At 43.7% G+C, this 72,089-nt stretch overlaps 1 protein-coding gene across 1 annotated transcript; it reads right to left on the minus strand.

Moving 5' to 3' along the window:
* Positions 1–10,783: 10,783 nt before the first annotated feature.
* Positions 10,784–57,313, minus strand: CLPX (caseinolytic mitochondrial matrix peptidase chaperone subunit X). The gene is made up of 14 exons (XM_056127366.1): positions 57,078–57,313; positions 46,415–46,575; positions 43,638–43,755; positions 34,924–35,078; positions 32,611–32,770; positions 30,018–30,059; positions 26,495–26,671; positions 25,768–25,932; positions 24,738–24,826; positions 23,301–23,465; positions 20,128–20,427; positions 15,482–15,574; positions 14,861–14,967; positions 10,784–12,542 (listed from the first exon to the last, which is right to left on the minus strand). Exons 1-14 carry the CDS (start codon positions 57,154–57,156, stop codon positions 12,452–12,454), a joined length of 1,902 nt encoding a protein of 633 aa, XP_055983341.1. The 5' UTR covers positions 57,157–57,313; the 3' UTR covers positions 10,784–12,451.
* Between the last annotated feature and the right edge of the window lie 14,776 nt (positions 57,314–72,089).

Here is a 72,089-nt window from a genome sequence, read left to right on the forward strand (position 1 = left end):
GACAGCAGAGCCAAGCAGAAAGATAGAGTGCAGAAGTCTCACCCAGGGGCACTGAAGAAGATTAGCACAGAAAGGAGACAGGGTTCCTCTCAGCCAGGCAGATTCCAGATCAGGAAAGCTGAAGGCAGATTAGGGTAGGGACAAAACCAAATTGTCATATATGGAAGGTGACCAGGATGTGATAATCCAGATTAGGGGCGGGGGCGAGGGGGGGGGATTGGGAGGAGGAATGACATAATACATGGGAACCCAGCCCTTCTATTTAAACTGTATAATGAACTTCCTAATCACCTGAATTTTGGTTTTGTTTTTATTTTGCTTTTTGGGTCACACCTGGTGATGCACAGGGGTTACTCCTCACTCTGCACTCAGGAATTATTCCGGGCGGTGCTCAGGGGACCATATGGGATGCTGGGAATCAAACCCAGGTTGGCCACATGTAAGGCAAACGCCCTACCTGCTGTGCTATCGCTCCAGCCCCAAACCACCTGAATTTCGTAATGTGACTCTTTTAATACAATTCTCAAGAACCCTTGAATACAGGCAATCTACATGGGCGCTCATACTGAAAGGTAAGGAAACTTGCAGTACAATGATCATCAAATCAGGGCTCCCCTGTACAAATTATGCACTCCAGCTGACTTCCTCCTCTGGCCCCGCCCCTTTCTTTTCCCTTCAATTTCCACGTTTTGTTTTTTTTATCTGTTGAAGGATATCTGTTTCCTCTTGGAAGCTATAATGAGTCAAGCCTCTAAAAACATTTTCAGGGGACCGGAATAATAGTACAGCGGGTAGGGTTTGCCTTGCACGCAGCAGACCTGGGTTCAATCCCTGGCATCCCATGTGGCCTGTGGTCCCCTGAGCATCGCTAGGAGTAAATCCTTAGTGCAGAGCCAGAATTAACGCTGAGCATCGCTGGTGTGACAACCCAGTGTGACAATCGAAATTATAGGCAGTGCTCAGGAGGCCATATGAGATGCCAGGGATTGAACCTGGGTCAGCCATGTGACAGGTAAATGCCTTATCTACTATATTATCACTCTGGCCAGGATATGGCAGTAGTGTTTTGTTTTGTTTTGTTTTTGTTTTTCAAGAAGCAGCAGGGGTTGGAGAGATCAGCAGCAGGAAAAGTACTTATTTGCCTTGCATGTGGCTAAACCAGTTTTATTCCTGGCACCACATATGGTCCCCAAGTATTGTCAGGAGTGACCTCTGGTCACTTGATCATTTGACTTCCTGTTAATCATTGATTTGCTCGAGCGGCACCAGTAACATCTCCATTTGTCCCTGTCGCGTGCTAGTGTAGCCCAACGGTGTCTGTTCATGCTAGGAACATGAAGACCCTCAAACCGATCCTTAAGGGTCTTGATGAAAGAGTCTGACCATCTCGTAGGTGGGCGGCCACGTGGTCTTTTGATGTCCCATGGAATCCAGTCGGTAACAGCTCTAGTCCAGCGGTTATCTTAAATCTCATTACGTGTCCAGCCCATCTGATTTTTGACACCTTGGCAAATGAGAGCATCCCTGATTCTTGATCGTTGATGGAGGTCGGAACTCTGAATTCTTTCTCTCATTTGAGTGAAACATGATACTCCAAGCATAGCTCTTTCAATTCCTCTTTGGGAGACCAGAATAGCGTTCTCATCCTGTTTGCATAGGGCCCAGGTCTCTGAAGCCTATGTTAATGAAGGAAGAATAGTGGAATCAAAGAGATGTGCCCAGAGTCGGAGGTTCTTTGTCCTCTTAGCTCTTTCTTCAATGCTCTTGAAGGCGTTCCAAGCCGCTCTTTTTGTTCTGCGCATCTCAGGTGCCAGGTCATTCATCATGTTGACTTCTCGACCTAGGTACACATAACTGTTGCATTCGGAGATGGTCATTCTGTTGACGGTGAATGGAGCGTCAGGAGCAAGACTGTTTCTCATGAACATTGTCTTCATGAGATTCAGCTGTAGTCCGACCTTTCCACACTCATGGTCGACGTCAGCCAGCATTTGTGCTGCTTGGCTAATTTTGGTGTTATTAGAACGATGTTGTACTTGGTCTTTTGCGCTTGTACCATCAGGTCCTCGATGGATGCATCCGATGCTAGTGTACGTGCATTGAAAGCACAGATGATCATTTTTGTCGTCCTTTGTTTTGGCAGCCTAGTTTGGCCTTGAGATTTTATCAGCCTCTCCTTTCTCATCCTTCTCAATGCTGCCATATTGGTGATGCCTTTAGGGTCAGGGGAATGAGACCTATTGTAATTACTGGTTTTGGCAAATCGAATGGCTAGCTTGCGAGGCTCTGCCGTGCGAGCGGAATACTCTCAGTAGCTTGCCAGGCTCTCCGAGAGGGATAGAGGCTTTTGGGGTGGCCTCTAATCGCCCTTGTAGGTGTTCCCATGGTTCAAACCATATTTGAACCCTATCAAATATGGTACGGCAATTCTGGAAGATGGATATTAAGTGTCTTATAATGTGCCGCGCAATCGCGGTCAGGAAAACATCCTGGAGTGTGGCAGCAGCTGGGTAGTGGAGGTAGTGGAAGTCTGCCACTGAGGTATTTATCTGGTACCGGTAGGGGTAGGGTGGGTCTTCTGTGCACAATCCAATCCCTGGGTCTCTGGCGGTTTGTGGAAGCAAACAGGGCAGGGTAGGGTGGGGCTCCTGATTTTAATCCCTTCGTCACCTGTGGTTGCTGGGCGCAAGCAGAGAATCTCTGTCCCTGGGTCCTTGAGCCTGGAGTCCAAGGTCTCAGAGTTCCGCTTATCTTGTTCTGTGGGGCTTCAGTCGTGTGTGAGCATCCGGAAATTATCCTGGAGCGTGGCGGCAGCTGAGCAGTGGAGGTAGTGGAGCTCTGACCAAGACAAGAAGGCACCAATCACATCACGCCATTTTCGACACTGGAGAAGAATTGTTCCTCGGAACATGTGATAAAAGAGGCCTTAGAGGCGTGGGTGTCCTTGTCAATATGAACTTAGCCATAAATATTGATTCATTCGAAATTCTAACAACCCGAATCGGATGTTTACATTTGAATAGAAGTGGCTCATGCTGGCAGTTTCTATCTTCGTTGTCTACACACCAACATCCAATTATGATGAAGGAGAAATCGAGAAGTTCTACATGGAGCTGGAGAAGTTCTATAAAGACCACACCTTCTGCAAGATCATTGTGGGTGATTTTAATGCCAAGATAGGACCGAGAAGATCAGCCGAAGAACTCCACATTGGGACCCATGGTCTAGAATGGAACGAACAGGGTGAGAGACTGTCTGAATTCATCATCTTGACCAAGACCATACATGGTAACTCACAGTTCCAGAAGGCCGAATCTAAACGTTGGACATGGGAGTCTCCCAGTGGACGGTTCCACAATGAAACAGACCACATCATATTCAATCGACGGTTTTGCCTGACCGATGTCGCTGTTGTCCCAAAATTCCAAATGGGATCGGACCACCGTCTCCTTCGTGCAAAATTCTACTTCAAAGAGCGGGGACAAAGGGCTGCAAAGTTTAAGAAGAGAACTCCCAGAACGACCACCAACTGGGAGCTCTTTGGCACTATTGCTGCAACATGGGAAGATGCCATTGTTGACAACATTGACAAAGAATACAATTGACTGGTTCAGCACCTCCATGATTGTGTGAGGAACGCCAAGAGAGAGATAGCCACAAAAAAATGCCTGTCTTCGAAAACTCTTGAGCTTATTCGCCATAGTGGTTTGGCACATGCCTCAGGTTACTGAAGCGAATGTCTGAGCTCACAAAGCAGTGCAGAGATGCGATTAAGGAAGACCTCAAAGAGAGAAGAGCAGAAGTGCTGGTAGATGTGGCAGAAGCCGGGAAAAGTATTCGTAACGCCCGCCTGTCCTTCGCCAACTACAAGACCAACATGACTGCCCTCCGATGTCCTGATGGATCTATCACATTTTCCAGAAGGGCAATGAGAAGATTATCCATGACTTCTACCCGGATCTCTTCAATAGCCATGTCCACTTGCCCACATACCAAATTCCACAGGATGGATATGTCGTTCCCAATGTTCTCCCTTCCAAAATCCGACACACCATTTCGTCGGTAAAGAAACGAACAGCACCCAGCCCAGACAAGGTCAGACCTGAACACCTGAAGAACCTGCCATCAGTACTCATCAATACACTGGCTCGGCTCTTCACACACTACCTGTCTGAATGCAAGGTTCTGTGCCAATGGAAAACCAGCAGGACTGTACTACTGTACAAGAAGGGAGACATCCACGACATTGGCAACTATCGCCCAATCTGCCCGTCATCTACAAGCTGTTCACTCAAGTCATCCTGAATAGGATTGGCAGAACACTAGATGAAGGACAACCATGCGAGCAAGCCGGGTTCTGCAAAGGATTCAGCACCATCAAAGGCCTTTGATTCTGTTGAGACAGAAGCGGTCATTGAAGCCCTAGCCAATCAGGGTATTCAAACTCAATACATCAGTATCCTCCGTGAGCTGTATTATGGATTCACTACCAGGATCTCACCATTCTACAAAGAAGTAATCATTGATGTCAAGAGAGGGGTTCGGCAGGGTGATACCATTTCACCGAAACTCTTCAGTGCCACCCTCGAGAACATCATGCGACGACTGGAATGGGAAGGAATGGGAGTGAAGATAGATGGTTCGCAACTACACCACCTCCGCTTTGCTGATGACATTGTTCTAATAACACCAAATATTAGCCACGCAGCACAAATGCTGGCTGACTTCGACCATGAGTGTGGAAACGTCGGACTACAACTGAATCTTACAAAGACAATGTTTATGAGAAACAGCCTCATTCCTGACGCTCCATTCGCTCTCAATGGAACGACCATCTCTGAATGCAACAGTTATGTGTACCTAGGTCGAGAAATCAACATGATGAATGACCTGGCACCTGAGATGCACAGGAGGTAAAGAGCGACTTGGAACGCCTTCAAGAGCATTGAAGAAATAGCTAAGAGGACGAAGAACCTCCGGCTCCGGGCACATCTCTTTGATTCCACTGTTCTTCCTACATTAACATACACCTCAGAGACCTGGGCCCTACGCAAACAGGATGAGAGAGAATGCTATTCTGGTCTCCCAAAGAGGAATTGAAAGAGCTATGCTTGGAGTATCATGTTTCACTCAAATGAGAGAAAGAAACCAGAGTTCTGACCTCGTCGACGATCAAGAATCAGGGACACTGTTTCGTTTGCCAAGGTGTCAAAAATCAGATGGGCTGGACACATAATGAGATTTAAGATGACCACTGGACTAGAGCTCTTACCGACTGGATTTCACGAGATGTCAAAAGACCACGTGGCCGCCCACCTACCAGATGGTCAGACTTCTTCATCAAGATCATAAACGATCGATTTGAGGCTCTTTGCACTCCTAGAATGAACAGACGCTACTGGGCTACACTAGCACGAGGCAGGGACAAATGGAGACGTTACTGGCGCCCGCTCAAGCAAATCGATGATTAACGGAAAGTAAGTGATCAAGAACGATGTCATCAGCAAAGCGGAGGTAGTGCAGTTGCCGACTGTCTATCTTCACTCTCATTCCTTCCCATTTCAGTCGTCGCATGATGTTCTCGAGGGTGGCACTGAAGAGTTTCGGTGAAATGGTATCACCTGCCGAACCCCTCTTGACATCGATGATCACTTCTTTGTAGAATGGTGAGATCCTGGTAGTGAATCCATAATACAGCTCACGAGGATCCTGATATACTGAGTTTGAATACCCTGATTGGCTAAGGCTTCAATGACCACTTCCGTCTCTGGGTCAAAGACCCCGAAGTTAACCCTGAGCACCATCAGGTGTGGCCCCGAAACAAATCAGCCTGTGAAAACATCTTCCCCAGTGATTATTGCCATTGTATTTTCCCACCAGCAATATTCTGGAGACTGCATCCTAATCACCCTTTGTTGCTATTTTTGTACCCCGATAGGTGTGTAGTGATATTTTACACTTTTATTACTTTTTTATAATGGGGGGGTTCTTGGGGGCACTGCCCAGCAGTTCTTGGCTGGTGAGACTTTGGGGCTGCATTGCTCAGGAGGTCCTGTGGTGCCCTGGGGTGACAACAAAATGGGCCGTATATGAACCTTAACCCCACTACTCCTTCTCTAGCCCATTATTGTGATTTTTAATTTATACTTTAAAATGAGCAATTGTTAAACATGTTTTTCCTTTTGGGGTGAGATGGAGATTGGGTCACAGTCAGCAGTGCTTAAGGCTTTCTTCTGGCTCTGAGCTCAGGGATCACTCCTGGCAGGGTTTGGAGACTGTAGGGGGTGCCAGGAATTGAACCTGGGTTGGTTGTGTGCAAGGCAAGTGCCTTATCCACTGCACAGTCATTCTGGCTCAGTTCTTAGCTTTAAATTTATGAGATAAGACTGGAGTGATAATACAGCAGGTTGAATTCCTGATCACCGCCAGAAGTGACCCCTGAGCACAGCCAGGTGTGACCCCAAAAACAGGTAAGAGGCAGCCTCTGTTTTTGCCACACCTGACTAGAGGTCACTCCTGGTATTGCTAGAACTATGTGGTGCCTGTACTCGGCCTGCTGAACCATCTCCCCAGTCTTCCCTCATCCTTCCCCTATAGCCAGATGACCGCTGGACTAGAGCTCTTACCGACTGGATTCCACGAGATGTCAAAAGACCACGTGGCCGCCCACCTACCAGATGGTCAGACTTCTTCATCAAGATCATAAACGATCGATTTATTATCCTGAAACAGTCCTGAAACAGTATAGTGGGTGTTAAATTCTATCTGTTAGTAACTGAGTGGCTTGGCCTTGAGAAAGCCACTTAGCTACTCTGGGCTTCAGTTTTCTCTGTATTAGAAACTAACAATAGTATCTAGCTCACAGATGTGACAGTTAAGTGACACAAACTGTATACTGTCAGTTAAGTGACACAAAGTGTATACTTTGTATACAAGCAAGTCCTATTGCTTGTTTACCATCTGTATAGTTTTCCATTATGAACTTTAGAATCTGCTTCCCTAGATTTTAATCTAAACTTATTGACACTTTATTAGAATATTACATGTCAAGATAACAGTTGTTATGATAGTGCTTCCACTGAAACACATGGGATGCCATTTGCCAAGATTTGCAATAAAACCTACACATCTAATTGTTCCACTTCTACTTTATCCATCTTAATCTAACCCATCATTTTCTGGCAGGCTTAGTAGAACAGAATAGCCTCCAGTATCCCTGATTCAGAGCACCACAGGTGAGACCGTCATGTGTACTACAACCAAAGAAACATTAAACTAAAACCAGCTTGTTAGTTCATACAGAATTAAAGCCTGGAAGGGATTGGCCAGGACAAGTCTGTCATCTTATTATTGTGCAGGGAGTTTGTTTCAACATGATGGGAATGGGTCTGAAAAATCAAAGGCGACCGGCCATGATCCAGAGACTCAGAAATAAATCTCAAAAGAGATGTATAAGTGGAAGAATTTCTTCCGGATCCCATACAAGGCTGAGTAGTTCAGGTGCAATCAGGAGGTGGGTGGGTTAAGACCCACACCTGCCCAAACAGAGCCCTAGAAGCTGAAAACCTTCACACTCCACAATCACTACAATGCACCCAGCCGGACGCCACTGCTCAGATGAGCCTTATCCAGATATTACTGTAGCTCTGTAGCACTGTCCTCCCATTGTTCATCGATTTGCTCCAGCGGGTACCAGTAACGTCTCCACTGTGAGACTTGTTACTGTTTTTGGCATATCGAATACATCACGGGTAGCTTGCCAGGCTTTGCCGTGTGGGCAGAATACTCTCGGTAGCTTGCTGAGCTCTCCGAGAGGGACGGAGGAATCAAACCCGGGTCGGCCATGTTGCAAGGCAAACGCCCTACCTGCTGTGCTATCACTCCAGCCCATCCAGATATTAATTTTCTGAAAAACTCAGGTATGTGGGTTTTGTGACTGAAATCTTCTTGCATGGAGTCTGGGATGGGCTACCATACTACATCTCCCTGTACCTCTGGAAGCCCAGCAGTAACATACATTCACCAAAGCCACCAGTCAGTTAAGGATTTATCTCCAGCTGAATCACCCCTTTAGAAATTTTGGACACAAAACTGGGCTGGAGCGATAGCACAGTGGGTAGGGCATTTGCCCTGCACACGGCTGAGCCAAGTTCGATTCCCAGCATCCCATATGGTTCCCCGAGCACCACAAGGAGTAATTCCTGAGTGCATGCACCAGGAGTAACTCCTGTGCATCGCTGGGTGCGACCCCCCCCCAAAAAAAAAACCCCAGAAAACTTGGACACCCTGGAGTGGGCAGCTGTGATTTCGGCCACATAATATCTCAAACTCTAACACTGATAAACCAGGAGTAGCACACCAGATTGGATGAGATATAATGTAGAAGGCAACCATCTCGATTAAAACAAAAGGCTTAACCTGCAACATTTTAGTAATTAAGGGCTTAAGGGTTCCATGGTCAGATACAACAATCTTTCCTAACTTTCTCCTAAGGAAGCATTTTTTGATGATCCCTTTAGCAAATTATTTATGACAAGCAATATAATTTTTTTTTTTTGCTTTTTGGGTCACTCCTGGCTCTGCACTTAAAAATCACTCCTGGTGGTGCTCAGGGAACCATATGGAATGCAGGGGATTAAACCCAGGTCGGCCACGGGTAAGGCAAACACCCTACCCACTGTGCTATTGCTCCAGCCCCTAAAATAAATTACTGAGGTCCTGCTATGGGGACAGGTTCAAGGAAGGGGGGCTGGGAAAATTGGAAATAATGGTGGCAAGAAGGTGCTGCAATGGTGGTAGGACTGGTGTTGGGATACTGAATGTCTAAAACTAATCACTTAATGAAGTTATTTTTTTAAAAAGGCAACCGATGTCCCGCTCGCCCACTCCTCTCTGGAAAGAAAGATGGCGGCTGCACGGGAGCCTTGTGGACAGCAGGTTTGAGCTGGGGGCGGGGGGCAGCGGGGGCCTCATGGGAAGGGGGGCGTTCTGGGCCGTCCTTCACGCCCGACCGAGGTCACCAGCTGCCCCCCACGAGCGGCTCTCTGGCACGGCCACGACTCCAGAGCACAGAAACCAATCTCTTAACTATCTACCTTTTAATAGAAATACTTCCAGGGTTAATAAGTGAAACAGCAGAAATCCAAAACCGCGCGGCTGCAATAGCGGCCGCGTGACATCATTTTATTCTTAAACCAAGCTGTAGAAAGCAAATCATTTCACAACACTGTTTCAGCATATCTGATGGGGGGGGTTTGTAAACTCTAAACAATAATTGTGTATCTTCTATCGAAACAATGTATCTAGTCAAAGTAGATAGAGTATTAACTAGAACTCATCTGCCTCACAGGAATTGGGAGGGGTGGGAGGTGGGGTTCTATTGGGGTTCACGGTTAAAAAGAAGTATTGGTAAAGGGAAATGTGTTTGATACTTACATGACTGAGACCTAAACCTGAAAGCTCTGTAACTTTTCCCACAGTGATTCAATAAAGAAATAAAATATTTAAAAATAAAAAAAAAAGGCAACCGATAAGAGGTACATGGGGAGCTAGTGCTAAAGTAGCGATATGACAGACCTTTCGTCCTGTTTCCCTCATCTTCCTCACTTTTCCTCCCCAATAATCTAAACCATGTATCCAATGTGGTTTAATATCCAGCTCTCCTGATTTTAATAATGCCTGGTATTTCCTGTACAAAATTATAGTTTAGGACAAATAGGACATTCTATTTAAATGTTTAAAATAAACCTGTTTAAAACAAATGCAGCTGACCCTGGTCAATCCCCGGCACCACAGATAGTCCCCAAGCATTGCTAGGGATGACCACTGAGTTTTAAGGTATATCCCCAGCCCCTCCCCCTAAAACAAAATGTATGGAATACCAAAAATATAGAAGCACTATGGTAGATGCTGATTAGTTCATGAAAACACGTCTCATTCTAGTGGATTTATGTTGGAAAGACGTGAAAAATAAGCTTGGGACTTGGGACAGAACAGGAAATACTGGGCAGTTTACAACTGCTGGGAATGTTTCAGGAGAGGAAGAAGGTCATTAAAAAAAGATTGTAAGATTCAAGTCTTCAGAGATAGGGAGGTGTGTGTCCTCATATAATGCGGAGTGACTGAGTTTTGATAAGAGGAATCCCTCGGTTTTAACTAGAAAGATCTGGGCACTACAGAGCAGGGCAGTAACTCAGTCATAGGGTACTCTCAACGTGTGAAGCTCTGGGTTCAAACCACAGCATGGCAAAGAAAAAATAAAGGATTGGGCAGTTGGGGGTAGAAATATCGATGAATTCCATCATCTTATAGTTTGGTTTTTCCATGAAACTGCCAAAGTCCTCAGTTGGTTGAGAAGGAAGGTAGTGTATCACAAAAGTCATCTTTCAGCCTATTTATCAACTCCTCAAGTGCCCTAGTTGTTTAATATTTCCGAAACTTATTCTCACTAACACTCTCTGGCAAACTCCTACTTGTTCTTTCAAACTCACCAGGATAACTAACTTCTGTGCCACCAGACCTGGAACCCATCTCATTTCCATTGCTATAATGTCTGAAGTTTGTGTCTGCGTCCCCTGTTAGCTAATGAACTTCCTGTATCCCTAGCGTGAGGATCATGCAGGACACAGATTTTGAGTCAAAGTTCAACATAATCTTGATTAGCTTTTTGTTGTGGAAACTACAACTAGTAGAACTTCTCAGAGTGACATGGAAGTGCCAAAGACTAAGCAATCAGAACAGAGAACAAAGTTTTTTAAAAAATGGCACATTATGGACAAACCACCACACTCTTATTTAGTCCTTTTGTTTTATTCAAATGCCAGAACATATGTTCCAAGATACAAATTGTAGATATACTCAGTTGTGTTTGATTTAAAAACATCGATTATGCCTTGTTAACAACTTCCAAACCAAGTGTGAGTTGTTGTGTAGTCACATGTGTCTTCCAGTTCATTTCTGGAAGAGTACCCTTAATATCTTTAGAAGCTACTCCAAATTTCACTCTACAAAAAGGAAAATGATGATACTGTAAGAGAAAGATAATGAACAGTTATATATGACAGATTTCCTGAGAAGACCTTTAAGGATTACTAGAGAGACAAAGAAGGATAGCCTGTTTGTTTCATACTAAAGCAACCAGTTTTCAACACCCTGCAAATAAAGTACATTTCTGGTCCTATTCCAGTCATTAATAGTATCTCTCACATCTCTTACTACATCACATCATAGAAAGCCCAACTCTTCATCAACAGGACTTAGAATTTTCTAACAGCTCAAGGTTCTTTTTTTAAGGAGTAACAGAAAAATCAAGTCTATAAACCAAAAAAATTAAAGACAGATATTTAAATGTACTCTGATTTTAACAATTTCCAATGAGGCTGAACTAAGTGACTAATACAGAAACGTGTAACAGAATTCTAGAAGAAAAAGGCTTAAAAGGTATCCAAATATTTTAGTAATTAATTTATGGAATCAAGTAAAACCAATTGATTTTTAAGTCTTCCAATTTTCTCCAACTGTTTAGTTTTATTCTATAATGGGAGTTAGTAACACATTTTAGTGTTAACACATTAATTGCTGCTGCAAGCAAAACATTTTTAAAAACTGTTCTATGAAGCCAAAGAAGTATCCAGCACCAAAAAGCTAAATGAGCAAAGTACTTTTAGGTAAGTGAACTATTATAAAATAGGACAATATGTTTGCCTGATGTTACATCCTACTTTTAGAATTAGATGTGTAGGTAATCTTTTTTCCAATGATTTAAGGCAGACTTCAATTCCATCTGCTCATTTCCGGTTCAAAGATGACAGTCAATTTAGTTCACAAGAATAATTCTCTCTCACAGTACCAGTTGGAAAGTTAGTGTCATGCATTAGCAGATTAAAACTAAGAATGCAGCTAAACAAATCAACAAAATATGGTGATGGTGGTGAGGTGTTTCCTTTGTCCATGAAATATGAGGGGGATGGGGTTCTTTTCCATAAAACGCTCGACTGCTTGGAAACTATCTATTCCTTTTTTCCCCAATGAATAAAATTCTCATTTTCAGGAAAAAAATCTGGTTAAACTCAAGAACTATACCCTAATCTTCAATTTGTTTTCCCATTTGTAGAGTAACATTATTGTAAAATTGAGTTACTGCAATACCTGCATTGCTTAAAAGAACGTTCGGCTGAGAATTTTGTTAAAGCATATTTTAAAAAAAATGGAACCAAAATAATATACTTTCTTTTTTTAAATCTCTGAACACTGTGTCATTAAAGTCCACACAATGTTCTCTGTATAAATCAATGTGATGTTACATAGTATACATGATCTGATTTTTATCTTAAAGGCTCTGACCATGTATGATATCCGAGAGATCCACTGGTTTTAATGGCAAATGGAAAAGACAGTCACGACCCTAGTGAAAAGGAAATGCTTTATATACAGGGCAGCAGCGCCTGACAGTTCAGCTGTTGGCAGCATCTGCCTGGCGAGGCCATCCTTCTTCTTCAACTCCTGAGTCGTACTCCTCTTCAGATGATTCTTTCGTTGCAGCCCTACAACAAAATGACTTTGTTTTAATAAAAAAAGTAAGAGTAAATATGATTTTTACCCTCATTAACTTACCTCACTTTGCTGTACACAAAAAGAAAATATTAAGAGCACCCGCAATATTAAGATTTACTTGGTAAAGCAGAGAAGACACTTAGATCACACATCAACAATTGCAAGTATTTTTCATGTATTTTTCTTCTTTGTACCAAACAATGCAAGTTTAGGAATAAAATCAATAAGAATTCGAGTTATTGAACATTTTATGGTTTTAGTCAGACTTTGGTTTGCAACTGTTCTATACAATATTTAGCAAACTTATAGCAGTCACATCTTCAAAAGCTGATGTCAGCCAACAGAATAACTCATAAATGCTGTTATCATCTTACTATTAAGTCCTTTATTTTTACCAGTAGAGATATAAAAGTGTTTAATATTCTGAATAGACGTAGACAACATTGGTCAATGAATGGTGATTTTATATATATAGAAATATGAGTACTGAATTTTGCAAAATTTGATTTTACTATTTTACCTAGATTGGAGTCTTAGGTACAAAGTGTTAGAGTGCATCACACAAACTTTACTGACAGTATCTGTAGAATTAGATGTGGTTTTTCAAGTATTTTCCTTAACATGTGCCACTGAAATAAAGAGGTAAGTCTTGAAGTGTGAAGGCTTAGTAAAGAGGTAAGGCACTTGCCCTACATTTGTCTAATCCCTGGCCCCCAGGAGTATACTTGGGGGCACCTTAAGCATCTCTGGCCCTGATGCCATAGACCATGCAATTCATGTGCCAAGTGGCCCCTATAAAAGAGAAAAACAATTTTTCCCCCTATTTCTCCCTTTGTTCATCGATTTGCTCTAGCGGGCACCAGTAACATCTTTATTGTGAGACTTGTTACTATTTTTGGCTACAGTGCTACCTATTTCTCCAGGGCTCAAAGGGGTGGCACATATGCCTGGCAAACATATGTCTGATCTCCCCTATTACACAGTCTCTGATTATCACTGGGGAAAGCCCTGGTGGCCTCTGCTTGAGAGGCCCCCCAAAACAAACCCACTTATCCAGTAAGAGAATCTAACAAACTAAAGAAGATGACCTCTTGCTTATTGAAACTTGCTATTTTTAGAAACAAGCATCTCAACCCAAGTGCTTGACATTAGCACAGGTAAAGAAGTTGATACTTTCTGAACAAACCTAACTCCATTCACCTTAATCAAAATGATTACAGGAATACCTTTTAAAGTCACACAGTAAAAAAGAAATGAAGTGTTACACTATACTAACAGCCTTAAATAGGACATGTCTATTTGAATAAACTGTTCAAATTAAATCAAAACTTCAAGTTATTTTGAGATAAGAAAACAGGAGACAGCTCAAAGGGCTGCGTGCACACTTTGCATTAGAGGCGCAGCTTTGATTCTCAGCACTGCATGGTCTCCTGAGCACTGCGGGAAGCAACTTTCTTGCAACAAAGTCAGAGACAGCAGGAGTAGCCCCTAAACACTGCCAGTTTATTTTGGTTAAAAATTTGGGAAAAAAGAAGAAAAATGAACATAAAACATACCCTAAGACTCAGTAAAACAAATCTGTACTTTAAGTACCACTGATATCAAGAACTATATAATAGTATTTATTAACTAAGTCAGGGGTCAATTAAGTAAAATAAAGTCCAGTGTGTTCATATGTGCAGCGTATGCCTCTGTGTGTGTGCTGCAGGGAATCAAACCCAGGGCCTCACAGAGGCGGCACACTATGCTCTCCCACTGAGTTCTGTCCCCACCCCTAATGGTATGCTGGATGAAGGTTTCTTGGAATGGAAATGCTGTTGGTTTATGGACCCCTTCTGGCTACTTTCATGCTACTTTCATGTAGGTGGCGTGACATAGGTGTGATATAGACAATATGGCCCTAAGATATTTAGCTCTTTATGAAAAAGTTTCTGAACCTTGGAACAGAAGAATCAAGTAGTGGAAGATGCATCAAATTTGTCAACTGATGAAAGAGGAAAGTTATGTCAACAAAGTAAATTCTGTGGAAGGTCTGAAATGAGTCATTCACAAATTAGAGAATTAGCAGAGAATTTACATCTCTTCATTTGAGTTACATCTCTAGAGGGGGGAAGTAGAGGCTAATTTTGAAGATCTATTTTCAAAGATTTGCAAAACATTATTCTGTAAACAAATTCTAGGATGTTTCTACATAAAATTTATATTATTCCCTTATAAGGATTTTATACAATTTTCATGACAGATTGATAAACCAAATCAGTAAAGAGCTATAAAGCTTTAGCTTTGTCCTTGCTTTACAATACATTACCGGATGTATCCTGGTTCCTTTTTCCCTTCTACTACTTCTTTGTCAACCTCCACACATACAATATCAGAATTAGGGACTTCAAACATTGGTTCTAGTAACAGCTTTTCCTAAAGAGATAAAAGAATGAATCACATGGAAAACTTTAAAAGTTTACACTAAAACTATATGTATTCTATGGGCTACTGAATTCATTAATTTCATATTATTAAGTCCCTGTTATGTACAAAGAATTGAATATTTTTTTTTAAAAAAAAAGGTAATGTAGGGCCAGAATGATAAAACAGTGGCCAGAGCGCCTTGCTCTGCATGTGGCTCACCCAGGTTTGATCACTGGCACCCAGCACCACATTGCTGGGTGTGGCCCCAAAGCCTCCCATTAAAAAAACCAAACAAAACAAAACAAAAAACTTTGTAACTCTGTAATTCACAGTAATTCAATAAAAAAAATTTTTAAAAGAAAGCAGAAAAAAATCTACTATGATATTTAAACAAAGAAAAAAAATCACAAAATGTCCGGTTAATTCTCTAGATATATTTCCAAAAGGAAAACAGGAAGGACTTGATATTCTCAACACTCAGACTAAGAAACAGTCGAGTTTCTATAGGATAATGTCAACTCACCATTATGGATCGAAGGCCACGTGCACCAGTCTTTCGTTCTAGTGCCAGTCTGGCTATCGCCTTCAAAGCATCCTCAGTAACATTCAGTTCACACTGCAAAGACATTACAGAGAGATGAGAGCTTAGGTGTAGCTTGATATTGTTCTACTGTAACATTTAATGTACTTCCACTATCTACCTCCATTATTGACCTTTTTTGAACAGAAAAGAACTAAAGTCCGGTTTCAAAAAGAAATGTTCCAAAGAGTTACGTTCACTAATTTAAACTTTATTTAATTCAAAACAAAGCGTCACACAGAATTGCCTGTCTTCACTGATTCTACCCCTTTCAGACAGCCTCATCAGCTTCTTTGAGGAGAAACGTGATCCTTAAGGTCATTAGGCCCCTAAAATAACTTTTTTTCCCCCTCTCTTTTTCTTTCTTGGCAGCGGCGGGGTGGGGGGGGGGGTAGCTGGGGAATCCTACCCATTGGTGCTCAGGGCTTACTTATGGCTCTGGGCTCAGGACTCAGGGTACCAGATGCATTGACAGGGATCAAACCCGGGTCAGCCATGTGCAAGGCAAGCACCCTACCCATTGTGCTTCTTTCCAGCTCCTTGATCTATCTTTTATTGATCACTATAGCCTGGCATATCTATCTTTTAAAGAGAATCACTAATAACCCCCTTGTCCTTAGATCAAGGTTAATCTTTAGACAAGTCTCTAAATTACTACATATTTCAAAGCAGAGTTCAAACTACTGAGAATATATTCCTCCAAATCACAATACTTTGGAATCATTTAATTCACAGGAGATTGATGTTAAACAATTTTGTGTTATTCATGTCTACCAGAAAATGTAGAAGTTAATGGAGATGGGCTGGAGAGATAGCACAGCGGGTAGGGCGTTTGCCGACCCGGGTTCGATTCCCAGCATCCCATATGGTCCCCTGAGCACCGCCAGGAGTAACTCCTGAGTGCAGAGCCAGGAGTAACCCCTGTGTATCGCCAGGTGTGACGCAAAAAAGCAAAAAAAAAAAAAAAAAAAAAGGTTAATGGAGATAACTATCTTCCTTGCCTTCAAGAAGCATTTGTTTTTCTCCATTAACCTACGAGGAAGAATTAGTATGGAGAATCCCAGGTTTTTCCTCATTCCTTGAGGTTTTCTAGTTAACACAGATGCTCTAGAATGTTATTCGATACTTGTGTTATAAAGCTATTATGAATCAGACACTTTCTTCCCCCTCTAGGAATCCTGTTCACCGTCTATTGGATGGCAGCTGATCAGCACTCAGCACGGTGTATTCACCTCATACCTGGTACTAAGGGAGCACTATAATGAGGGAAGCTGAGTAAGGCAAGGGAACACTGCAGGACTTTCAAGAGGGGAAAAGAATCAGCTTGTGCTTATGCACATGATGGACATTAAGTACTCAAGATCTACTTTTACACTGCAGCTCAATAATTTTAAAGTGATTCATCCTGGAACAAAAATGGGAAGTATCTCAGTGGTGATGGTCAAAGACAGATTTCATACAGGAAGACATAATTAGAAACAAAATGCATAGGGCAAGGTGAAGAATGAAAGGATCTTGACACGAAGTAGTGGTAATGAAGCAGGGACTGATATTTAGAGATGCCAAATTCATAAAACCCAACGTATCCACACCATGATGGGATGCAAGGGCATAAATGAGCACCAATGGTCTGGTTATAGAGAGAAAAGTAGACAGGGGAACTAATAAGATGGAAGATTAAACATTTAAAACAAAATTAAAGCACTTAAAATATCAAAATTCAGGCAGGCAGATAATCTCACCAACAGCCATGATCTAGAGACTCATTGTCCTTCTCTCAGAAGAGCATAAAACGACTCGTCATAGCCATGCCACTGGACCCCGCACAGGCTGTTTCATTCGGGGCACCCCAGAGGGTGGACAGGTGAGGTCACTTTCTGCCCCAAGGGACCCAGCCCCAGCAGCCAAAAGCCTCCAGAACTCAACCTCTGCCATACTCATGGCCATTCTCCACGATTGGGTCGAACTTCACCACGAGTAAACCTATCCCTGGACCGCATGACACCTCATACCTCACACTACTCATATTCTAAGAGTAGCACACCACATTTGATGGGGTTTAAAGCAAAAGGCAACCAATGGTAGAGGGAAATATATATTTATATTTAATAATAAAATATGTTAAATATAAAATATATTTATATATAAATATATGTGTGCATATATATCTGTAAATGTATGTGTGTATATGTATATATCTATATATAAGGGCTGGAGCGATAGCACAGCGGGTAGGGCGTTCGCCTTGCACGCAGCCAACATGGCCGACCAGAGTTCGATTCCTCCGCCCCTCTCGGAGAGCCTGGCAAGCTACCGAGAGTATTCGATATGCCAGACACAGTAACAACAAAGTCTCCAATGGAGACGTTACTGGGCCTGCTCGAGCAAATCGACGATCAACGGGAGGGCCTTTACCTTTACCTCGATATACATATATGTATCTATATATAGATATGTATATATATATAGATATGTATATATGCAGAGTCTCCTGCCCCCCACACCTGGCTATCCTCACCGGGGCCCCTTGGAGGGGGGACAGGGTGAGTTTCCCTCCCTGGCCCGCCCCGAGCAGAGCCCTGGCAGCTGAAGACCTCCAGAACCAGCCACAGCCATGCTTAAGACCATTCTCCACATGCTCAGACGAGCCTTACACATGAAGAAACTGGCAGAGGAACCCAGGTGTGTGGGCTGAGATCTCCAAGCCTGCTCAGATCGGGGCTGGGTTTCCTCAACCCAGATCCCCCATCTTCCAGTAGCTAGGCAGTTATACCCACCAACTGTCCCTGGCGCCGTGTAATCCCATCAATAGCCAAGATCCAGAAACTATAAAACCAAGCTCAGCTCCCGGAAGCGACTTCTTATTGTCTAGTTCTCGTCTCAGAGAACCCAGCAGGCTACCAAGAGTATCCTGCCCGCCCGGCAGAGTCTGGCAAGCTCCCTGTACCGCATTTGATATGCCAAAACCCAGTAACAATGATGGGTCTCATTTCCCTGACCCTGAAAGAGCCTCCAATGTGGCAATTCTAAAATCTCAGGGCTAGGACGAATGGAGACGTTACTGGTGCCCGCTTGAGGAAATCGACAGTCCTCCCGTTGTTCATTGATTTGCTCAAGCGGGCACCAGTAACATCTTCATTGTGAGACTTCTTGTTACTGTTTTGGCATATTGAATACGCCACAGGGAGCTTGCCAGGCAGGATATTCATAGACATATATGTATCACTGTCACTGTCCTCCCATTGTTCATTGATTTTCTCGAGCGGGCCCAGTAATGTCTCCATTGTGAGACTTGTTATTATTTTGTTTGGCATACTGAATACGTCACAGGTAGCTTGCCAGGCTTTGCCATGCGGGGCGGAGAAATCGAATCCGGCTCGGCCAGGCTGGCGGCTTGCAAGGCAAATGCCCTGCTGCTGTGCTATCACTCCAGCCCACATATATGTATATGTATATATATTCATATGTGTATATATGTATATAAATGTATATGTGTATACACATATGTGTGTATAATATACATATGTGTATGTGTGTATATATGTGTGTGTGTGTGACTATATATATGTACACACACACACACACACACACACACACACACACACAAGGCTCAACCTTTAACAACGTATTAGGAATCTCTTATACAAGGGCTTAATGGCCCCTGGGTGAAATACAACAATTTTCACACACTCTCCTCTAAGGAAAGCTTTTTGGAGCATTTTCAGCAGTTTATTCATAGCAAACAATACAAAATAAATTATTTCGGTTCTGCTTTCAGGCAGGGATTAGGGTTTGGAATGGAAACATCCAAAATATGATGGTGGGAAAGTGTAATGGTGGTGGGATTGGTATTCAAATATTAAATGTAATCAAATATTGTGAACTACTTTATAGAAATAAAATTTAAAAAATAAATATAAACAACATTTAGAGAAAAAAATTCAGGCAGGAGTGAAAGTACATGAGTAGAGTGCTTGTCTTGCACACAGCAGACCCAGGTTTGATTCCCAGCATCCATATGGTACCCTGAGCACCACCAGGACTGATTCCTGAGTGTAAAGCCAGGAGTAAGCCTGGACAACCACAGGGCATATCCCCAAACCCAAAATAATAATAATAATCATAAGAATAAATAATAAAAGAGTAATATATCAAAGCTCAATGACTTTATGATCTGTTGTCTGTCTTGGGGCACTGGTACAGTTTATTATATATATTTGGACTTTATGCTAGTGATGCTTTTAATTAAGAAAAAATTAATTCAATTTTTTTAGTGAAGCAAAATAGTTTTTATGAAAAGAAACTTATTTAGAAAGATGTGAGAGCAGAAAAAAAGTGAGAAGAATAGAGAGAAATACATGTTCAAGAGAGAACATGGGCTTCTCTGGAGTCGAGAGGCCTTAATCCAATTCTGAAATGTCTCATGTTACACAATATTCTTTCCTGGCTCTAGATTCCTATTTAACATGGAATAGGCCAGAATTATTTTTGATTGATTGGTCAATTTATGCAGTTTCAAGAGCAAGAACAGGAATCAAAGAATAGACTTACTAGAGAAAGTACCTAAGGATGGAAAACTGAAATCTCACCTTGTCCATGCTGAACAGCGCCTGGTACTGAGGAATAACGGCATTACGTGGCTCGGTTAGTATCTGGACAAGTGTCTTTTCATCAAGACTGTGCAAAGGGACCACCACAGGCAACCGGCCCACAAACTCAGGAATCATGCCGAACTCAATGAGGTCTCTGGCTTCCACATGACGTAACAGACGGTCCTTTTCTTCAATGTCCTGGTGAGTGTTCGACTCTCCACTCCGGTTGGCGAGATCAGCAGCGGCTGCAGCCCTCCTGCCCTTTCCCAGGTTTGAGGGTGTTCCAAAGCCCAGGTACTGCCAAAGAGAAGGAAGATGAGTGTAAGGAAACTGCAGGGAGGGGTTTCCCGGGGGGAACTCACATGATTTTTCTAAGAGAAGAAAGGGATCATTATTCACATGTCACAAAGAAACTGGTTTAGGGCAGGTAAGGGTGTTTAAGAAAACAGTGGAACATGAGACATTTCAGAACTGGATTAAGGCCTCTCGACTCCAGAAAGCCCATGTTCTCTCTTGAACATGTATTTCTCTCTACTCTTTTCATCTTTCACATCTTTCTAAATAAGTTTATTTGAATAAAAACTATTTTGCGTCACTAAAAAAGTTGGATTTTTTCTTAACTAAAGCATCACTACAGCATAAAGTCCAAGTATATGTAGTAAACTGTACCAGTCCCCAAGGCAGACAACAGACCATCAAATAGCTGAGATTACATGGCGCTGGAGACGGTTCATGGGCATGACTGCCAGGACTTCCGGATGCACAGGGAGATGGGGGAGGTAGCCCATCCCAACTCTGTGAAAGCCTGGACTCACAAAACTTGCATACCAGTTCTTCAGCATATTAATTTCTGGATGAGGCTCATTCCAAGCAGTGGGATTTGGCTTCAAAATTATATTTGTTGGTTACAGCACACAGCAACAAAGAACACCGCTGGAAGGCACCACAGATCCTGGAGAATGCTCCAGGTCCCAAACAGAGCCGATCTCACCAGGAGGTCCCAGATGGGGTAGGTGCCGCTTCCCACCTTCTCCAGATGGAACCCTGGTGACCATGAGTCTCTACAAGCATAGCTCAGGCATGTGGGAACCAGGACATTTTTTCCAAACCGCGCGGCCGCTTATGTGGCCACACAACATCTCCTTATATATACAAAGTGATCAATGAAAGTAAATCATCCAACATTTCTCCCTGAAAATCAGGCTTAACTCTTTTGCAAACCACAACACTCAAAAGGAGAGAGAGAACAGAGGGGAATGCCCTGCCACAGAGGCAGGGGGGGAAAGAGAGTTGGGGGAAGGGGGGGATATTGGGATCCGTGGTGGTGGGAAATGGGCACTGGTGGAGGGATGGGTATTCGAAATAAAAAAAAAATGAAACTTTAAAAAAATTATATTTGTTAACTTCCAGAGTCATACACTGAAATATTTCTAAATATCATCTATATATAAGCATTGATTTTATTATTTGGGGTGGAAGAGTTGGGACTAAACCTAGCAGTGCTAGGGGCTTACTCCTGGCTCTGTGCATAGGGATCACTCCTAGTGGTGCTCAGGAACCATATCAGATGCCAGGGGTCAGACCCAAAACAGTCCAAATGCAAGGCAAGTGCTCTCCCCGCGAAACTATCGCTCTAGTCCCACAGTGCCATAGTTTCCTGTATGTTTGTCCTTCAATGCAACTGTCATGCTTAGACAATGGATTTATCATTAGATCACCATATTATATAGAATTTTAGAAGTATAGGTTAATGCATCTGTATATATAAATAGAACTTACCACAAGCAACATCAAAATTCCAGTGCCAGCCCACTACCAAAAAAGACCTCTGCCCGCATTCCTTTCCCTCTGGCATCACCATTTTTGACCAGGTCTAGGAGTTAATTTTGATGCTTTTTGCCAGTCCGCTTGCTTTAGTTAATTACATTCCAAATGAGTGAATCCACCCAGTATAATTGTCTTTTTTTTTTCTTTCTGGGTCACACCCAGCGATGCACAGGGGTTACTCATGGCTCTGCATTCAGGAATTACCCCTGGCAGTGCTCAGGAGACCATATGGGACGCTGGGAATCGAACCCAGGTTGGCCGCGTGCAAGGCAAACACCCTACCCGCAATGCTATTGCCCCAGCCCCATAATCGTCTTACTTCTTACTTAACTGAACACAATCAATATCTAGTTCCATCTATTTGTCCCCCATTGCACAGATTCTTTTTTTTTAGTGGGGGGGGGGGACACACCACAGCTTGCTTGCTGTGGTCATTCCTGGCAGGACTCAGGGGACCATATGAAGTTCTGGGGATCAAACATAGGTCAGCCATGTGAAAGGAAAGTGCCCGACAGGCTGTATTATCTCCAGCCCACAACTTTTTTACTTTTTTCTCTTATTTATTTTGGCAGGGTTAGGGGGCTACACTCAATAGAGCTCAGGGCTTACTCCTGGCTCTGTGCTCAGGAATCACTCCTGGTAGTTCTTGGGGAGTCATATGAGGTGCCAGGGATCAAAACCGAGTCCACCACTTGCAAGGCATGTACTTTACCCACTGTACGATCGCTTCAGCCCCATGAAGCTTCCACTGTTAGTCCCCAGAACTATTTGGCCCCCGAAGCCCTACTGGAAGTCCTGGGTGACCCACAGGTCTGCTGGGTCCAGGAGTCCCTCACACTCAGCTGTGTTCCACTCACAGCCAGGTGAGTGTTGCTGGGCTCTCCATGACTACTTAAGAGGTCCCCTAATGGGAAAAAAGTCACAGTGTTTAATAAGTACTTGTAGACACAGATCCAGAGTGTCTGTGTCTCATAAATAAACCTCAAAAGAGATCAACAAGTTCCAGAAGACTCTTCCAGATGTCCGTGCGAGGATGAGTCATTGGGGGGGGAGGGAATATATATATATATATATATATATATAAAATTTTGGCATGCTTTAAGAAAATCAACGCTTGGAAATATACAACTGAGGCAGAGGAGAAAGCTTAAGAGGTACAGCCTTGCATGTGTAAAGCCTTGCTTGACCCCTGACACCAATGACATGGTTTCTTTCCCTGAGCACTGCTGAGAGAGGCCCCCATAAACAGTAACAATTAAAAGATAAAAATGATCCATCAGATAAGAGAACAGAAGCTGAATGTCCATTCTCTATAATTTCAAACGTCCCAGAAAAAAATTTACCTTTTCATTTTTCCTTCTGCTGATGATTCTGTCTAAACCATTGAAAGCACCAGATGCAACAAACAGCACATTTGTGGTATCAACTTGCACTGTTTCTCCACGTAGTTTGCGTGAATTTTTTTCTGGAACGTTGACTATTGTGCCTTCTAATAGTTTTAACAAACCCTAAATGAAAAACAAATGATTTATAGCATCATTATGTAAGTGCATTACTTACTATACTTTAGATAATGGATTCAATGAGGAAAATATATGTGGTTATCATCAAGAAGCAGAACTAAAATAAGATCCCACATTCCCATAGCTAACATGACAATGTCCTGTGCAACAATCACTCATAATCTAATTGGAAATGGCGATAAGATCCCTACGACATTCAGGAACATTCAACCTAAGAGACTGTTTTTGGTAGTACAGATGTAATTCAGATTTCAAGTAAAAATGGAATTGTGATTTTAGGTAGTACCCAACCATGGTGGTAACATTCAAAATTTGAAGATAGTTAAGATTTGTACTTCATCTGAATTAAAATGCTACTCTACGCCCACTATTAAACTTTGAGAATAAAAATATTTTGAGATGACTTTATGAAAACTTTTTAGTTAGCATATAAGTATGAATGTATCTATATTGTGGTTACCAACACTAAAGCAACTTTCCTTATCCTGTAGGTTATTATCATAATTAGTTTTCATTAAAAGATCAGTTTACCCATATGACTTTATGATTCTATAAGTAATGAACTATTTATCTGTTTTAGCCTATTTCCTTCTCTTTTGTGTGTGTGTTTTGGGGTCATACTTGGCATTGCTCAGTGACCATATGCAGTGCAGGGATTCAAACCAGGGTCAGATGCATATAAGGTATGTAAGTACTTCCTGTACACTGCCTCTTTAATTCTATTTTCTAAACAAAAAGAGTAAGTTCATCTATGTCTAGTTAGAGCAGGAATTTTCCTTTTAAAATGTGGGTTTTTTTTTTTCCCCTTTTTGGGTCACACCCAGCGATACCTAGGAGTTATTCCTGGCTTTGCACTCAGGAATTACTCCTGGTGGTGCTCGGGGATCATATGGGATGCTGGGAATAGAACTAGAGACGGCTGCATGCAAGGCAAACGCCCAACCTGCTGTACTATGGGCTCCAGCCCCTGCTTTTGAAATGTTTTATCTGGTGGGTCTCTGAGATACAAACCAAAAAAAATGAATTTCTCCCCCTGTTCTTTACAATATTTGAAATTTCCTGAGAAAAGTAATTCTGTTTAAAATCACCAACAGCTTTCTCTTAAGTCCTAAACTATCTTCAAGTGACATGTGGAATCTAGGATGAGCGAAATAAACAAAACAGAATCTAATTGAATGTGAAACCAAACGTACAATATTTGGGAGGCTGATGTATTCCCTTCCTTTTAGTGGACGAACAAAATATTCAACTGCTTACTTGCTGAACGCCTTCTCCACCTACATCCCGTAATTGATGAATGCCTGGCACACTGCCAATCTTATCTACTTCATCCAGAAAGACAATTCCTACAATTTAAGGAGGATTCTATTTATAATATGAAAAAGATAAACACAAGATAACCTCAATTTTAAATGTCTACATAACTAGAGAACAAAATTATTCACTTAAACATTTGCAATGTCTATTACTAAAATATATTGCTCTCTCTCCCAATTACCATTTTAGGTGAATGTTTTATGTATTATAGAATATCACTTGCTTATGAGAATTCTCTGAAGATAGTTATCTACTCCATTGTTTCAGGTGCTTTATTTGAGGAGGCTGAGATGAAAGTATAGAGAGAAAAAAGGAGTTACAGGTATAGTTATTCCTTCTCACTTATTTTGTTAATCTGGGGGCCACCTTCAGCAGTTCTCAAGGGCTACTCCTGGCTTATTGCTCAGGTATCAAGCCTGGAGGTACTCAGGGAACCATATGTGGCACTGGAGATTGAAACCAAGCCTCCCACACAAATTATGTGGGAGTCTGTAGATCAAGTTCCTGTCAAGTTATGTGTGTTTTTGGCCCCATTTCTTGTCATGAAACCATACAGACAAGAAACTATCAAGTTTTCCATGGAAATGAGGATAGGAGAAAGATGAGAATGGAGAAATGCAGCATCTTTGATATCCAATAGATCAATAGGCTAATCTGCTGAAGCTTAAACCTGAGATACTCTTCTGTCCAGCCAGTGCCCCGAGCCCAGGGTCCCTCCCAATAGATTCTCTGCACAGGAAAAGCACAGACCAAATAGTAACCTGGCCTCTTTTCACTTTAATTGCAATCTTACAATAATAAAACAAAGTGTGTGGTCTTTAATCAATATCCTAGAAAATATTTAACATAGAAATTTTATGTGATCAGAGAGAATTTTTCTCCTTTACACAAAATAATATCATCACTTAATATTAGACTGCCTTTCCAAAAGCCTATACCTGGGGCAAGACAAGCAGTGCCTAAATCATACCTTGTTGAGCTTTTTCTACATTGTAATTGGCATCCTGGAGCAGTTTGGCGATCACAGATTCAATATCTTCACCCACGTAACCAGCCTGAGTCAAAGTGGTACAGTCGCAGATGGCAAAAGGGACATCAAGGCATTTAGCTAGCGTTTGTGCCAGTAGAGTTTTACCTACAAACAGAAATAGGAATGAAAAGTTTATCAAAGTACACTTGCTGTGCACACAATTTCTCTACAAAATTGTGAAATCTCCTACCCGCAGCAAACATCAGCACCCCTGTCGTCCCAGCACGACTGAGCAATCTGGACTGACTGGTCAACCACCAGGAGGGAGGCCCCGACAATATAAGGTGACCGTGAACAGCGTAATTCAACAACTGCTTTTCCCACAACTTTTCACTAGTATTATTGTTTTTTCTTTTTGGGTCACACCCAGCGATGCTCAGGGGTTACGCCTGCTCTGCACTCAGGAATCACTCCTGCTGGTGCTGGGGGAACCATATGGGATGCGGGAGATTGAACCTGGGTCGGCCGTCTGCAAGGCAAACGCCCTACCTGCTCTGGCCCCACATCCTTTCATTATTAGCCAGATCTAACACTATGCTAGCTTTAGCATGCCTCTTACTATATTTTTCTCTCGGGAGCAAGAACCCCTCGTCACAAGACACACACGGCAGAATTACTTACATTCTATTTTTAACAATGAGGAGTACATTTCCCCACAGCTATTTACCTGACCCAGTCGGTCCAAGAAGCAGAATATTACTCTTTTCAAGTTTTATGTCATCGTGGGAAGAATCTAATACTTCTCCTCCTCGTTTTTCTTGAGGTATTTGTTGATTCACTTGTTGCTGCATTGACGCTCCTAAAGCATTACCATGTGGACTGATGCCAGCGATCTGAAGTAATTCTGAAAAATGCCGAGCAAAGACCAAAAACAAGTCTCACCTCTTTTAACTTGAACTGTACTTACTTGAAATACATGTAAAAATATTTATTTAGAAAATATTAAACAACAATTTGAATATTCTGTCATACTTGAAAAAAAGGAAGAGTGATAAATGTACAACACATTAAAATTATTCAGGGAACCTCAAGCAACGGAAATAGATTTTTTCCCTACTTATTTGTATAAATCTTATAGAACGCACTTTTTCTTAAGGGAAGGCAGAGTAGTAGAACAGTGCAAAATGTCACAAAGTTTTAGCTTTTGTCCTTACTCTCTAGATCGCTTATATGATCTTGGGCATATCATATAAACTTTATTTTTGTGTTCTAAACAATAAAATATCAATAAAACCTATGATGTCAAACTTTAAATATATAGTTGAAAGGTGACATGCAACTGATTTAGAGGCACTCTGAAAGAAAAACAGATGTGTAGATATCTACCTATATATATGTATATGTTCCAACACAAATAAAAACCGGCTATAAAGAAAAAGGTATAGAGAATGGGGAAACTGGTAACTCAGATTTACTGTTCTGTCACTATGTATTTAGAACTATGGCAAGTTCATTTAACTTTCCTGTTTCTACTTTCTTACCTATGAAGATATGGAGAAACATAATTCACAATACTATGTTCCATTTACAACCCACATCAGGTAAGAAGATTGTATTCCATTTAATCCAGCTACTTTCCTTAACAAAATTGTGGCTTATTTTAAATTTCAGCAAAATCTAGTTAGGTACTGTTGCTGCACTGATGTTCCTTATTACATATATTATATTATATCATATTATATTATATATATATTACATATGACAATATAATAAGAAGGTTTGCCTCAAGTTTCCCCAGTGGGAGGAAATGATTTAGGTGACTTAGAGTGACTTAGACAAATTCTAAGAAGCACATCACTACAATAAAGCCACAAGTACATGTATTTAACATAATGACTGAAGTGAAAAGGGAAGAAAAAGAGAGAAACTGTTTGTTTTGGGGCCACATCTGTGAATGCTCAGGGGTTACTCCTGGCTCTGCACTCAGGAATTACTCCTGGTGGCGCTTGGGGGAGCATACTGGATGCTGAGGATTTAATCCAGGTCGACCACATGCAAGGCAAGCACCCTACCTGTTGTTATTAATCACTCTGGCCTTGAGAGAAATTATTTTCAAACAGCACAGAACAGATGACATCTGTCAATCCTGAAATGAAGCCCCAAGTAATCTAAGATGACTTAGTTTCAGTTAACCTGCTCCTCCAGATCTCTGCCAAGAAAGACTCTGAAGCAGCTAGCAGGCTTCATGGCGGGGAGCGCACCAGCCAAGAGGTGCTGCATGAACTGTTAAAATTTCTGTGTTTCACTTTCCTTCTCTGCATAATGGGGGTGAAAAGAATAGTTTTTGTCTTAGAGGTCTGGGAAAGATGAACTAAATATATGGAAAATGCATAGCACACTACCTAAAAGATTGCTCTGAAAGTCATAAAATGAACTGTTATTGATATTTCTGTTGTCCTAGTATTTATATAATACAGTTCTTACATGTAAGCCACCTACTGTATGTGGTACTCAACTTAAGAAAAATATCATGTTCTAGGCTGGGGATATGGTGCAGGAGTAAAGCATTTGCCTTGCATGTTTGAGGCCCTGAGTTTAATTCACAACACTGAGGGAAAAACAAACCCAAGAAAGAAAGAAAGAAATGCAACCAATTCAATTAATGGGCCAGTAGACAGCTCAACAGACTGGAATGCAGAGTTTACATGCAGGAGGCCTGAGTTAGATGTGATTTCACTGGTCCCATAGCACTAGCAGGGAGTAACGCAAGCTCTAAGCAATAGCCCCAAGCTTTACCAGGTGTGGCCAAAAACCCTGCCCTGATAGCATCATGTTCCAATAGAAGGGGGAAAATATGTCCTTTTGTGTTCAGCTGGTTTTGGGCCTCATCCAGCAGTGCTCGAGGGCTACTCCTAGCTCTGTGCTCAAGGGTCATTCCCAGCAGTGCTTGAGCAACCAGGTGGTACTAAAGATTGACCCTGAGCCTGCTACATGGAGATGTGGTCTGCATGTGCTTAACCTGTTAAGCTATCTCCATCCACAAACCGTCAGTCTTTCTAAAAGCAGTATGTTAGTCTCTAATTTCTGACTTCCACTCCCGGCTCTGTGCTCAGGGATCACTCTTGGCAGGCTCAGGGGACCATATGGGGTGCCAGGAATCGAGCCTGGGTCAGCTGCGTTCAAGGCAAATGCCCTCCTGGCTGTATCTCGCTGCATCTCCTGCTTTCCAAAAGAACTCTTAAGGGCTGTTCTGGCCAGGGGTGTGGGGATAGCTCAGAACCCAGAGCTGCCTTATGAGCATGAGGCCCCAAGTCCGACCCCTGGGGAGGGCCACAGATGCACTGGGCATGATCTCAGCAGCAATCCAGTTTGGAACCCAAAGCACTGAAACAGACAAACGCATGCTCTCCAGCACACAGAACACCGAGTGCTAGCACTGCAGCCAGTGCACAGGCCTGGAGAGTGTGCTCCCCAGGGTACACCGTGACCACAGTCACCCACCACAGAGATGGAAGGAATACAAATAAAACTAGACTAGCAAGAGGAGGAAAAGCATCTTCAAAAACAAAGAATATGGAACTGGAACATAAACAAAGACTATAGTACAGTGAGTAAAGTTTTTGCCTTGCATAGAGCCTACAGAGATTCAATCCCAGCACCCCCTACGATCCCCCAAGACTCACTGGGAGTGATCCCTGAGTGCGGGCCCTGAGCACCACCAATGTGGCAAAAAGAAAAGTTCAGTTCTATTTAGAATATATATATATGCATACACATACATAATATCTATACCTATCTGCATATATACTTTATATAGAGATATATAATACTTTCACTATATTGTTCTTTAAGAAGCAAGGTCTGGAGTGATAGTATTGCCCTACATACAGCGATTCAGCTTCAATCCCCGGCACCACATATAGTCCCCCAAGACCTGCCAGGAGTGATCCCTGAACACTAGGTGTACACTCCATGTCCCCATCTAAACTAAACAAGTTTTTCAAAAACAGAAAAGATAAAAATTAAAAGATCTAAAACCAGAAAAGATAAAGAGTAAATACCTGGAATAGCCCGACATATACAAATGACATAAATAAGTTATGAAAAACATCCATGATTAAATAGACCATGATAAACATGTTTGTGTAATATACAACATCTTTTGTTGCAATATACAAACACCACTGACATTTCAGCAGGCAGAGATGCAGAGGAAGCAGGACTACGGGAGGCCAAGGAGGGGCACTTACTTGTGAATCTGTATTCATCCTCCCGTCTTCTGATCTCCAACTCTGAGGAAGGGGGTGAAGATAGCAACATGAAACGCTTAAATATTTGCTCAGAGGAACAAACAAGGATCCCATTTCCTGCCTTTACCCAAATATAAAAAGAACTGTTTCTCAATATTTTTAGACTTCCACGTTATAAAAGAAACTATACACTACAGCCTTTTTATACTAAAACAGAAACAGTTAATGGAGACTGTCCATTTGCTGACATTCACAACTGTCAAACACAAAGTTGTTATCTAGGAACTGGAGAGATAGTACAACAGGCAAGGCATCTGCCTTGCACCCATATCTGACCCAGGTTCAATTCCTGGCACCCTAATTGGTCCCCTAGAAGTGATCCCTCAGCACAGAGCCAGGATTAAGACTTGATCACAGCCATATATGGCTCAAAAAATAATAATAATAATAAAAGTTGGTATGTAGTGATCAAAGAGAGAAAGCTCTGTGGGCAGAGTGCATACTTTGCATGTGGAAGGCAGCCAGGTTAAACATGGTCCCCCAAGCACAGAGCCAAGAGTTGCCCCTGAGCATCTCCCAGTGTGGGGCTCCCCACAGACAAAAAAAAAAATCTATATATATATATACATACACATATCAAACAACACAAAAATACTATAAAACCAAAAACAAAGTTGGCATCTCTCCTAAGGGTAGAAATAATTTGTGTTCAGTAAGAGCTTAAACCTCACACCCATATATAAATGCCACATAACTATTTGCTTTTCCAGAGTCTAAAATAGGTTACAGACTTGCTGACTGAAGGACCCATAAAAAAAAAAAATCGTTTTTTCCCAGACTATTTGAACTTCATTAAAAATGCAGGGTCCAATCTTCCATCAGTGATAGTAATTTATGCTTTCTAAAAATAAAGTAACTGATTCTACCACAAAATGTGTTGAATTTTGCAGTAAGTTTAACAAATCAAAACATGATTTACTTTTTTCTTTGGCTACACCCAACAGTGCTCAGGACTCACTCCTGGTTCTGAGCTTAGGAAGGCTCCAGGGACTGTATGGGTCAGTCGCACACAAGTTAAGTGTCCACTGTATTATTTCTCTGGCTCCTAAAAGAGGTGTTTTCACTGAATTTACATACTTAGTAACTACTAAAAATAATCAAATGATATTAGAGCTAGTAAATATAAATATTTAGCAGAATCCCCTCAAATTGTAAACTGATGACTAAAGAATGTAAAATGTGGGGCTGGGGTCATAGTACAGCAGGTAGGGCATTTGCCTTGCATGTGGCTAACCTGGGTTTGATCCTTGGCTTCCCATATAGTCCCCAGAGTACTGTCAGGCGTAATTCCTGAGTGCAGAGCCAGGAGTAACCCCTGAGTGCCACTGAGTGTGACCCAAAAAGCCAAAAAAAAAAAAAAAAAGTAAAATGATAGAAGATAGGCTAAAATCAGAATCAGGGCACAATAGCCAACAAAATAAAAAAATTAAGCATTCACTTTTTATTCTACTTATAGTTGTTAAAAACAAAACCATTCCATCAATATAACACTCATTAATATCCACAGTAAGGTGAAATGACTGTCATTTTTTCTTATTATGGACATTAATGAGTAATAGATTGACAGAATATTAGAATCTAGCAATAGTAAAACTACTTTGTATTACTTATAAATTTGCCCTTAATCTTGCACTCTATTGGGGCTGGAGTGATAGCACAGCAGGTAGGGTGTTTGCCTTGCATGTGGCCAACCCAGGTTCGAGACCTCCATCCCTCTTGGAGAGCCCGGCAAGCTACCGAGAGTATCCCGCCCGCATGACAGAGCCTGACAAGTTCCCTGTGGCGTATCTGATATGCCAAAAACAGTAACAAGTCTCACAATGGAGACATTACTGGTGCCCGCTCGAGCAAATCGATGAACAACGGGAGGGAAGAGCTACAGTGCTATTGTAGCAGGACCTCAAAAAGGAAAGTGTGGGCTACATTTTCTAAAAATTATCAACTCTACTTCTCCCGGTGAAGGTGAAGAAAATTCTGTATCCCAAGCCCAAATGGAAAGAACTCAAGAGGGGACCCAGCACTGAAATGGTTTGGGCCCTGGGCAACAGTCAGAGTGAAGCTTGTACATCAATGATGACACCTCAATCTCAATTTCAACCCCAAAGGCCCCGAAGATTTTTCACTGAGACCTTTGCCAAGACTTTCTCCTTCATATTTTCTTTTGTGCAGTGGCAAAGATGAAACTGAGTCACATCTTTAAGGACTGAGGATACAGCTCAACAGAAGAACACTGGTTTTGCAAAGTCTGGGGCCCTGGGTTTGATCTCTGGCATCAAACAACAATAATTTTACTCTGGGACCCAAAAGTCATAGACAAGTAACTGGAAACCAAAGTTTTAAGAAACAGCACTCAACATAGATACTTTCTATCTGCTTCTATTAATTATTTAAATGCTGACTGCTCCTTAGTAGAATGATTTATGGGAAAACGGTATACCATACTTAAGTGTTTTAAGATAAAAGCAATGAGTTGCAAATCAAGACTGTACATAGCAACAGTGACATCTAATTGGTCAATTATAAAAACACTAACCTCTTGGTGTTAAAGATGTCTGCTTCTCAACCTCTGCTTGTTGTCTCAAATTAGCTGGGATGTTATTATAAATTCTCTTGTAATGATTGTACACAGCAACTGAAAGCACCTTCTTAGCGAATGACTGGCCAACAACATACTTGTCGAGGTAGTTATAAATCTAAAAGATATTTAGGTATTGGATAATTTACTGTGGGTACCATAAGAACACACATTAAGCAGTCATTGAGAATATTTTCTTAGAATTTTAAATTTGAACAAAGACTTACCAAAAATAAAATGGCAAGGACTCAATATATTATCTAGCAACAAGTTAGAGGTCCAAAACCCTAATTGAACAAAATCACAATTTACTTGTTCTCTAGCTTAATAAAGCATCCCTGTACTCTAAGTGCTTTGTCAACTGCCATTCTGTGAACAAAGCCATGATCCTCAATTTAAGGTAAATATTAAAGTCACTTAGAACGTCTATACACATCATCATGGTCTAAACAATCATAAATTTCAATAATCAAAGAACAAATGCCTTCTGTTCCTCTGCAAGTCACATGAAAATATTCTTCACAGAGGTAACATACTGCAAAGTAAAACTATTTACTTTTAAACACAAGGGTTTATTATAATGTCCAAAATTCTTAGTGGCATCTACTAAACAAAGTGTGATGGGTCTTTGGTTTCCCTTGTAGCAACTTTCAACTGGAATATTGGCTAGGATTTATTGCTTTGTTTTGGCCACATCGGGAAGTGCTCTGGATCACTCCTGGTGGTGCAGGGGATAGAATCTGGATCAGCAGCCTCCAGGGTTAAGTGCCTCACCCCTGTCCTGGTCTCTCCTGCCCCAAGGGTACCTATTTAAAATATAGCATTATATAATCAAACACTATTATACTCCAATACCTATGTGTTTTAATATTACTCATTTTGCTTTTTCTCAGATACTGTGCTATTTTTAAGACCTCCCTTTCCCAAGGTGGGTAATAGCACCCTTAGGGGTGGGGGATGCTGGAGCAACTAGGGGGTCAGTAGTAGCCTAAAAGGTTTTCTTCTTGTCTACCTAAAGACGGCTGACTTCTAGTGGAGAGCTGGTTTTTTTTTTCTGAAATTAGTATTCCAGTAGGCCATGTTCACTTTCATTTCAATTCACAAGGGCGTGTGTGTGTGTGTGTGTGTGTGTGTGTGTGTGTGTGTGTGTGTCTGTATACGGGGGTGTATGTGGGGAGGTGGTTGAAGGTAGGGGTGTAGAGCCACACCTGGCAGTGTTCAGGGGCTATTCAAGGCTTGGTGCTCAGGGAATGCTCCTTCTTGGGGAACCACGTGGTGCTCGGGATAGACTCAACTCAGGCCTCATGCATACAAAGTAAGTCCAATGAGCAATTTCTCTGGCCCCTACAGTATTTTATCCCATGCATTAGATATACATTTAAAGCTACTCATATAGCAAAATCTCTATCTAAAGTTTTATTCTTAGAAGAGAACTAAACCTCTCGTCAATACTTACATGCTGCTTGGAATGTGGGGTAAATTCCTTCAAAGTAATAAAATTCAACTGTTAAATTTTACTAACGCCTGCAAAGAGTTCAATTTTCTGTTTATTTTCTAGAAGGCTGACTCGGATGACTAAAATCAACGCAAGGGAGCAGAGAGTAGAAAAACTTACCAGCTATATTTTCCACTACATCCTTTTTTTCACATGACAAATTCTTGAGTGGTAACCATATACCTTTTGTTCCATCTATTTTTAGTATCTTTGTGCCTCATAAATCACACACAGGAAGGAAGAAATCTCCCCCAGGTGACTGGCAGGTGGAGCAGGGCAGTGGGACGCTGAGGCTCTGGGGGGGAAGAATCTGCACGTGTGAGCAGGCCTGAAAGCACACTGCCGGGCCGCTACAGGGCCGCAGTCAAACCGCAGCGAGACTCCAGGCCAGGGCCTGGCACACGGAACAGAGAAAAATGATTTGTGTGCACCATTAGGCTGAGTCTGTTTAACCTCAAAGTAGGGTAAAATGGGGTGTGAGGGTGTAGGCTGGTGCTACGTTGTGGTCCAAACTAATAAAAGTAAACTTATAGCTGCTCTATTTTGAAGATAAAATTTTCTATTAGCAGTAACAGTAACTTGGTCATCAGCCCATGTATTTCATTGCTGGTGAACGCCATTATCCTGGCATGGCAATAACAATTTAGTCAGACACAATACCTAATGAACTACAATGCCAGTTTAGAGAGTATTAGGATTCCATAGAAACAGGGGAGAAAAAGACAATGAAATGTTTTCAGGGTGAAATGCTTGTAAGACTGAGCCATGATTCCTACCTTCTTGGGGGGAGGTGGTGGTTTTTGTTGAAATGCCAATTTCACAGCCTCCGCTGCTGACTCTGGCTCTTTAATTATGCTTTTCTTTGAGTCAGCCTCAGACAGCACAACAAAAAAATGATGACATTTTTCACACTTCACAAAACGGGTTGATGCTGAAAAAGGAGAGAAAGGTCAGCAAAGAAAACAAAATAACTGGAGTAGTGTTTAACCTTAAAGACGCACTGAAAATAAAAACTATGTACTTAACAAAAAGTAGGCTTGTACTTCACTCCACTAGCCACAAGAGTCTAGTTTTCACCTATGATAAAGATAAAGACACATGAATTCAGTAAACTACAATTGTGCATTTCTACTAGGTTCTTTCACTTTGTGATAAACTTTACTTAGAGAAGGGATTAGTTGACATTCCTTCAACTTCTTACTAAAGTTAATTTTAAAACCAACACTAAACATTAAGCAATCATTTTAGTGAAATATTGGAAAAGCAGTAAAAAAAAGTAAATTCATGTATATTTTCAAGACTTTATGAAAAATTTCATAATACAAAAAAGTTAAAGGAGATAAATTTTTTAATGCCTAAAGATGGTTTTGTTTTTTGGGTCACACCAAGTGATACTCCAGGGTTATCACTGGCTCTGCACTCAGGAATTACTCCTGGTAGTATTTGGGGGACCATATGAGATGCCAGGAATCTAATCTGGGTCAGCCACATTCAAGGCAAACACCCTACCTCACTGTACTATCACTCCAATCCCAAGGTATGTATTAGGTTATTTTCAACTTAGATTATTTTTAAAACCTTCATTTGTTAAATATATAACAACATTATTTCATACCTTGTTCAACACTAATTTCTCCTTATAACCCTTAAAAGTCACTAAGGATTTAACAACATAACTTTCTTAGTCATACTGACTTAATTTAATAATTAAACTTTTGAAAATAATGTAATTGCAGTTAAAAGAGAGAATAAAAGGGGCTGGAGAAATAGTATGTTGAGTAAGGCACTTGCCTTGCATGCAGTCAACCGTGGGTTTGATCCCAGGCACATCCAGATGGTCCCCCATGCCCTGACAGGAATGATCCCTGAGTACAGAGGCAGGAGGAAGCTCTGAGCGCCAACAGGTGCAGCCCAAAAACAATAAAAAAGTGAGTTCCAGGGGGTGATAGCAACAGTACAGCAGGTAGGGTATTTGCCTTGTACTGTAGTCAACCTGAATTTGATTCCCAGCATCCCATATGGTCCCCTGAGCACTGCCAGGAGTAATTCCTGAGTGCAGAACCAGGAGTAACCTCTGAGCATTGCTGGGTGTGACCAAACAAAAAAAAACTCCAAACCAAAAAAACAACCAAACCAAAAAAAAGTGTTCCTCTTGGGGCCAGAGAGTACAGTGGGTAGTGGGGAGGGGGTTTTCCATGCATGTCGCTAACTCTAGTTCAATACCCAGCACTCAGCACAATAAAAGGTCCCCTGATCCCTGCCAGGAGTGATCCTTGAGCACTACCAGCATGGCCCAAAATTTTTGAAAAACGAGTTTCTCCATTTCAATATATAGCCTATAGAACAACCTGTGCTGTTCTTTGTAAAATATGGCTGAAGACAGATGGACCAACATTCTCAACCTTTTCTAGCCTACCCCTCTAATGGTGACTAGGGATCTCAGAAAGCAGCAAGGAAAAAACTCCCACAGACTCTTGATAGATACAGAGAAAAGACACAAAGGAATTAGTTATATATTAGTAGGTCTAAGCAATACCTTTGTGTTACCTTTGTATAATCTAATTAAACAGGTAAAACTGCAAAGGCAACACATGATTTTAATCTAGGAGTCTTTTTGGGACTCCAGCTACCCATTCATGAAGTACCCGAACAGAATGGTCCTGGCAAACACACCCAAACCTTCCCAGAACAATCTAAATTTAAAGTGCTGGAGACATAGCTCTGGGAGCTCAGGACATGCCTGGATCCAATCCCCCACACCACATGGCCTCTTCCCAACTTCACTGAGTTGTCCTATTTTTTAAAAAAAAAGGGAGGGCGGGTAGAGCACTGCATGGTCCCCCAAGCATGGCCATGAGCAATCCCCGCAAGCACAGAGCCAGGAACAGCAAATAAGAGACAATTTTGTAATTTAAGGGAAAAAAAAAAACCCCAATCAGTAATTCAATTTAATTTTGTGTCTACTCAAACAGAAGGCCAATCAAAAACACATGCTAACTAAATTCTAGCAGCAAATCTTAATGTAGAAGGGGCTGGAGCAATAGCACAGCGGGTAGGGCATTTGCCTTGCACGCGGCCGACCTGGGTTCGATTCCCAGCATCCCATATGATTCCCCAAGCACCACCAGGAGTAATTCCTGAAGTGCAGAGCCAGGAGCAACCCCTGTGCATGGTCTGGTGTGACCCAAAAAAAAAAAAAATCTTAATCTAGAAGAGTCATTACTGCTTTTTTTTTTTTTTGAGGGGGGGTCACACCCAGTTATGTTCAGGATTTACTCCTGGCTCTGCATTCAGGAATAACTCCTTATAGTGCTCAGGGACCATATGAGATTCAGGGATCAAACCTGGGTCAGACACGTGTAAGGCAAATGCCCTACCCACTGTGCTATCGCTCTGGCCAGGATCTATTTCTTGATCACTTACAAATGCTAACCAAAAGCAGAAAGAGATCAAGCTACTCCCAGTTTAACACAAATACAGTACTAACCACTATGTCTCCCCAAAAAGACAGTCAGCGATTTATGCTACATTGCCAGTCCCTTCCCAAGTGTTGCGGATTCTAAACAGAGAGCAGGGATTAAAGGGCAGAGAGGACGCTGATCTAGTTTAGGCAGTGTGACAGGAAAGTCTGGCTTGGGAACACAAGAACAAAATATTTCCATAAAGAAATTAGGTCAAAGGGAAAGAGATTAAACACAAACAAAACACATCCCTCTCTCTTTACTGCTGAAAGGGCTGTTCAAATTCTGCTGGAATATTTGCAGTACAGTTTAAAACATGCTCAAGTACAACACATGTTCAACCAAGGATTCATTTTTTATCAAAATGTAATTTCAGAAACAAAATACAATAGTACTGTATATATCTTTATAATATATAAATACATACATATGGAGCGATAGCACAGTGGGTAAGGCGTTTGCCTTGCAAGCGGACAATATGGCCGACCCGAGTTCGATTCCTCTGCCCCTCTCGGAGAGCCCGGCAAGCTACCGAGAGTATTCGATATGCCAGACACAGTAACAACAAAGTCTCCAATGGAGACGTTACTGGGCCCGCTCACGCAAATCGACGATCAACAGGAGGGCCTTTACCTTACCTTACCTTACATATATAGTATATATATTTATACACATATAAAACATAATGTGTATGTATATTGTAGCACTGTAGCACTGTCCTCCTGTTGTTCATCGATTTGCTCAAGCGGGCACCAGTAACATCTCACAACAAATTGTGAGACTTGTTGTTACTGTTTTTGCCATATCGAATATGTCACGGGGAGCTTGCCAGGTTTTTGCCGTGCGGGCAAGATACTCTCGGTAGCTTGCTGGGCTCTCTGAGAGGGGCGAAGGAATCGAACCTGGCTCGGCCAGGCCAGTTGCACGCAAGGTAAATGCCCTACCGCTGTGCTATAGCTCCAGATGGCCGAGTGGTCTAAGGCGCCAGACTCAAGTAAGTAATCTATATTCCTTTATTTGTACATAGGATACTGTCTCCAAGAAACATTCTCACATACATAGCATGCCAATAGAAAGATTAATCTTAAAAAAAATTTTCTTCTCAAGGTTGTTTGCTTTTCATGGATTTTGAGGAAGTTTCAGAGTACATATAATCTCCATCGGTAGGGTGTTTGCCTTGCACGCAGCCAACATGGCCCACCCGAGTTCGATTCCTCCGCCCCTCTCGGAAAGCCCAGCAATCTACTGAGAGTATCTCGCCCGCACGGCAGAGCCTGGCAAGTTCCCCGTGACGTATTCGATATGCCAGACACAGTAACAATAAAGTCTCCAATGGAGACGTTACTGGGCCCGCTCGAGCACATCGATGATCAACGGGAGGCCTTTACCTTTACCTTCACCTTACTGCAGAAATATTTAATTTTTAAATTTTAATTTTTCACTTCAAGTGAAAGGTATTGTATATGGGCTAGAGCAATAGCACAGTGGGTAAGGCGTTTGACTTGCACGCGACCGACCCAGCCGACCTGGGTTCAATTCTATTCCTCCGCCCCTCTCAGAGAGCCCAGCAAGCTACCGAGAGTATTTCACCCACACAGCAAAGCCTGGCAAGCTATCCATGACGTATTCGATATGCCAAACAGAGTAACAAGTGTCACAATGGAGATGTTACTGGGCCAGCTTGAGAAAATCGATGAACAAGGGGAGGACAGTGACAGTGACAGTATACATAATAACAAAAGCAACTCTGGTTTAAAAGTGGGGCTAGAGAAACAGTACAACTAGGGTTTGATAGTACGCAGTACATATGGTACTGAGCCCCGCCAGCAGTGATCCCTGAATATAGAACAAGGAGAAGCCCTGAGCACAAAAACGAACCAAAAAATAGTCAGTCATGTTTGGCAAACTAATTTTCGATGCTTTTGTTTGTTTGCCTGTATTTGGATCACAACCAGCAGTGCTTAGGGCTTATTCCTGGATCTGCATTCAGAGACAACTCCTGGTGGTGCTTGGGGACCATAAGGGATGCTGGGGATCAAACTGGGATCAAACATGTGCAAGGGAAGTGCTCTACTCGTTGTACTATTGTCCCAACCACTGGAGACAATATTTACATTATTAAATAATTAAATAACTTAGAAAGTCATAAATACTTTAAATTCCAACCTCAGAATTAAATCATTTGCCTTGTGCGTTGATAAGAAATGGAGCAAATCTGCTATTGAGGCTAGGGAGATAGCAGAGGGGGCAGTTCTCATCAGCTAACTCCTCTCCATAACACGCCTCCCTAGCATTGCTGGGTATGGCTCTGGATGCCTCACTGGTGGGTGTGGTCCTGGGGACCCCAACCACACCTATGGTGGTCCTAGTGGTTCCTGACACTGCAGGATCCAATCAGCACCACATTCAATCAGCACCACATTCTTGGGCCTCTGCACTGAACCATCAACCTAGTTGGCCAAGAACCCCAGGAATGGCCCCTAGCTGCTCTGAGCATTATCGGGGCCCCCAAGAGATCTATCACCTGACATGGCTAAGAGAACTTTGCTCAGGGAAAAAATTATATGGAATTCGAACTGCAGTGATTAAATACAAAGTTTGTGTTCATGTTCATCCATTTATATTCAGTTACTAAAGACATCACAGCTGGCGCATATGCTGCCTGAGCCCATGTGCTGCTGCGCCCACGTGGCCGAGCACAGGTGGTGCCTGAGCACATGTGTCACCCGCATCTCCCCTCTTGGGATGTGTACTTTCATGCTTTCATGTCTAATGCTAGGATGTGTGTAGGGGCTCCCTCCGCCCTTGGAGAAGCCCGTGTTCTCGCTTGAGTACGTTACTCTCTCACTCTCTCTCTCCCTCCACACCTAAAAATCCTCCAAATAAAATCTATTTACTTCAAAAAAAAAAGACATCACAGCTGCTTTTGCTCTGTATCCACCAAAGTGACGACTAGTGTCCTCTTATCACAAAGGTTACCTTCCCAGGTTCCCAGGCTCTGGATACTACCAAGCTCTAGATATATGTACATTTAAGTCTAATTTCTAAATGGGCACAGCAAGGGATTAACCAGAACTAATAATACAGTGATTATAATAGTAAACAGTACTGGAGTTACATGACTGGATCTTTACCTCTCTTTCAAATAGCTTATTGTATAGAATATTTTCAGAAAGCAGGTACTGCATTTTACCACATAATCATGCCCACAGTGTAACTGTCACACCTATTTCACTGAACAAAGGTTGGTTTATAGGCTTTTATCGTAACAACTGCGTGCTATAATTCTGTTTGTCACAACACTTAAAAGGTAAACAGAGGGACCGGGGTGATGGTATACTGGGTAGGGTGTTTACCTTGCACACAGTGAACCTGGGTTTGATTCCCAGCATCCCATATGGTTCCCCAAGCACTGCCAGGAGTAATTCCCGAGTGCAGAGCCAGGAGTAACCCCTGAGCATTGCCGGGTGTGACCCAAAAAGCCAAAAAGGTAGGCAGAGCAGCACTGCACTTACGGGTGGCACATGGACACGTCTTTGTCTCCTCATGCTCTGCATGGGGAGTGGGGAGCAAGAATTCTAAGAGCCCAACTGCAGTTTGTTCAGAGCTGCTGCACTGTCACTCCACCAGTCACTAGTCACTAGTGCCCAGGGAGCAGGCGGCAGCAAAGCTGTCGCGCCTGATTCGCGCGGCATGTGAGACGCCCCTCTTTCCACACCGGTTAAACTGTACTGCCCATTTGCACGGAGGCACTCAGACAGCCACTCACTCATATTAGTTTCGGAGGTCACACAATGAATGAAGTGAGTTCTCCATGAAAATCCAGATGCAACAGGTAGTCACTCTTGGTGGCGTCACCTCTACCTTGCAGCCATTTAGAATTATGTGTGAAGGGACCCTTTAAAGTCCACTTGTGCCTTTCCCGAAACAAGAAGCGTGATCACCAATAAACATACACCCACAGTGATCCGGGGCCTCCACGACCACACACCCACAATGACCAGGGGTCCCCAGGACCACAAACCCACAGTGACTGGAGGTCTCCAGGACCATACACCCACAGTGACCCTGGGCCTCCAAGACCACATACCCACAGTGACTGGGGGCCACCAGACCCAGCACACCCACAAACTGGTGAATTATTATTAATATAAACCCTTGCAATTAGGTTCAAAGAGAATCCTCTTCAGCTAATGAGAAACTGAGAATTCATACAAACCAGCAATTGATCTTTTCAGAACTGAAGGATAGAAGGCTTCTGTGGTGCACACTGTCATTCATTCATTGACTCATTCATTTATGCAAATGGTCTACCAATGAACTACATGCCCAGTCACCTGTAACATTAATGTTTTTTTTCTTTTTTTTGGGGGGGTCACACCTGGCGATGCTCAGGACTTATTCCTGGCTCTACACTCAGGAATTACCCCTGGCAGTGCTCAGGGGACCATATGGAATGCTGGGAAACAAACCCAGATCAGCCACACACAAGGCAAACGCCTTACCCGTTGTACTACCAACCCAGCCCCAGTAACATTAATGCTTCAAGGGCATTAATGTGAATTCTAATCATGTAGGAAATGGCTTATTTGATACACTAAACAAAATATGCAGGGTGGCAACTTTTCATTTTATTTTTGGTTTTGGGGGTTGGGCACAGCTGTATTCAGGGCTTACATCTGGCTCTGTGCTCAGAGATCACTCCTGTAGAGTTGGGGGACTATGTAGGGTTCCAGGGATTGAACGCAGGTCAGTCACATGCAAGGCTAGCACCCTACCCACTGTACTACTGCCCCAGCCCTGACATCTTTGCACTTTTGAGTTACTGACACTAAACAGCCAAAGAAAGTAGTGCTGCTGCTTTCTTCCTTCTCATAGGTCCCCAGGTTGATTCCACTGGATTGAGAGAAACCTTTACTACGTGAATGGCTGATCTCTTAACTGCAAGGAGATGCCAAGTGGCATGTGAAGAGTGGAAAAACATAAAATGAGCCTATTCTAAGGCAGCTCAGATAGGGAAGGGAACACCAAGTAAAAGATTTTTGGAGGACTCGCTTGGGATGTGAGAAGTGTGCTGAAAGTAGACTATAGACCGAACACGATGGCCACTCAATACCTCTATTGCACACTACAACACCCTAAAGAGTGAGAAAGGGGCTGGAGCAATAGCACAGCGGGTAGGGCGTTTGCCTTGCACGCAGCCAACCTGGGTTCGATTCCCAGCATCCCATATGGTCCCCTGAGTACCGCCAGGGGTAATTCCTGAGCACAGAGCCAGGAGGAACCCCTGTGCATTGCTGGGTGTGACCCAAAAAGCAAAAAAAAAAAAGAGTGAGAAAAAAGGAATGCCCCGCCACAGAAGCGGGGGGGGGGGGATGGGGTAAGGTGTGGGAGGGCTACTGGGATCATTGGTGGTGGAGAATGGGCACTGGTAGAGGGATGGGTACTCGATCATTGTATAACTGAAACCCAAGCATGAAAGTTTGTAAGTCTACAACTGTACCTCATGGTGTTTCACTAATTTAAAAAAAAAAAAAGTCTATTCTACTGCTTAATAATCAACATGATTTTATGAAAGATCATAAAATCCAAATTTGAAACACACACACGAGAGTAAAAGAAGCAAAGTTTTTCTCTTTTCCTTTTCTTTTTTTGGGGGGGCAGGGTGGGAGGGAAAATTGAGCCACACCTGGAAGTGCTCAGGGGTTACTCCTGTCTCTGCACTCAGAAATATACTCCTGGCAGTGCTCAGGGGACCATATGGGATGCTGGAGATTGAACCCGGATCAGCCAAGTGCAAGGAAAGTGCTATACTGTTTGTACTATGGTTCCAGCTCCACAAATAATTTTCTTAAATTGTCTCAGATCCTGGAGCAAAGTATTATCAGTCCTGGAATTTTTTTAGTATTTGTAAAGCATAGGAGAAAAAATCATATGCTCTCCTGAAGAAAATACCATTAGGTAATTTATATACATTTTGACACGGTTGACAATGTACAGATAAAGCAGGGGAGAAAGAAAATACTTACACACAAAAGTCTCGACATGGGTGCACAAATCACCACATTTAGGACAGCGCAGTTGGTTTCCACCTTTCCCAGAGTTCCCAGAGCCTGACTTCTTACTGCTTCCCTCGCTCACAGATTTCTGATGTTTGTGGAGAAGGAAAGAAAGCATACATTATTTTATAGGCAACTTATAAGTGATGGTTTATAATTAATACCATAATTCTTACAATTCTCACAAACAGAAATTTCTGTGGCCCTACTGGGGGCGTTCAGGACTTAATCCTGGCTCTGCACTCAGGAATCACTCCTGGAGGGGTTATGAAAACCACATGGGGCGCTGGGATTGAAACAGGGTCAACTGTGTGCAAGACAAGTGTCCTAGTTGCGATACTATCTCTCCAGTTCCTACAAATGGAATTAGTACAATTCTATCTTTATATCACTGGTGTCAAAAGATAAAAATTAAAATCCATTTTAGTGAACAGATTAGTGAACAGTTTAGTGAAATTTATCTATGTTTCTTCTTCACATGCCATGATGCCAGCAAGTATAACTTTCTTTCAATAAGCACTAGGGGAAAATGCATGTGGAAAGATGACATAAGTTAAGCCACTTCAATATGGGCTCAGTGTACCCAACGAGGACGAATTGGTTTATCGCCCTCTTTCATCTCTATGATTCGGTCAAGCTACCAACAGTCCAAGAAGAAAACACACTCAATTCCCCACCACTGAATTAAAGCAAACACTGTAATTAAACAGACCAGATTCATTTTTTGGTTTCCCAGTGCACAGAAAAGTTATGCTTACATTACAGTAGACTACTAAGTGTACAATAATTTTATGTTTGAAAAATCAATTTGTATATCTTAACTTGAGGGAGAAGAATGTTGGATCCCACCCAAAGTTACTCAAGGGCTATTCTTGGCTTTGCTCAGGAGTGACCCCTAGCAGAGCTCAGAGGACTTTATGTGGTCACAGGATTTGAAATAGGGGCTAGTAGGAGATGAGGCAAGTGTTTTTATTTTATTTTATTTTTTTGGTTTGGCGGTCATACCTGGCAATGCTCAGGGGTTAGTTACTCCTGGCTCTGCACTCAGGAATCACTCCTGGCAATGCTCCAGGGACCATAAAATGCCGGAGATCAAACCCAGATAGGCCAAGTACAAGGCAAGCATCCTACTTGCTATACTAGCACTCTGGCCCTAAAAAATGTTTCTTTAAGGGGTGGGTTTGGAGTTATACCCAACTGTGTTCAGGGATTACTCCTGGCAGTACTCAGGAGACTATATGCAGTGCCAGGGATTGAACCAGTTTGGCCATACGCAAGGCAAGTGCCTAAACCCGTCCTATCTTTCGGCCTATTACTGCTAAAAGTGATTAAGCAATATCTGAGCATTTGGTGAGTTGGAATCTTCTTGCAGGTGGAAGATTTTGTAAAAAATGCATTATCTGTAAGGCACAATAAAAAAGGTACCTCTGTGCACACATTTTGGCTTGTCTACTAATCTATAGCTCTTTTATTGAAAATTAATAAAGACCCTAGGATTTTTAATTATTATTATCATTATTGTTTTGGTTTGGGGGTGATACCCAAAACTCAGGGTTCACTCCTATGCTCAGGGGTCACTCCTGGTGATGCTCAGGGGAATAAATGTTGTGTTAAGGATATAACCCAGGTCAGCTACATGCCTTAACCATGGACTGTCTCTTCAGTCCCTAGTTTTATTTTATTGTTGTTTGGGGGTTACATCCAGCGTTAACTTCATACACTTCCAGGACTGAATCGCAGCCTCCTACATGCAAAGGACACACTCCAGTCCGCTGAGTTATCTCTAGCCTCCACTACCACAGCTTTTTAGAAACTGTATTTCAACAATACTGAATCAGAAATTCCTATCAGGGTAAGCAATATCTCTTAACTTTCAAGAATGTAAATTTTCTCATTTCTAAAACAGGGGAAAATTTTACCTACTTCAGAGTATCAATGTCAGAAGTGTAGAATCTACAACTCTGTCTTGCATGTAAAATTATCTCTTTAGCCAAGTTAACATAATATAAATATTGATAATTCAGGTCCAATACAGTCATCAACAATTTACTTGCTAGAGTAGCCCAATATTAGGTCTATGATAGTCAAGATTTTTGGATTATAAAGTAGGATTTATCATGAAGTGTTAAGAATTGCAAAAGCAAGAAATAATGGCTATTTCTAATTCAACTCTACAGCTTGCCTACATAATCTAACGAACCTTATTTTTTGTTTGTGTTCAGGCTACTTCTGGTAGTGCTCAGGGATCACTCCTTATGCTGCTCAGGGAACTGTATATGGTGATGGGAACTGAACCAGATTTAGTGGTATGCAAGACTATCCACCATACTATCCAACCCTTTTAATGAATCTTTTTTACTGTTTTGGGGGTGTTAAAAATTTTAACTTGAACTTTTATGATTCAAACAGGAAGTACAAAAGTGCCCACTGTTCTTCAGACTTTATATAATTTGTATTTCCTACAAAAAACATTTAGAGGCCAAAGATATAGGGCCAGAGATATACATATCAAAAGGCTGAGTGGCGGATAGCCTGAATATAGCTGGGAGTGATCCCTGACTGAGCACAGAGCCAGAAGCATCACCTCAGGTATGAACCCAAACCTCCTCAGTCCCCCCATCAAAACCACACACACACACATATAAAGTAATGAAACATAAAGTACAATTATAATAATTTATTGTTTTAAAGAAGGGAACTTAATAGAACTTAAACTGGTACAGAGATGCCAAAGACAAAATAATCACCTTATTTCCATCTCCAGAGCCATCTTTACTTGTCCCATCTTTTGAGGCAAAGTATGCTGGTGTTTCTGTAAAAGTTCTAAAAGGAGCTCTTCGTAGAATTTGAGTCTCAAAGGTCCCAAATCTTCCTAAAACAGGTATGTGAATGCGACTGCAAGAAATACCTGAAAATACAATGAAGCTTATTAATCTATGGATCTAACAATTAATAAGCCTCAATAAACCCCCTTTTGCCCCTGCGCCTGGGTGTCCCTCGCCGGGACCCCTTGGAGGGCAGCGGGTTGAGCTTTCCTCCCCGCCCCGACCGGGGCTCCGGCAGCCGAAGACCTCCAGGACCAGCCACCACCATGCTGAGACCACTCTCCGCACACATGAAGGTACTGGCAGAGGGACAAAGCCACGCGGGTTCCGGGGCCGAGACCTCCAAGCCTACTCGGATTGGAGTCGAGCATCTTCCATCCAGATCCTCCAAATTCCAGCAGGCGGGGGTCACACCCACCACCTGGCCCCCTGGCGCCGTGTAATTCCATCAGCGGCCAAGACTCAGAGACTATAAAAACCACATCCCGGAACCGTGCGGCCGCGAATGACATCTTATCAGAATTTTTTATTATGACATCTTATTATCTCATTCCTACTTTGGACAAACTTGCAGGCTATTGAATGTAGCCTGCCCACAGGTTGAGTCTGGCAAACTTCCCGTGGCGTACCAAATATGCCAAATACCAGTAACAATGATGGGTCTCATTCTCCTAAAGAGCCGTGAATATAATCTCAGGGCTAGGATGAAAGAGACGTTACTGGGGCCTGCTCGAGGCAATCGACGATTAACAGGATGATGAAATGAAAAATGAAAAAAAACCCCTAGGAAGAAAAATCCTTTTAAGCAAAGGAAGCTAAAAAGTTACAGTTTGGGCAATATATATATTCCTCAAAAACCTAGAAATCGAGATTTCACATGACCCAGCAATATGGCTCCTGGGAATATACTCTGGGGCCCAAAAAACACATTGCAGAAAAGTTATCTGCGCTTCTATGTTCACTGCAACACTATTCACAATAGCCAGAATCTAGAAACAACCCAAGTGCCCAAGAACAGATGACTGGATTTAAAAAAAAAAAAACTATAGTACATCAACACAATGGAATACTACACAGACATTAGGGAAAACAAATTCACAAAATTTGGTTCTACGTGGATGGACATGGAGAGTTTCATGCTGAGTGAAATGAATCAGAGGGAGAGCGACAGACATAAGATGATCTCACTCATTTGTGATATATATAAAAATACACTATGCAAATAATACCCAAAGATAGAAACAAGGGCAAGGAGTATTGGTCCATGGTAGGAAGCCAGCCACAAGTTGTGGGGGATTGCAATTAGGACAAAGAAGGGACCACTGTGACAATGATGGTTGGAAATGATCACTCTGGACAAGAAAAGAGTGCTGGAAGGAGGTAAGGTATATGTGCGCTACCCTTTCGATAACAGTATTACAAACCACAGTGCCTAAAAAAGGAGAGAGACAGAAGACAAGTGTCTGCCACAGAGGCAGGTTGAGGGACAGGGACAAGGAAGAAAACTGGGGACATTAGAGTCAGGAAATGTACACTGTTGAAGGGTTGGGTGTTGGAACTTTGTATGACTAAAACCCAAACCATGAACTTTGACTAAAACCCAAACCATGAACAGTGTAACTGTGTATCTCATGGAGCCTCAATTTTAAAAAAATCATTACAAAAAAAAAAGTTACTGTTTTTGGGGGGAGATATAGATTTGCCTTGCAAGTGTCAAACCTGAGTTTAATCCCCAGCATCCCATGTTTCCTGGAGTCCCACTATGAGTGATCCTTGAGCTCAGGTGTTTGGGTGTGGCCCCAAAATCAAACCAAAAAAAAAAAGTTACTGTTTAGATGGGAGTTGGAATGACAGTGTAACAAGTAGGGCATCTGCCTTGCTTGTGGCCAACCTGAGACCAGGATTCAATTCTTGGCACCCTGTAGCATATTTGGAGTCCTGTTACGGGTGATTCCTGAGCACAGAGTCAGGAGTGAGCCCTGAGCTATGCTGGGTATAGCCCCCCAAACCCCCAAAACAAAGTTACTATTTAGAATTAGGAAAGAAAACAGAATAGTGACACCATTAGGTCACGGTCACAGTCCTTCTGTTGTTCATCGATCCGCTCAAGCGGGCCCAGTAACATCTCCATCGTGAGACTTGTTACTCTGTTTGGCATATGGAATACGTCACGGGTAGCTTCCCAGGCTTTGCCATGCAGGCGAAGATACTCTCGGTAGCTTGCCGGGCTCTCCAAGAGGGGCGGAGAAATCGAACCCGGCTCGGCAAGGCCAGCTGCACACAAGGCAAACGCCCTACGGCTGTGCTATTGCTCCAGCCCCCGTAATACCATTAAGGTACTAAAATCAAAGCCCTCTCAAAACTAAGCCAGAGCTGGGCCTCCAGCAGTTTCCTGGTTGAGGAGAAACCTCCTTCCTGGAGAGAGTGAGCAGCTCCTCTCAAAGCTTGAGAATGATATAACATCTGAACTGTTCAGGGATCTCGCACAGGGAGGGGCTACATTCTACACTTTAGGTTATTTTGGGTTTGGGACTACACCCAGTGGTGCTCAGGGCTTACTCTTGGATCTGCACTCAGGGATCACTTCTTGGGGCTCGGGGAACCAAATGGGGTGCCCGGGATGGGTTGGCCGCATGCAAGGCAAGTGCCTTGCCCACTGCACAATCTCTCTGGCTGCAAACTTTTATTCTTTACATATTAGTTCCACAAATGAAAATAGCAACTGACCGAAACTGATTAGTCTGTTGTCTGTGAGGTAATATCTGTAACAGTGGAAATTAACCGAATGTTCTTCTTTTGTTAGTGGGGAAGGAGGCCCTTTTGGACTCTTCCGGGCTCTGTGCTCAAGGGTCACTCCTAGCCACAGCACCTCAACCCCCGTAGGAAATAAAAAAAGGGGGGGGCAGAGAGGGGTTTAAGGTCACACCTGACGGTGTTCAGAGGCTATTCCTTGCTTGTCAGGAGTGATCCTGGGCAGTGCTGAAAGACCAAAATGGTGCTGGCAAACCAGGGTCAGTTCCATGCAAAGCAGGCGCCTTACCACAGGCCCTTGAACCAAACGCTTTTAAAAGTATAAAAACTTTACATACTGCCTACTAAAATATATTTTGAGTAAAATAGTTTTATCCCATATGTAAATATAATTTAGTAAATATTTTGTAACCATCACACCTACTTTCAATGATTTTAACCATCTGCTCTTTTGACATTAACATTAAAAAAATTAACATGGAAGCGTTTTGGGGCAGTAGACGGCTCAGTGACCCTGAAACATGAGGCTGAGTCAGCTCCCCAGTGCCCATGTGTGATCCTGGCAGCTCTGCACCCAGGTCTGTGAGTACCACCAACGACTTGCAAGAGCCCAGACTGAGAAGGCAGAGGGGTACCGCACGCGCCAGCACCACAGACTTTTCAGAGCAAGAGAAGTACACGCGAGCCCAGTCAGAACAGCAAAACACCAACAGCTGGAAGGGTGATAATAACAAAAATTAATCTTAGGGTCCAGAGAGGTAGTAAAGTGGGTAGGCACTTGCCTTGCGCATGGCCAACCAGGGCTCGATCCCCGGCATCCCATATGGTTCCCCAGCACCACCAGGAGTAATTCCTGAGTGCAGAGTCAGCAGTAACCTCTGAGCACCTCCAGGTGTTCCCTCCCCCCAGCCCCCGCAAAATTTTTTTTTAATAAGTGAGAGATTCATCACTGACTTACTTGGCAAACACTTTTCTGAAAAACCAGGATAGAAAACAGCTTCAGCCTCATAGGCCCTCCCAATCTCCGGGACTCTGCCTAACTGCCAAACAGTCTTGAAACAAAGGAAAGTGGCTGGATTTGGTTCATGGGGTCAGTTCACATTGATCCCTTATTTTTCTCACATAAATACAAAAACCTATCAACAAAACCTAAATAAATGATTAGTGATGGCAAAAGAACCACCCCACACGCTTAGCATTTCCCAAGCTGATGGTTTAAAGTGCTCTGTGCAAGAAAGCACAATAATCCTACACAAAAAAGAAATTTCGTTGACAGTCAAGTACAGCTACTGGGAACCCTGCATGAGCAAACACTGTGGCTTTCAACTGCCAGTTCAAGGCCAGGGCCAGTTCAAAGGCGAAAAAGGTAGAAAACCACTGGTCCAATAAGCAAATGCAGGACCCAATCACCAGTAAAAACCACCAAAAAAAAAAAAAAAAAGGTTAAAAACCACTAAGCGATTATCTATTAATGGGTCACTAAGAAAGAAGATTCCCAGTTTACCAGAGTGCTATAGCACTGTAGCACTGTCCTCCTGTTGTTCATCGATTTGCTCAAGCGGGCACCAGTAACATCTCACAACAAATTGTGAGACTTGTTGTTACTGTGTTTGGCATATCGAATACATCACGGGTAGCTTGCCAGGCTTTTGCTGTGCAGGAGAGATACTCTTGGTAGCTTGCCGGGCTCTCTGAGAGAGGTGGAGGAATTGAACCCGGGTCGGCCGCATGCAAGGCAAACGCCCTACTCGCTGTGCTATTGCACCAGAGTGCTATTAGGATGAAATTTTAAAAAAAAAAAAGCAGGGGGGTGGCTGGGGGTAGAAGGGTGGGGCTAATAAATTAAAGAAACTGATGCTGTCTCCTTATTTTACTCTGCAAAACTCTAACTCTGACTTTAAATTTCTTTTTCTACATATGTGACCAGGTACCGATGTCCATGTTGTATCCAGATATAGGCACCTGTTACAGCGAGCTTGTTGTTGCCAGCTGCACATATGTTCCACTGTGGATCACATTTTAAGTTGTGTTGCCGCATTCTGGAGGTGATGCCCAGGGTGAGTGAGGCGGTGATGGTGGGAGGGGGTAGATATACACTCCTGGTTTTCTCTTTCTCTCTCTGGCTCCCTCCTTCCCACCAACCCGCAGAGGGAATGAGGGCAGAGTTGAACCTTTGGTTTTCCGTGGTTATTCCTGTTCTGTGCTCAAGACTGACTCTTGGTGGTGCTCAGGGAACCACATTCAGTGTTCGAGATTTGAACCAGGATCACGGCCAAGGTAGTCCCACGTAAGGCAATGCTCCCCCTCATGTACTCTCTCTCCGACCCCACACACTTCTTTAGACAATTAAAATAACCAGTTACTCAAAAGTAGTATAAAATCTTCATAGACATCTTTGCAGTAATTAATCAGATGTTAGTTTTTAAACTTTGTATCATGAATCTTTCTGGAAATCTGGGCTAGGCTACAGACTGAACCCATCTCAGAATGTTCTCAAATACATCAAAATATATAACAAAATAAACCACTTATACCAGTTATTAAGATATTTTAAAAATATGCTTAAGAAGGTTTGGTAACTCTTGGGACTGAAGAGATCACACATGCTTCACTAAACTTCCAACCAAGATTTGTCCCTGGCATCCCTGGAACACAGAGTGAGGAGAAGTCCTGAGCATCAGTGGATGTGACCCAAAAACATAAAGAGAAAGGGTTTAGTAACACTTAATAAGTTTTGTGATTTCAAAATATATTTATTTTTAGTATAGCGAGTAGGGTGTTTGCCTTGCATGCAGCCAACCGGAGTTCAATCCCCAACATCCCATAAGGTCCCCAAGCACTGCCAGGAGTAACCCCTGAGCATCGCTGGGTGTGACCCAAAAAGCAAACAAACAAAAGTACATATTTTGAGATATTTGCAATCATACTACAATAAGAAATATCTGATTTTAAATGGTAACAAATTTAGGTATCTCTAATACTACTGTAGTTTGTCATACACATTTTATAGTTGAAAGAAATCTTTCAGCTAGAGATTGGTGAAAATAAAGTTCACAGAATCTTCTCAATTCTATCTATCCATGGACCCTCAGGGTTTTGGGGTGGGAGCGGGGAGGGGTCTAATAGCTCCAGGCGAAGAATTCATAAAGGCCAAAATGAGTATTTCTGTAAAATAATTTCAAGACTAGTTGGCAGCAACTATAGAAGAAAGTTAAAAATTAAACCATTTACAAAACTTCCGTCAAAATTTTCTGAGTTTCAGAGTAGCTTATTTATTATTAAGTTTTTGGTTTTTTGGGAGGTAGGGGGTCATATCCAATAGTGCTCAAGGATACTCCTGGCTCTGAGCTCAGGGATCACTCTTGGTAGGGCTCAGGAAACCATATGGGGTGCTAAAGATTGAATCCAGGTCAACCGCATGCAAAGCAAATGCTCTAACTGGTGGGCTATCACTTTGGCCCCAAGAGCAGCTTGTTTTTAACAAAAATTTTTAGAATAAGGTACAGTAGGTCATCAAGTAACATGTCTTGCTTAAAATAATCTTTGTTTTTTCCCCATCAGCATTATAGTGAAATACAATAAAACAAAATGTCATTATTTTAGGACCTGTTTCCAAGAATCCATAGATGACATTAAGTGAAGACAAATAGTACAGTGATTTTAGAGCTATTAAAAACTAGGAGAATAATTTACCCAATTTTCCAATATAATGTCCTACATTCAGTCTTGAAGTAAGCATTCTCTAAAAATAGGCAAATGATTTGGATTCCAGACCAAGGCTGTAGCTTGGTGGTACAGAAGTCAGGCTTCACACACATGAGACTCTGGATTCTACATCTGGCACCACAAAACATTTTTAAAAGGTTCAGATTAAAATACAATATTTCGGGGCTGGAGCTATAGCACAGTGAGTAGGGCGTTTGTCTTGCATGCGGCCAAACTGGGTTCGGTTCCCAGCATCCCACATGGTCCCCCAAACACCGACACCGCCAGGGGTAATTCCTGAATGCAGAGCCAGGAGTAACTCCTGGGCATTGCCAAGTGTGACCCAAAAATAAAAAATAAAAATAAAAAATAAAAATAAAATACAGTGTTTCATACCAAATGAAAAATGTAAACATGTCTATTTACAGTGACAATATTTAAGTGTTTAACAAGTGATTAGGTGTGGAATTAAATTAATGCTTGCCTAAACACTCAGCCTCTAACACAAGCTGGAAAAAATTTCAAAGCTTGGAGCCAAAGCAACAGACCAGCAAGTAGAGTAGACCCAAGTTCGATCCCTGGCACCCATATGATCCCTTAAGTCCGTCAGGGATAATTCCTGAGTGCATAGCCAAGAGTAACTCCTGAGCATCATCGAGTGTGACCTCAAAACAACAACAACAACAAAGCTTACAGCTTCACAAGATGCTTAATGATTTTATTAATAATCCCAAGATCTCATTTTATGCCAAGCTATTATTTCATAAATTCTGAATACTTTTTTTCTCAGTGGTGTGGGGCAGATGGGTCATACCTAGCTTACTCAGCGGATACTTCCAGATCTGTGCTTGTGGGTCACTCCTGCTAGTGATCAGGGGATCGTGCAGTGCCAGAACAGACAGAACTAAACCCAGGTATCCTTCCAGGCAAAGAATGCACTCAGTTCCTTGAATACTTAAGAAAAAAAATTAATTCATCCCAGGATAGCCTTCCTTGAGGATGAGAAAATTCTTACCACTAAAGCTGCTTTGTAGATGCCAATTTAAGAAATAGTTTGCAATCCCAGAAAACGATAAAATAAGTTTTATCGTTTATTCACACTACCAGATTTAACTGGTACTACATTAACTCCAGAATTAAAATTTAGCTAAAAACTCTGAAGACAGGTACATTATGTAACAATCATGAAGCTTCAAGAAACCAACATGTTTGAACATCTTCACATCTTCATTTACAACCTCATGAGTCAACACCCTTCCAATGAACAAGAGTTGATTCCACAATCTCGTAGGCAGATCAAACCAAGTAGTATTCATAATTTTAGTAGTTCTGAATACATGCATTTAGGATTCAAGTGTCTTGCAAAGTACAACTTTGAAAAATTCTGTATTTTTGCAAACTTCTTAAAAGTTTCTTTTAAATACACAGATTTGAAAAACACTAGCAATTTGGGTAGAAAAATATAAATGTTTTGCGTTTATACTTAGCTGCAAGTTTTAACATCAAAGGAAACAGGGAGGGGGAAAAATAGACACTATAATAGGTACACATAACTACCAGGAAGTCTAATATAATGTAGATTAGTTATATAAAATATAACTTAGCAAATAATTTTTCAAATTGTCATTTACAATGTTTATTTTTTTTTTTTTACTTTGGCTTTTGGGGTCACACCCAGCAATGCTCAGGGATTACTCCTGGCTCTGCAATCAAGAATTACTCCTAGTGGTGCTCGGGGACCATATGGGATGCCAGGGATCAAACCCAGGTCAGCCATGTGCAAGGCAAACCCACTGTTCTATGGCTCCAGCCCCCATTTATATGTTTAAAATCTGACAAGGTTTTAATAATAACAAGACTAGCACCATACTTTGGAGGTGCTCTAAAAACTATACTCACTGTATAATTTCTTGTTTGAAAACTATTTTGATGACACCCTCAGCTCTACTGGGCCAAGGACTGAGCGCTTGCTTTGTATGCAGGAGGCCTGGGTTCAATCCCCAGCATCAATGGAAAAGCCCTGGAGTGCTGCTGCCAGAAAAATAAAAAGAAAAGAAAAAAAAAATGGGGGTGGGAGTACTCCCAGTGATGCTCCAGGTTTTGCACTCAGGAATTACTCCTGGTGGTGCTTGAAGGACCATCTGGGATGCCAGGGATCAAACCCAGACCACCAAGTGCAAGGCAAGGCCCTACAAATCCAGTCCCCAAAAGAAAATAAATATTTGACTGTAAGACGATCTGTTTATACAAAAATAAGACTTCCATCTTAAAATTCTCTTTTTCTCATCCTCTTTTCAGCAATCCTACATAAAAATAATCCCATTGGAGTTTAAATCGTTAAAAATCTCTATATTCTTTTTTTAAAAAATTCTGTATTTTTGCAAACTGACATATATACTCTAAATTTCTATTATGGAAAATAAATATTTCACGCAATTAAGTCTTCAGAAAATCTTCATGTGAAAGTCATTTGCAGTTTCCTTGTTCTGTAAAAAGCCGTTAAATTTGCTCTGGGACGGAGTATAACTGGCTGAACACAAGTTTTGCAGGCAGAGCTCCAACTGTGAGATCCCAAACACACCAGGTGTAGTCCAAACCAAGCCCTCGAAAAAATTAAATTGTGGGGAGGGGTAGCTAGTACAGTGGGTAAGGTGCTGGCCTTGCATGCCGCAAACCCGGGTTCCTCCCTGACACCACATAAAGTACCCCCAGCCCCTCTAGGAGTGATCTCTGTACTCAGAGCCAGAAGTAAGCCCTGAGCACCACTGAGTGTGGCATCAAAACAAAACAAATTCTAGGTCAGGTTTGATCCTGAGCACCACGAAAAAAATAGGAATTAAACCCTATAATGCTCTTGGGAGCTATCTCCTATTTGAACCTTCTTTCCAACGAAAAACAAGAGTTAGCATTTGCGAGAATCTGTCAAACTGATATAACTGGCAAGCAAAGCATTCTGCACGAAGCCATAATTTGTGTGTATTTACCTTACAATAACAGGTATATTAATTTTTTCTAAACTTTTAAAAAGTTTTTAAAAGTTTTAAAAACAAAAAGCAACCTGATATGATCTTTGACTCCCAGTTTTCCGTGCCAATGGCTTGAAACTGACCAAAAAAAAATCTACTCTGCTTTTCTTGCTCAAGAACAAGCTTATACTTGACCTCCTAGAAACGATACTGCTGGTCAACGCACTAACAGAAGCGGACCGGCCGGAACTGTCCGCCAGCCCCGGAGCCCAGAGCCAGGCGCGCGACCACACACACAGACAGGCCTGAGCGATCAATTCGCTGTCCATTTCCAAGAAGTTCGCAACGCAGATAGAATGATGCCCGGGACCCGGGCCGGGGACTTCAAACCGCCGAGGCTTCGCTTCCTACTGTCCCGGGAACTCAAAACTCAAGCCCTCTCCGTGCAGTCAAGGGGACAGGGAAAAGACAGGGAAAGGGCAAACGTTTTATAATCAGCCGGAAAAGTGGGGGAAAGGGACTTGACAAGTCCGCCCATCACTGACCCGGGGACAAAGTGCCAGTAGGGTCCCCCCCGCAGGGCTGCTGCTGCCGCTGCTCCTTCCCGGCGCGGTCGGGGCCACTAGCCCGGGCTGTCGGCGGGGCTGGGCGGGGCGGGCGCCCGCAGACCCCGGGCGCCGCCGGCGCCGCCGCCGCGGACAACCTCACCCCGTCCCGGGCGCCGCCGTCCCGCTGACGTCCGCGGGCGGCAGCCGCACAATGACAGCGACCCGCCGGGGGGCCCCCGGGGGCCCCGTTGCGAACGGCGGCAGCGCAGCCGCCCCGGCCCGAGCCCGCCCCGGGTGGGGTGGGGGGGGGGCCGACAGGCCCGGGGGTGGAGGAGGGGTCACGCCGCGAGCTCGGGAACAGTGCTCGGGGACACTGGGTAATAAGAGAGCATGTGTGGGGGGGGGGGCTCTTTCGGGGCTCCTTGCGGAGTGACCACAAGCCGACACCCCAAGCGAGGAGGCCGAGAGGCTCCCGGGACCCTCCGGCTGCGGGAACAGCTGCTCCCGCGGCGGCAGCACCCACCGCCGCCGAGCGCACGGGAGCCCTGCAGGCCCCGCCGGCCACTCCCGGCACTCCCCCCACCCCCGGCTCGGCTCAGGGACTACTTCGTTTACCTCTCTGCGCGGAGGCGAACGAGGAGGTGAAGAGCCGCGCGGCCGCCGCGCCGCAAGTACAAGCGCCGCAGCCGGACATGTCCGCGCGGGACCAGGCTGGGCTCCGCGTCCCTGCTGCCCGCCGCGCCGACTGCCGGCCTCGCGGGGCGCGCTGACCGCTCCGGACTTCCCCCCTCCTCCCGCCGGCCCCGGGTCGCGAGAGTCCCACCACACACTCCTACGGCCAGGCCTCGGCGGTGGCGCTCCCGGGGGCCCGCGGCCGTCTAAGTAGACACTAACCCTCTCCTCCCTCCCCCTCCCGCCGCTCCTCCCCCCATTCCCCCCGCCCACCGGGCCCGCGGAGCGTGCGCGCGCGCCTGCGTCCTAGGCCCGGGAGGGGGCGCGTGAGCGCACGGAGCGCGTGCGTGCGCGTGCGCCGACGTGCGGGAGGAGGGGCGGTCCCCTGGAGCACCAATGAGCGCGCGAAGGCGGGCGCCGCGCCCAATCAGGGCAGGCTACCAGCCCAGGGTTTCCCCCCTCCCCCCCTCACGCGCTGCTCCGGAAGTGCCCGGCTCCGGACGCGGAAGCCTCCCGCCTGCGGGGCGAGATGCATGCCGGGAGTCGTAGTCCGCTGAGCGCCTGTCAAGGCTCGCGGCTTCCGCTCAGCCAGCCGCAAGGAAGGTCAAAGTGAGGCGGCTCCTCGTAGACTGGCCAGCCCAGGAGAAGTTTGTGTTTGTTTATTTATGTAGGTTTGTTTGGGGGCCAACCCCCAGCGATACTTCGGGGTTTCCTCCTAGTTCTGCACTCCGGGATCACTCTTGGCGGTGCTTGGGGACCTTATGGGGTGCCGGGGATCTCCCCCGCTGTAATTGTCTCCCCGGCCCCCAGGGTCAGTTTTTTAAAAGGCGTTTAGACCACAGCACCCAAAAGGAGAGACAGAACAAAAGGGAATGCCCTGCCACAGAAGGTGGGATGGGGGGATGGGGAGGTGGGAGGAATACTGGGATCAGTGGTAGTTGACGATGGGCACTGGTGGAGGGATGGGTACTTGATCATTGTACAACTGAAACCCAAGCACAAAAATTTGTAAGTCTACAACTGTACCTCATGGTGTTTCACTAATAAAAATTAGAAAATAAATAAATAAATAAAAGGCGGTTAGATTAAGTCCCTTCCTCTGGGAACCCCGGTGTCCTGTTCCATATAGCTTCCCCTGGAGCGTGAACGTGTTACTTTCCCACCTGGGGGCCCCAGCACCCAGCTGTCGTGGGTGACAGTTCTCTCCTGCTCTTTGACACCCACCTGGTGGCGATTCGCCGCCAGCTGGGTGCCCGCCAGCTGGTGCCCGACTGGGTGCTAAGCCCCATGGGTGCTAAACTGGGACCTTAGCACCCAGTTTAAAGCCCTTGGACGGCGCCCTGCGATCGCGCCGCGCGCTGGGGAACACGCAGCCCGACACTGCGGTCGGGACCGGAGGGAACGGCCGGACAAGGTGCGGGGTGAGGACGAGCGAGTCGCGCCGCGGGTGGGGGGGATGGCGCGACGACGACAGGATTGTCAACGCCGACGCCCAGGTGGATCCACGGGGCGCGGCCAAGTTCATGTGATCCCGCCCTGTCCGGCCGGGGAGCGGCGAAAAAAAGCTGGGTCGCAGGCGGCTGCTGCGGGCTCCGTTCACCCGGGAAGGACACTGGCCTTGGCTCGGTCCACGCGTGCCTTTCCCTCCCCCCGACTTAAAGTGGCAGATCCCAAAGCGGCCGATTCCGCGTCGAGCTCAGCTGCCACCTAAGTTTATATAGTTTGGACAGGAGAAACTGGAAAGTTCCTCGGTCCTTTGTGGTGGTTTTGTTTTGTTTTGTTTTGTTTTGTTTCCAGAAGCAGAGTTGTAGAGGGAGGGGGAGGCTGGAGCTTAGACCCTTGTATCCACCCACCAACGTCACTCTAAAGTCAAACAGAGCAAGCGTGGTTTCTACCCTTTTTGCTTATTGGGGTTTGGTCTGAAAGTAAATTTCTGTTTTAAAGCAGTGTTTGAAAACCATCTAATCTAAGAAGAAAAATAATAATGATCTCTTTACAAATGAATAAAGCATGGACCTTAGTACCCAGTTTAAATTTCTTTGAACCCATCTTCTGTTACCAATTATATGCACATTTTTTTCTTAGAGAAATTAAGAAACTGCTGAAATCTTAAAATTAGGTATTAAACAAGCTGAAATAAATAGAGGTGTAATTCTGTTTAAAAAAATAAAAATCAAAGCTGGAGGGTAAGGTCTGTGCTATGAGATATTCCCTCGATTGTAGGGACTTCTCTTGCTTTCATTCTTTCAACAAATCAGTTGAGCACAACTTACACACAGGCCATGGTAAAAGCAGTGAACCATTTTTTAAAAGTTTCTCTTTTTAGTGTTCTGTAGTGGGAAAGAGAAGACAATATGTAGTGCCAGAGCAATAGTTCAGAGTGTAGGATGTTTGCCTTGCAGGTAGCCGACCAGGGTTCCACCTCCAGCATCCCATATGGTCCCCTCAGCACCACGAGGCAAAATTTCTGAGTTGCAAATTACCAGTAACCCTTGAGCACCGCCAGGTGTAGGTCCCCCATGGGAATATCATATTAAATTGTTACATCGCTGTGTTGGGCTGGAGCGATAGCACAGCGGGTAGGGCATCTGCCTTGCATACAGCCAACATGGTTGACCCGAGTTCGATTCCTCTGCCCCTCTCGGAGAGCCCGGCAAGCTACCGAGAGTATCTCACCCGCACGGCAGAGCCTGGCAAGCTCTTCATGGTGTATTTGATATACCAAACACAGTAACGACAAAGTCTCACAATGGAGACGTTACTGGGCCCGCTTGAGAAAAACTGATGAACAATGGGAGGGCAGTGGACAGTGATCACTGTGTTATTCCCAAGACAGTTGAACATTTAATTTTATTTTTGGATTGACGTTTTGTGTGTCTAGCCTTGTATTTCCAATTGGACTATGAGCTTTGAAGGCAGCTTTTCATTACAGACGTATGCTGCATACATAGTAGAAATTCAATAAATACTTGATTAAGTAGATATCTTCCAAAAATACTTAGGCTTGAAATTTGGGGTAGTGTCTTCAGAAAATCATATATTCAATCAGAACAAGTTATAACTGACCAGTGATTATTAATAGACATAGATGCTACAGACTCATATGGTAGTTCATCTGAGTGGCCTAAAAGAATTCCCCACGAGATGCCTCATTAGCAACTGGTAGACTTTGCCCTAGAATGACAAAATAAAAGGAACAGTACACAACTCGGTTTAACTTTTTTTCTCTGCAATGTGGACAAGGGTTATGTGGTTTTGGCATTTGGTTTGTAGTGATTTCATCACAGGGCAACATGAATCTGGCAACTTTAATTCACTGCCTTACAAGCTATGCTCTGTAGATCAAAATGTACCTTAATTATTAGGCTCAGCAACATGACAGGCCTGGATGAGGACACTCATTTTGTACTAGACTCTCTGATGGTGTGACTCAGTGGTGTTCAAAGTGAAGAACTTGAACCACTGGGATCTACCACAAATTACAAATTGGTCATTTGGGCATGGACTGGAGTTGAGTTTAATTTTTTTTAATTGTCTCTAAATGCCAAAGATCACCATAAAGGGCTCAAGTGTAAAATATTCTATAAGAACCACTTGGCTGTTTGTCAAAGGAACGTTTTACATGTAGACATTCACTGATGTGTAATTCACAGGTTGGGACAGGGCCCACACTCCAGGGTGTGGCCAGGTAACTGTGAGGGAGAACAGAGCAAGGAGGAATGGGACTTGAGAAATATGCCTGGACCCTTTTCTGATCTTGGTTCTCTATGAATCACTTCTGGTCAGTGTTCAATCAGACCACTCCCTCAAGTTCTGGCTTTGGAAGTTACGAGCCATGTTTCCTGCGATAAAGTGGTTCATCTATCAGCAAAACAATGGCAAATATGTGACTGGCTCTTTGTTTTATGGGGAAAGGTACACCCAGAAGTGCTTGGTGGGACCAGGGAGGTACCAGGGATCAAGAATGGAAACACAACATGGATCTTCTGCATGCAAAGCCTGTGTGCTTCAGCTCTCTGAGCTATCTCTCCAGCCCCCTTTCAGCTCTATGGTACTAAATACTTCAGCTTCGCATATGGGATACCCACGCTTGATCCTTAGGATCACCTGATCCCCCAAACTACTTTAGATATGGTCCCCAAAACAAATTAATTCAATGTTTTCATAGGACACCTTTCAACTCTTTTTTGATAGGTTAATTATGTTTTTGCCTCAGGATGACTTTAGGTTGACCTTGCGACCACTCACTACTTTAGGACTAGCCGAAAGGGCTAGAGCGATAGCACAGCGGTAGGGCGTTTGCCTTGCATGCAGCCAACATGGCCGACCTGAGTTCGATTCCTCCGCCCCTCTCAGAGAGCCCGGCAAGCTACCGAGAGTATCTCGCCCGCACGGCAGAGCCTGGCAAGCTCCCCGTGACGTATTCAATGTGCCAGACACAGTAACAACAAAGTCTCCAATGGAGACGTTACTGGTCCCGCTCGAGCAAATCGATGAACAACGGGTGGACCGTGACCGTGACCGTGAATTATGTTTTAAAAAGGAAGTCAACACGGGTATGGTGCCGCCAGCAGGTCAATCTGTACTTGTGAGGTGAGTGCATCAGCAGCCTGATGGCGCCTTCAGAATTCCAGATACCCCAAAATTGCTGCTGTGCCTTTGGCCAGACCCCAAAAACTTGGGGCCATGTTTACCAAGAAAGTAAACGACTAAAAGTTAGATATGTGGAAGACACACCCACAAACCACCTCAGGCTCAGCTATATAATTGGAGGCATGTCCCCTCTGGTTCCTGATCAAACTGCTTAACGGCCATGATCCCAGAGACTCAGAAACAAATCTTGAAACCCAACGGCTTTTGACAGAAACGTGTCCGGTCCCGGCAATAGGTTACCGGCGCTGGACCAACCCAGGTGGAATAGGTTTCACACCTTGGCCTGTTCCCCCTGGCGGCCCAGTGGCCACCATCCTCCAGAGGCCACTGGACAGTCAGGTTGGGCCCTCAGTGACAAGACACGTGGGGCCTCACAGGATGGGGGTGGAGCCGGCCCTTTCCTCCTCGTCCCAACGAGACCGTGAGTTGCTGCCCATGAACGGCCTTTCTGGTTCCTGATCAAACTGATTAACGGCCATGATCCCAGAGACTCAGGAACAAATCTCGGAACCCAGCAGGTTTTGGCAGAAATCCCTCCAGATTTAAATGTCAAAATTCTGGAATTTCAAAATCGCGCGGCCACTACTGCAGCCATGCAATATCATATGTTATTCTTAACCAGTAATAGAAAACAAATTGTCTACTGTTGCCTTTTCAGCAGATCTGAGTGTAGGGGTAAAATTCCAAATAATAATGGTGTGTCTGGTGTCAAAATATTGAATGTGATCAAAGTATAGAGAGAGTAATGTAGAAATCATCTGCCCCACAGGTAGGGGGAGGGTGTGAGATGGGGGTATACTGGGGCTTTTGGTGGTGAAGGTATGGGTGTTTCATTGTATGACCGAGACTTAAACCCGAAAGCTTTGTAACTGCTTTCACGGTGATTCAATAAATAAAATTATAAAAAACGGGAAAAAAAAAAGTAAGGTGGACTTCATGCCCAATTCAATCAGCTAGTCAGTGACTGAATAAATAGCAGTACTCCTATATTAAAAAAAAAAAGTCAAGTCCTGTGTAGTAGTTCAATGAGCTCTCTCTCCAGCACCAGAATTTTTGTTTCTGTTTTTTTATGCTTTGTTTTGGTTTTTGTTGTTTGTTTTGCTCTTTGGGTCACACCCGGCGATGCACAGGGGATACTACTGGCTCTGCACTCAGGAATTACTCCTGGAGGTGCTCGGGGGACCATATGGGATGCTGGGGATCGAACCCAGGTCAACCGCATGCAAGGCAAATGCCCTACCCACTGTGCTATCGCTCCAGCCCCTATGGTTTGTTCTGAAGCCACCCAGTGGTGTTCACAGCTTACTCCTGGATCTGTGATCAGGGATCACAGACACAGATCACAGATCAGGGATCATGACTCCTGGTCGGGTTTGGGGGACCATATGGGTGCTGGGGACTGAACGCAGGCTGGCCATATACTAGGTAAAGCATCCTACCTGCAGTGCTATTACTCCAGCCTCCTTCAATCCCAGAATTTTAAATAACTCTTCTCTCAATGTCTTTTCTACCTCGCTCTACCTCCTAGCATTGTGAACATTGAGAAAATTTTTATAGATTATAATGAGTGAGTCATCCTATTTTGCATTTGATTTTTCTGATGAGGAAAGAGGCCTATAAAAAGATAAGAACTTGACCAAGGTTGCATAAGGAGTCAGAGACGGGTGGAGAGGTCTCACGTCTCCTGCATTTGAGGGGTTTTTGTTTGTTTTTTTGAAGTCACATCTAGCCATGCTCAGGGTTTACTGTTGACTCTGCACTCAAGGGTCACTCCTGGCCAGCTTGGGAAATCATATGGGCTGTCAGAAATGAAACCTGAGTTGATCATGTGTAAGGCAAGTGCCCTACCTGCTGTACTACCACTCCAGCCCCCTCAAGTCTCCTGCTTTTAAAGTTATTTTCTCAATCTTTTCTTTGTTTAACCCCAGTCTCCTCTAGAAGACATAAAAATCTCATCATCTCCTCTACCAGACGTTCTTTTTTTTTTTCTTTTTGGGTCACAGGGGCTACTCCTGGCTCACGCACTCAGGAATCACTCCTGGCAGTGCTCAGGGGACCATATAGGATGCTACGAATTGAACCTGGATCGGTTGCGTGCAAGGCAAATGCCCTACCCGCTGCGCTATCACTCCAGTCCCTCTACCAGACATTCTTGTATAGATTTTCACAGAACCATCAACCTGTTGAAAATCATTATCACTGTCACTGTCCTCCCGTTGTTCATCGATTTGCTCGAACGGGCCCAGTAACGTCTCCATTGTGAGACTTGTTTTTACTGTGTTTGGCATATCGAGTACGTCACAGGGAGCTTGCCAGGCTCTGCCGTGCAGGCGAGATACTCTCGGTAGCTTGCCGGGTTCTCTGAGAGGGGCGGAGGAATCAAACCTGGGTTGGCGGGGCTGGCCACGTGCAAGGCAAACTCCCTACCGCTGTGCTATTATATCTTCTGAAAAAGATATTTCTCCCCCAGAAAAAAAAAGGCTAAACATTTGAAACAATATTTAAAAGTATTTTTCTTTTCTTGGCTAAACACTGATACTTAAAAACAAACAAGGGGCTGGAGCAGCCGTACAATGGGTAGGGCGTTTGCCTTGCATGCGGCTGACCTGGGTTCGATTCCCAGCATCCCATATGGTCCCCTGAGCACTGCCAGGAGTAATTCCTGAGTGCAAATCCAGGAGTAACCCCTATGCATTGCTGGGTGTGATCCAAAAAGCCAAAAATAAATAAATAAACTAATTAAATGAGAGAAAGATCCTACGTAGTATAGAATAGAGGTCCTGTAAGACAAGCCAATACAACAGACCATTCACATTCATTTTCTCATCATTCTCACAGTAGTAACCCTTTGAGATATTATTACTGTCTGCAATTTGTTTTTGCAGATGAGAAAATTAAGACATAGGTTTAAGCCCTTGATTACAGAATAATCAGAACTTCAACCCACGCCTGAAGGACTGTTCGTTATTCATTACATATCAGAATCCTCCTCCCAAAGCTGGTGAGAGCTGACATGTCCACTGAATCTCCATTCCCTACCCAGATATCACATGTCACATACATTTAAAAAACCACCTTTCCATTAAGGCACCGACTCCCCACCCTTCCTTCTCTTAATAACTGGTTCAGCTCTTATGGAAATTGATCTGGAGATGTCTCAGAAAAATCAAGAATTGAGCTCCCAGCAACCCCACTCCTTAGCATCTACTCCAAGAGCCCAAAAACACTATTTTAAAAAGATATTTGCGCTCCTATGTTCATTGCGGCACTATTCACAGTATCCAAGATCTGAAACAACCAAAGTGCCCACGAACAGATGAGTGGATGAAAAAAACTGTAATGTGTATGTGTGTGTGTGTGTGTGTGTATACACAGTGGAATGCTAAACAATAAAAAGATGATCTTAAGCAATCCACAGCTATGTAAATGAGCTAGGTATCGTGTTGAAGTGAAGTAAGTCATTAGGAGAGACAGATATAGGTGCCGGAGACATCGTGCAGCCGGTAGGGCTCCTGCCTTGCATGCAGCCAACCCATTTCAATTCCAGTCATCCCATATGGTCCCCCAAGGCCACCAGAGTGATTCCTGAGTGCAGAGTCAGGAATTACCTGAGCTCCACAGGATGTGGCCCCAAAGAAAGAGAGGGACAGAGAGACAGACAGGATGACCTCTGTCACATGTCCTGAAGGCAGGGGAGAGAGCCCACAAACCCACTACCACCCAATTCTCTGTCCTCAATTAGACCTGAGCTTCTTGAGCTGTGGATCACAATCCCAAATGTGGGGGAGGTGTCTCAAAATACCAAAAGTACAACCACCAAATACGAATTCTATATCAAACATGTAATGAATCCAAGGTATTGCTAGCAGCGCTTGCCCAGGTTGATATTTCACAGGCTAAAAGGGTTGCAAAGGTGGATGAGGACTTTCATCCTGACGTTCAGGAGATGGCCACCAGAGGGCACTAACTCCCCATTACTCTCAGAATCCGTCCTTCCCTTGGAGAGGAGGTGGAGAGATAATGTAAAGAAATAGACGCCCAAATTAACTAGAGTTAAATTTCAGAGCATCAGAAACAAAAAAGGTTTCATCACTCTCAAAGAAAATGATCATATAAGAGCTAGTTTCTCAACAATAACAGAAAGTTGATCTAGCACTGTGCAGTGTGACAAGATTAATTTTTTAATTAAACCAACTTAAAATAAAACTAATGTTAAGCATGAATATTTTTAGTTAAGTAAAAAAAAAAATTACAAGTCAATTTAATTTTAAAGCCTACCACAAATCTTGGGCTGTAGTGAGAGCACAGCGGCCGACGCAGCCAACCTGGCCAACCCGGGTTCAATTCCTCTGCCCCTGTCAGAGAGCCCAGCAAGCTACCGTTGAGTATTCCGCCCGCATGGCAAAGCCTGGCAAGCTACCCGTGACATATTTGATATGCCGAACACAGTAACAAGAAGTCTCACAATGGAGACGTTACTGGGCCTGCTTGAGCAAATCGATGAACAACGGGAGGACAGTGCTACAGTGCTACCATAAATCTTACTGAAATCTCCAGTAATCAAAATAGTTATATTGTCATAGACAAACTTACAGGGCCCAGGATATAATTCAGTGGTAGACAACCAGCCCTGCATGTGTGAGACCCTCAAAAGAAGATAAGGAAAAGAGGGAGGAAGAGGACAGGGAAGACGAACAACAAACATATAGGAGCCAAAAAAGATAGTAAAAAAGTAGGGTGCTACCACTCCTGGGAATATATCCCAGAGAGGCAAAAATGTATAGTCGAAGTGACATCTGCACTTGTTTGTTCATTGCAGCCCTCTTTACAATAGCCAAAAACTGGAAGAAACCTGAGTGCCCACGAACAGATGACTGGTTAAAGAAACTTTGGTACATCTACACAATGGAGTACTATGTAGCTCTTAGAAAAGATGAAGTCATGAAATTTACATACAAGTGGTACAACATGGAAAGTATCATGCTAAGCGAAATGAGTCAGAAAGAGAGGGATAGACACAGAAAAATTGCATTCATCTGGGGGATATAAAGTAACAAAGTATGAGATTAATACCCAAGAATAGCTGAGATCAGCACCAGGAGGATTACTCCATAACTTAGAAGCCAGCCGGGTATCCTAGAGGAAAGGGCAGTTCAGATAGAGAAGGGAGCACCAAATAAAGGATGTTTGGAGGATCCTCCCAGGAGGGGAGATGCATGTCGAAAGTAGACTATGGACTGAACATGTTTGCCACTCAATGCCTCTTTTGCAGACCACAACACCCAAAAGGAGAGAGAGAACACAGGGGATTGCCCTGCCACAGAGACAGGGGGGATGGGGGGATGGGGGTGGGAGGGATATTATCCATGGTGGTGGAAAATGGGCACTGGTGGAGGGATGGGTATCTGATCATTGTATAATTGAAACCCAAGCACAAAAAATTGTAAATCTACAACTGTAAAAAAAATAAAATAAAATAAGGGAAAAAAAAAAAGAATTGTGGCCCCTTGGCCTGACCCATTGCGATGCCAGGGTAGCACATAACTTACCGGCTTGCCCTGGTTCCATCCAATCCCACATAAAAAAAAAAAGTAGGGTGCTTGCTTTGCATATGGATGACCCAGGTTCAATTCCCAGCACCGCAGATGGTCCCCCGAGCCCACCAGGAGTGACCTCTGATCTCTGAACACCAGGTATGGCCCAAAAACTGGGAAAAGAAAAAAAGCAGCCATCATAATGGAGTGAAGATCCAAAATAGGGTTAGGGACCAGAGAATGAGTACAATCGGTAGGGTGCTTGCCTTGCACATAGCTAACCTGGGTTCAATCCCTGCACCCCACGTGCCGCCCCCCACCCCGAGCCCCACCAGGAGTGATCCCTGAGTTCAGAGCCAGGAGTAAGCCCTGCGCACTGATGGGTATAGCCAAAAACAAAAAACAAACCAAAAAACCCATTAAATATTGAGTACTACATGAACCAACAATTTCACTTAGCTTAAGAGAGTCGAAAATACGTTTAGGGCTGCAGAGAAAATATTGGAGTTAAGGCACATCCATTGTATGCCACTCACCTCAGTTCAAGCCCTAGTACTGCATATGGTCCCTTGTTGGATAACATTGGGCCGTGACAAAAAGAAAAAAAAAAGAGCAGCAACTTTATTTAATAAAATAGCCAAGTCTATAGAAAAAAAAAAAAAGGAAGAAAGTTTCGGGAATAAACTGACCTGGCCACCACCTAAGGTACTACTACAACACTCTTTTATTTTCCAAACTCAGTGTTTGAACCGGTACACAGTGATGTGAGTTGTGCTTTCCAACCCCTAACCCTGCACACGGTGAATAGAGAAACTGGCAAGACTCCACTGGTGTCATCTGATGTGTTTACATTGCCCTTCTGTTTGAAAGAAGCCCTAAGCTCCTGGTAAGCCCACAGTGATCTGCACACTGTCCCCCCTGAAGTGTTCATCTGGGGGATGTCTGCCCAGCACACCTGGATTTATTTCCCCAGATTTATCTCTACTTCCCCAGCAGCAGCAGCAGCCAGGATTTACAGAGATTGAGTTTTGTGCCTGCCCACCACCAGGAACGGCCACAGTCTGTTGGTCTAGAGGTGATGCTCTGTATCGAACCAGTCAATCACACTCCCTCTGAGGAATACAGGATTCAAATTAAATTCTTCACTGATCTGAAGAAACAACCTCCTCTCCTATGAAACCAGGGAAGCAGAGAAAGCTGATCTGCAAAGAGAAGCAGCGGGTTTCTGCTGAGGCGAGAGATCACAGAGGGACCTGGAGAGAGAAGAGAGAAAATCACAGCAGAGATAGTGAGAGAGAGGTTGAGAGAGAGAGAAAGAAAAAGAGAGAGGTAGAGAGAGAGAGAGAGAGAGAGAGAGAGAGAGAGAGAGAGAGAGAGAGAGAGAGAGCGCGCAAACAGACCAAGATCAGAGATTAAAAGAGAGCAAACACCACAGGTCGTGGGAGAAGAAATCCAAAACCAGAGAGTGATGACCAGGATTTTTCTGGATTTGCAGCTTGGGCTTCCAGTCCTGACTGTGGATGCGGCACCCCTGTTACTTATAACAAACTTTCCAATGCGCATCACCGCCTCTGCTCAGCTCACTGCCTCCGACTTGCTTCTCCACGTCCTCTCCATCTTTCAAGACTCACTTCTGGCCTTGCCATGTTGGGGACAAACTTGAGAGAGAAAGAGCATTCCTCTGGGAACTCTCTGAGCAGCCAGCACCCTACCTCCCTGCCATCCAGAATCCAGTCCCTACAAATCAGCCAGGGGACAGCAGGCTGAGACCAAAGCCCCAGGGATTTTCTGAAATGAACGTTTTGTCCATCCGGTATGCAGTGTCTACAGAGGAAGGGAACACCCAGTGAATCATCAGTGGTTTGGTGAAGCCACACTGAAAATCATGGACAGAACGTTAGAGATGGTTTCGATTCTATCACAAACATGCCTCCTTTTTTTTTTTTCCTACATCACACCCAGACCTCACACTCTCAACATGGGAGAGCTTAGCTGAAATGGTTTAGATCTGTGGTCTTCAACCACTAGTCTATGAACTCGAGCCAGGCCGCAGCTGTAGAAAGGTTGAAAACCATTGGTCTCCTGCCTTGGTTCTAACTTCTGGTCCACAGACTGGTGTGCGGGACAGGGGCTGGTCCACAGGTATAAAACTTTGAAAAGCAGTGGCTTAGATGCTAATTTAAGCTCCCCCATTTATTTATTTTTTTAGGTTTTTTATTATTGTTTAATTAATTAATTTTATTTTTTATTAGTGAGACATCATGAGGTACAGTTGTAGACTTACAAATTTTTGTGCTTGGGTTTCAATTATACAATGATCGAGTAACCATCCCTCCACCAGGCCCCATTTCCCACCACCACAGATCCCACTATCCCTCCCACCCCCCATTCCCCCCATCCCACCCTGCCTCTGTGGCAGGGCATTCCCTTTTGTTCTCTCTCTCTTATTGGGTGTTGTGGTTTGCAAAAGAGGCAATGGGTGACAATCATGTTTGGTCTATAGTCTACTTTCAGCATTAAGCCCCCCCATTTCGAGGTGAGAAAATCTCTTGAGAAAAATCATAGAGCCAATATGTTTAAAAGTCAGGGGACATGACTTTGACCCGCCATTGTCTCCATTGAAAGTGGTCACTGTCATAAGTTCCCAGTCTCTTGGTTTTGCATAAGTGATTTCTGCTTGTGCCTCTCACTCATGATAGCTGCTCCCAGCAAGCCCAGCTCTCCCAATTTCAAATTAGAGCTCATCTCCTCCAAGAAGCCTCCTCTGACCTTCCCTGCTAGTCTGATGCCCCTAAAGGATGTGTGTGTGTGTGCGTGTGTGCGTGTGTGTATGTGTGTGTGTTTGGGACCACACCCAGCAGTGTTCAGGGTTTACTCCTGTCTCTGATAGGGGAATACCTGACAGTGCTCAGGGGACCCTATGGCGTACAGGGGATCAGACCTCAGTCAACCATTGCAAGGTCAGCAACCTCCCTGCCGCACTATCACTCCAGTTCCAAGGAAATGTATTTACTATATTCCTGAAAAACTGTCTACTTGTATGCACGGCTTCACACTCAGTAAATGTCTGGTGAGTGAAGGAAAAGATCAGAAATCAGGGCTGTGGGTGTAGGTCAGAGCTACATTATTTGCGTTGCATATGTAAGGCCCTGGGTTTGATCCCCTGGCCTGTTCTGGCCCACTTTTGCCAGCAGCCTCCTCTGCGGGGAGAACTGGACGGTCAGGTCAAAGCCACACAGGCTCACTCCTGAAGCATCTGTGCTGCATAACTGACCCCTAACTCCTTGGCTGTCAAGTCCCCCCAAAAGTCAGGGGAGGCCTGTCCCCAGGAGCAGCGGGACAGAACAGAAGTGATTTACTGAGTAATCACAAGCCTCTAGGCCTTGCCTCTGCTGGCTTCCTCAGAGGTCATGGGGATGGGAAGAACAGCCAGAGAAGTTTCCAATCGATTATGAACCAAAACCTTGGGAACTGGAGAGAGGCTGATCCAAAGGACAAAGTCTGCCCAGGCTAGAGGCAGCCAGAAGACACTTTGCTAGATTTGCCAGGAGGTCAAGGGAATCTGTTGTCCTGATTGTAAATGATGCCGCCCCCACCCCCGCCCCCACCTCCCCCATCTTCCTCTTGGCTTCATTCCTGACAGAGTCTCAGGGCTGGGGTGGGGGAGAATCCCACACCCTGACTATGGATGCCTCTAAGGTCACTCTGGCACCTTCTATTGGCCGCAGATTTACTATTTTAAACCAAACACCTTTTCCAAAAGCCAAACCCTGTGCATTGGACAAGTTGTTTGACTCGAGGGACAGAGACTATTGCACACAGCGATCTGGTGTTCTGGAGAAGCTGGCGTCTTGAGAACTTGGGATAAAGGTGAAACCATCCCTTGTTTCTGAAAAAGGTCAACTAGGCCAGCTGGAGAAAGCAGCGGGCTGCTGAAAGACCACTTGGCCAGCTTGCCCAACTCGGGGCCAAGCCATTGTATAAGCTCCCTAGTATTGGAAGGAAAGGAAGAAAGAAAAAAAAAATCCAGACATGTTTTTAGCTTTGCTCAGAAGCCCAGAACATGCTCCAGGAATCTCCACTCCTCTCTGCAAATGGAAAATATGATCCATGAGAACAAACTTGAGTTTGAGTGTGTTCCTGGTTACCCAGTCTACGATTCCGGGAGGGGGAAGCAGAACTTCATGCTACCTTGGGGAGCTTACCAGAGTCCCCTCTGACCTTTTGAGCAGCTACACACTTTTGTGGTTACAAGACAGTCCAGCGGGACTAGGATGTGGCTCCATGATAGCGCACAGACTTCCCACGTGTGAGGCCCTGGGTTCATCCCTGGTCCCTGGGAGGCAGGAGACATGGGACATGCAAGGACAGGACAGAAGCCTCGAAACCAAAGCACACAATATGACTCGACTGACATCTGCTCTGAGCTACACTGGGTTTCTAGAAGAACCAAAGCAAATATAAAGGGAAACATGCTAATATAATTAGCAACCTGAGGCCAGCTGTGGCTAAGATGTTCTTTCCATCCTTACAGGAAGCTGTGGTCCCCCCTATCCAAAAGCTATCATAGAAAGTACACTGGAGGGCTGGGAAGCTGAGGCCTTCAGCACACCCAGTGCCTCCAGGTTGGGGCTGAAAAAAAAAAGCAAAAGAAAAAAGAAAGTGCACTGGAGTTCAGTACAGCCAAGAAATAAATAAGTGACTTACATTTCAAGTAAAAATGTTGCAGTTTATTCCTTTATTTCACCACCATGAATATGTATGAACT

The sequence above is a fragment of the Sorex fumeus genome, unplaced genomic scaffold, assembly GCF_029834395.1.
Source record: "Sorex fumeus unplaced genomic scaffold, SorFum_2.1 ptg000063l, whole genome shotgun sequence".
NCBI lineage: Eukaryota > Metazoa > Chordata > Mammalia > Eulipotyphla > Soricidae > Sorex > Sorex fumeus.

Coding starts and splice junctions, on each gene's coding strand:
- CLPX (XM_056127366.1), bottom strand. CDS start 57,156: ATGTCCGGCTGCGGCGCTTGTACTTGCGGCGCGGCGGCCGCGCGGCTC. Junction 26,672..30,017: donor GGATGAATACAGATTCACAA/GTAAGTGCCCCT, acceptor GGCATTTTTCAG/AATTACTTCAGATCGCTGGC. Junction 25,933..26,494: donor TCTTGGACCGACTGGGTCAG/GTAAATAGCTGT, acceptor TTCTGTTTGTAG/GTAAAACTCTACTGGCACAA.